At 37.5% G+C, this 72089-nt stretch overlaps 1 pseudogene; it reads right to left on the bottom strand.

The window, feature by feature from the left end:
• Positions 1-26194: 26194 nt before the first annotated feature.
• On the bottom strand, positions 26195-61196 carry LOC147003531 (sulfotransferase 2A1-like; annotated as a pseudogene).
• Between the last annotated feature and the right edge of the window lie 10893 nt (positions 61197-72089).

Here is a 72089-nt window from a genome sequence, read left to right as displayed (position 1 = left end):
AATGTTCCCCATTTTCTTTATCTATTCCTCTGTTGAGGGACATCTGGTTGTTTCCAGGTTCTGACTATTATATATACATATATATATATATATATATATATATATATATATATATATATATATATACATATGGCTGCTATGAACATAGTGAAGCATGTGTCCTTATTACATGTTGGAGCATCTTCTGGGCATACATGCAGGAGTGGTATAGTTGGGTTTTCAAGGAGTAGTATGCCTAATTTTCTGAGTAAAACCACCAGACTGATTTCCAGAGTGGTTGTACCAGCTGGCAATTCCTCTAGCAATGGAGGAATGTTCCACTTTCTCCACATCCTAGCCAGCATCTGCTACCTCCAGAGTTTTTGATCTTAGGCATTTTGATGTGCGGTAGAATCTCAGGGTTGTTTTGAATTGCATTTCCCTGATGACTATGGATGTTGAACATTTCTTTAGGAGCTTCTCAGCCATTTGTGTTTCCACAGGGGAGAATTCTCTGTTTAGCTCAGTTCCCCCTTTTAAAATAGGGTTATTTGGTTCACTGGAGTCTAACTTTTTGAGTTCTTTATATATATATATTAGTCCTCTATTGGATGTAGGGTTGGTAAAGATCTTTCAACAATCTGTTGGTTGGGGTTTTGTCCTATTGACAATGTCCTTTACTTACTGAATCTTTGCAATTGTATGAGGTCCCCTTTGTCTATTATTGATCTTAGAGCACTAGGCATTGGCGTCATGCTCAGGAAATTTTCTCCTGTACCCAGATATTTGATATTTTCACTCAGTTTCTTTTTTATCCGATTCAGTGTCTCTGGTTTTATATGGAGGTCCTTGATCCACTTGGAATTGAGCTTTATACATGGGGATAAAAATGAATAAATTTTCATTCTTCTACTTGTTGATTACTAGTTGAACTAGCATCATTCGTTGAAAAAGCTTTTTACCCCCACTAGTATGTTTTAGTTCCTTTGTCAAAGATCAAGTGTCTTCAAGTGAGTGGGTTCATTTCTGGGTCTTCTATTCTAGTCCATTGATCTAAGTGCCTGTCAGCAATGGTGCAAAAACCATTCAGTTTTTTTTTTATCACTATTGCTTTGTAGTACAGCTTAAGGTCAGGGATGGTGATTCCCCAGAAGTCCTTTTATTGTTGAGAATATTTTTAAGTATTCTGCATTTTTGTTATTCCAAATCAATTTGAGAATTGGTCTTTCTAACTCTGTGAAGAATTGAGTTGGAATTTTGATGTGGATTGCTTGATTGTGCATATTGCTTTTAAGAAAGATGGCCATTTTTCTATATTAATACTGACAATACACTATCATGGGAGATCCTTCAATTTTCTGAGGTCTTCTTCAGTTTCTTTCTTCAGAGACTTGAAATACTTGTCCTATAGATCTTTCACTTGTTTGGTTAGACTCATACTAAGATATTTTATATTGTTTCTAAAGAGAGTAATTTTCTTAATTTCTTTCTCAGCCCTTTATCCTTTGAGTATCAGAAGGCTACTAATTTGCTTGAGTTAAATTTATATATGGCCACTTTGCTGAAGTTGTTTATAAGCTAAAGGATTTCTCTGGTCGAATTTTTGTTGTCACTTAAATATATTATCATCTGCAAATAGTGACTTCTTCATTTCTAATTTCATATCCCATTGAATCCCATTTGTTATCTAATACCCTTGATAGAAGTTCAAATACTATATTTAATAGATATTGAGAGTGTGGACAGCCTTGACTAATCCCTCATTTTAGTTGGACTGCTTCCAGTTGCTCTCCATATAGTTTGGTGTTTGCTACTGGTTTACAGTATATTCCCTTTATTACATTTAGATATGGGCCTTGAACTCCTCATTTTTCCAAGTCTTTAACATGGTGGGGTGCTGAATATTTTCAAATGTCTTACAGTACCTAACGAAATTATCATGTGGATTTTTCCTTCAGTTTGTTTATGTCGTGTTTTATATTGGTGGATTTCTGTATGATGAACCATCCCTCAATTCTTGAGATGAAGCCTACTTGATCATGGTGAATTATCATGATCGTTTTGATGTGTTCTTGGATTCAGTGTTCGACAAATTTGTTGAGTATTTTTGCATCGATATTCATAAGGGAAATTGGTATAAAGTTCTCTTTCTTTGTTGGTGTTTGTGTTATTTTTGTATCAGTGTAACTCTGCCTTCAAAGAGCAAATTGGGTAGTTTTCCTTCTTTTTCTATTTTGTGGAATAGTTTGAAGAGTAATGGTATTAGGTCTTCTTTGAAGGCATCATTGATTTTTGCATTATTCCCATCTGTTTCTGGGCTTTCTTTGGTTGGGAGACTTTTAATGACAGCTTCATTTACTTTGGGGGTTATGGGACTGTTTAGATGGCTTATCTGATCCTGATTTAACTTTGGCATTTGGTATCTATCAGAAACTTGTCCTTTTCATCCAGATTTTCCAGTTATTTGGAATATAGGCCTTTGTAGTAGAATCTGATAATTTTTTGAATTTCCTCAGTTTCTGTTTGTACTGGCTAGATTTGTGTCAACTTGACACAGCTGGAGTTATCACAGCTTGCTTCTTGGTCATGAGGTTTTTGCAGGAATAGAAACCCTGACTAAGACAAATTGGTACCAGCAGAGTGGGGTATTCCTGTGACAATCTGACCATGTTTTGGGGAGGACTGTGGAACGACTTTGGAACTTTGGACTTGAAGATCCATTCGTTGTTAAGAGCTCTGTCAGATGTTGTGTAGGAGCTTGGAAGTTAATGTTGAGAACAGTGCAGAAGATGGAGGTCTGGTTTGTGAAATTTCAGAGGGAAAATTAAAGACTCTTTTCAGGGCCATTGCTGTTTTGATTGTGAAGATTTTGTAGTTCTGGTTAGCTGGGGCTGAAGAATCAGCTGTGATTAACAAGATACTAGAACTACTAAAGCAAAAACTTTGCATTACTGGGACTATTGATGCTGGTTAGCTGGAGCTAAGAAATTAGTGGTGATTAAGAAGAGACCAGCATCATTGAGGTGACATCATCTGGAAAGTGTTTTCTGAAAGCACAAAGAGGCTGTGTTCCAGAGATAGCCAAGGTTGTACTCCTGCTGCAGCAGGACTTGATAATATGTAAGGGTCACCCAGGTGGTACTGGATTTGAAGGCATGAAGTGGTCACACAGAGCAGCTGAGGTTCAGCACTGTGAGAGGCCATGGAAGGCCATTGGTGAAGGTGCAGCCTCAGTTGCAATTGAAGGCCCAGGACTGAAGGGGTCATGCAGTGTTTTGGAGATGTAAGTACCATGAGATGACCACCAAGAGCAGCAGCAGCAGTGGAGTACAGGCATCTGGAGCCCAGAGGACAATGCATGTGCTACAAAGGGCATGGCTGGAGAAGTGACCCAAGCCCTTGGAGGAGCCCAGAAGATCGTGAGTTGGGTCCCAGACATTGGACGGTTGGAGATTGATTTTTGCTTTGACTGTGACTGTGCCCTGATATTTTCCCTATTGAAGGAAGAAACTGTTTTAGTGGAGCCCACAGTTAAGAGACTTTTAATTGTAAAACGACTTTGGATTTCAAGAGATGGATATTTTAAAGAGTTTGAAATTTTAGGAATATGTAAAGACTGTGGGACTTTTAAAGTTATATAGATCTTGGGATGAATAAGAATGTAAGGGTTGAGGCTTACTAGTGATGTGTTTGTGTGTCAAGTTGACAAGGGGTCAATTGTACTGGCTAGTTTTGTGTCAGCTTGACACAGCTAGAGTTATCACAGAGAAAGGAGCTTCAGTTGAGGAAATGCCTCCATGAGATCCAACTGTAAGGCATTTTCTGAATTAGTGATCAAGGGGGAAATGTCCCTTGTGGGTGGTGCCAACTCTGGGCTGATAGTCTTGGGTTCTATAAGAGAGCAGGCTGAGCAAGCCAGAGGAGGCAAGCCAGTAAAGAATATCCCTCCATGGCTTCTGCATCAGCTCCTGCTTTCTGACCTGTTTGAGTTCCAGTCCTGACTTCCTTTGGTGATGAACAGCAGCATGGAAGTGTAAGCCAAATAAACCCTTTCCTCCCCAACTTGCTTCTTGGTCATGATGTTTTTGCAGGAATAGAAACCCTGACTAAGACACTGTTGTCATATCTCCTTTTTCATTTCTGATTTTGTTCATTTGGATTGTATTTCTGTGTTCTCTGGTGAGTCTGGCCAATGGATTATCTATCTTGCTGACATCCTCAAAAAACCAGATCTTGGTGTTGTTGATTCTTCATATTTTCTTTTGTTTCTATTTCGTTGATTTCAACCCTGAGGATAATTATTTCCTGTTTTCTACTCCTCTTGGGTGTATTTGTTTCTTTTTGTTCTAGAGGTTTCAGATGTGCTGTTAAGCTCCTAGTATAATCTCTCTGAAGTGAAATTTGGAGTCACTCAGAGTTATGTCTTTTCCTCTTAGCACTGTTTTCTTTTTTTCCAAAAGTTTGGGTATGCTGTGTCTTTATTTTCATAGAATTCTAAAAAATATTTAATTTCTTTCTTTATTTTTCCTTGTCCAATTATCGATGAGCAGGGTATTGTTCAGCTTCCATGTGTAGGTGGGCTTTCTGTTGTCTTTGTTTGTATTGAAGACCAGCCTTAGTCCATGGTGATTTATTAGGGTACATAGGATTGTTTTAATATTCTTGTATCTGATGAGGCCGGTTTTGTGACCAATTCAATGGTTAATTTTTTAGAAGTTACCATAGGGTGCCAAGAAGAAGGTATATCAATTTGTTTTAGAATGAAATGTTCTATAGATTTGGATATGTCAAATCCATTTTGTGCACTACTTCTGTTAGTTTCAATGTGTCTCTGTTTAGTGTCCATTGATGATGGTTCGGGATTGAAGTCTCTGACTATTGTTTTGTGATGTGCAATATGTGCTTTGAGCTTTAATATATTTTTAAAAATTAATGTGGATACCCTAGTATTTGGAGCATAGATTTTCAGAATTGAGAGTTCATCTTGGTAGATTTTTCCTTTAACCAGTATGAAGTGTCCTTTCTTACCGTTTTTGGTAACTTTTGGTTGAAATTTGATTTTCTTCAATATTAGAATAGAATAGAATATTAGAGTGGCTGCTTCAATTTGTTCCTTTGGACAATTTGCTTCGAAATTGATTTTCCAGCCTTTTCTCTGAGGTAGTGTCTGTCTTTGATACTAAGGTACATTTCTTGTATGCAGTAAAGTGCTGGGTCTTATCTTTTGTAGGCCTGTTTTGTGGAAAGATATTGTGTAAATTTGGATTCATCATGGGATATCTTAGTTTCTCCATTTATTGTAATTGGGAATTTTACTGGGTATAGTAGCTGTGCTGTCATTTGTGTTCTCTTAGGGTCACTATAACATGTGCCCTGGATATTCTAGCTTTTATAGTCTCTGTTGAGATGTCTGTTTCAATTCTGATAGGTCTGCCTTTATATGTTACTTTACCTTTTCCTCATATGACATTTAATATTGTTTGTTTGCTTTCTGCATTTGGTGTTTTGACTGTCATATGTCAGGAGAAATTTATTTTCTGGTCTAATCTCTTTGGGGTTTTGTAGGTCTCCTATATGTTCTTGGGCATCTATTTCTTTAGGTTAGGGAAGTTTTCTTCTATAATCTTGTTGAAGATATTTACTGGCCCTTTAAGTTGGGAATCATTGCTCACTTCTATACCTATTACCCTTAGGTTTGTTCTTTTCAATGTGTTCTGGATTTCCTGAATGTTTGGGTTTAGGAGGTTTTTTGCATTCTGTATTTTCTTTGACTGTTGAGTCAATGTTTTCTATCACATTTTCTGCACTTGGGATTCTCTCTTTTATCTATATTCTATTGGTGATGCTTGCATCTTTCACTCCTGATCTCTTGCCAAGTTTTTCTTTCTCCAGAGATGTCTCCTTTGTGATTTCTGTATTGTTTCTCTTTCCTATTTTAGATAATGGATGGTTTTTGCAAGTTACTTCACCTGTTTGATTGTTTTTTCCTATGATTCTTTAAGGAGTTTTTGTGTTTCCTATTTAAGTGCTTCTACCTATTTACCTGTGCCCTCCTGTATTTCTTTAGTGGAGTTTTTTATGTCCTTCTTAAAGTCCTCTATCATCATCATGAGATGTGATTTTTCAATCAGGGTCTTGCTTTTCCAGTATGTTGGGATACCTTGGGCTTGCTGTGGTGGGAGTACTGGGTTCTGATGATGCCAAATAGCCTTATTTTCTGTTGCATATGTTCTTTCTTTTGCTCTCACTATATGGTTATCTCTGTTGCCAGCTGGTATTACTGTCTCTGACTGTGGCTTTTCCCTTCTGCATGCCTGTGTGTCAGTATTCCTGGAAGACCAGTTTTCTCTGGGAAGAATTTGTTTTTGAAGTGCTGTGGTACAGGGTCAGCTCTGGGTGCAGACAGAACCTGGATGGATACTGTACCTGGCTGTTACTTGGTTTCTGTGACCTGATGATTCTGGGTGGGTCCCTCTTGGGCCAGGAATTTAAGCAGAATTGGTGATCTTATGAATGTTCACAGGTATTTTGGCACTCCTGGGCATTCAGCCCTCTCCCAGACATATTTGGGTATGGAATGATGTTGCATAGGATCAACTTCATGGGCTGTGACACAGGAGGCGTTTTTGGCACGGATGGAATCCAGAAGGAATCAGTCCATGTATTCCCATTTTGTATTTTCTTCTAGGTTATTTTTTTTTTAAATTGTGTCTTCTAAAGTAGAAAAACAAGAAGGAAGGCCACGCGAGGATATTTGAATCTCACTTAGATGGGGGAACAAAATATTCATGGAGGCAGATGGAGTGAAGGAACTTTGTAACTTTGTATAGAGTGGATTGGGGGGGGGGTTTCAGGATCAGGTGTGAGAAGGGACATGAGAGATCCAGCTACATGCTTGATAGGGTGTAGTCTCCAGAATAGCTCAGAGGCCTCTCAGGAGGTAGCAGTGTCTTGAAGAACAGCAGCAGTGGTTGAACAATAGCGTGATGTAGGGAGGAAGGCTGCACCCTAGGTAATCTCCTTAGTGGCAGCAAGGTCAAGGTCTGGATCAGCCTGCTTCAGGCTGGGGTAGGGGTTTACAATTTGCCACCTGTTATTAATATTAAAAAAAAGCTTGACTGAGGCATAAAATTTATTTATGCTCTATAGTCCTGCCTGGGAGTTATGGTGGCTGTCCAGCGCTCCTGTGTTAGGAATTCTTTAATCTTCCCGAACCATCCAAATTTCGTCTGGGAGGCTAAGTGCAGTGTGCTTGTGTTTATTTCACACAAAACATGGCTAGCATGTGTACCTGTTGTTTCGGTGCCCAATACGATCCTTTTCTTTTTCTTCCCGTGGAGCTCCATACCAAGCAGCGTTCCTCCAGCGTTTTTCTGTCATTCCTCAGGTCCCTGTTCAGACATCAGACTGTTGGAAGTTGACCCGCCGCTCACATGGACCTGGTTTCACCTGGTTGGCAAGCCAGGGCTGAAAAGATAGGGGAACTAGGAGGTCAAGAAAAAAAGGTAGCTAAGTCAAGGTTACTAATCAAAGCTCAAATGTTTAATAGCAAATGTGCCTATAAACAGGGGCAGGGCGGGGTGAGGTGGGTGGGTGGGTGATGCCCATTCCGCCAATCCATTCTTCCAGCCTGGAACCAGCTTCAGGTGAAATGTGGAGGACAGGGTGTAGTCTCTGGAATAGCTCAGCAGCCTCTCACCAGGTAGTAGTGTCTTGATGGAGAACAGAGGCAGTGGCTGAACAATAGAGTGATCTAGGGAAGAAGGCTCCACCCTAGGTAATCTCCTTAGGTGCAGTAAGATTAAGGTCTGGTTCGGCATGCTTCAGGCTTGGAGAGCAGAGGGGGAGGGCTACACAATAATATTGGTAGATTGTGCCATCCCACTCTAACTAATGTATAGGTCATTGAAACAGAAACTAAATAGAGACACAGTGAAACTAAGAGAGGTTATGAAACAAATGGATTGAATAGATATATTCAGATTATTTCTCAGGACCTCATTGTGCCTTCTCCAAAATGACCATATAATCTGTAACAGAACAAACCTCAAACAATACAAGATTGAAAGAATCCCATATATTTTATCAGATCACCTTGGACTGAGGCTAGACTTCCATAACAACCAAGAAACAGAAAACTTATATGCCCATGGAAACTTAACAACTCTCTACCTAGTGAGAAATTGGTCATGGAAGAAATAAAGAAATTAATTAGGTGCCTAGTCCTTTTTGCTGGGGCAGATTCTTGGCTGGTCTACTCCAGTGAAGACACCATTTTCTGATCCATCCTAGACAACCTGATGCACACAGACCAGTTGAGGATCTACTGCACTCAGAGTAGTTGAGGATTGGCTACACTCAGAGAAGTTGTACAACATCTTAAATGGTCCATTGAAGACCCAATAGTCTTAAGGCCTCCCAGGAGTTCTACTGAATCCAGTGCAAGAGATCAGCAGCTTCTCTACCCCTGTGAAGAGCTCCCAAGTTGGAGGCCAACACAAGGTAGTCTGCTATAGCCAAGAGTGCAGGAGACCTGAAGTATCCCAGGGACAAAAGAGGCACACTCCAGACAGTCACCAGACCAACAAACACCAGGGATATCCAGATGGCAAAAGGCAAATGCAAGACAATCACCAACAGAAGCCAGTATACGTGGGCATCATCAGAACACAGTTCCCTCACAACAGCAAGCCCTGAACACAACAGACCTGAAAAATCAGAAAGGTGACACAAAATCATGTCTCGTGAAAATAATAGAGTCTTTAAGAAGGATACAATAACTCACTGAAAGAAACGTACACACAGAAAAACTCACAGATAAACAGGAGTAGGAATTGAATAAAGTCATCCAGGACCTAAAAGTGGAATTAGAAATAATAAAGAAAACACAAATGGAGGCAAACCTGGTAATGGAAAACCTAAGAAAGAGTTCAGGAGTTACAGATGTAAGTATCATCAAAAAGGATACAAGAGATAGATGAGAGAATCTCTAGCTGACAGGACCCTAATATAGCTATCTCTTAAGAGGCTATGCCAGTGCCTGGCAAATACAGAAATGGATGCTCACATTCATCTATTGTATGGACTCAGGGCCCCCAAGAAGGAGCTAGAGAAAGTAACCAAGTAACTAAAGGGATCTGAAACCATATAGGAGGATCAACAATTTAAACTAACCAATGCCCCTCAGAACTGTGTTTCTAGTTGCATAAGTATCAGAGGAAGGCCTAGTCAGCCATCAATAGGAGGAGAGGCACTTGGTCTTATGAAGATCATATACCCCAGTACAGGGGAATGACAGGGCCAGGAAGCAGTAGTGTGTGTGTTGGGGAGCAGGATGGGGGGAGGTTGAAGGGGACTTTTGTGATAGCATTTGAAATGTAAATGAAGAAAATATCTAATAAAAAATGAATTAAAAAATAAAAAAGAAGAAGAGAGAATCTCAGGAGTAGAAGATACCATAGAAGACATTGACAGCACAGTCAAAGAAAATTCAAAACATAAAAAACTCCTAACCCAAAGCATCCAAGAAATTCAGGACACAATGAAAAACAAACAAACAAACGGAGGAATAATCAGAATAGAAGAGAATCAAAGATTCCCAGCTTATTGGACCTGAAAACGTTTTCAACAAAATCATAGAAGAAAACTTCCCAAACCTAAAGAAAGAGTTGGCCATAAAGGTACAGGAACCCTATAGGACACCAAATAATGGGACCGGAAAAGAAAATCCTCCTTTAATATAATAATCACAACACAAAAAGCACAGAAAAAAAAATATTAAAAGATTCAAGGGAAAAGGGCCAAGGAACATTCAAAGGTAGACCTATCAGAATTACACAAGACTTCTCAGTAGAGACTATGAAAGCCAGAAGAGCCTGGTCAGAGGTCATGCAAAATCTAAGAGAACACAAATGCCAGTTCAGTCTACTAGAGGAGAAAAAACACTCAATCAAGATATATGAAGAAATCAAAATATTCTAGGACAAAATCATACTATATACCAGCCCAGCCCCATGGAGGACCCTAGAAGGAAAACGTCAACACAAGGAAGGCACCTGCACCAAAGAAAGGAGAAGATATTAAGCATTTGACAACCACACCAAAAGGAGAGAACCACAAGCACAGAAAGCCATCCATAAAAACAAACATATCAGGAACCAACAGTCATCTCTCTTTAATATGTCTGAATATTAATGGACTCAACTAACCTATAAAGAAACATAAGCTAAAAGATTGGATATGAAAACAAGAGCCAGTATTTTGTTGTATAGAAGAAACACATCTCAATAACAATGACAGGCACTATCTCAGAGTAAAAGGATGAAAAAAGCTTTCCCAAGAAATGGTCTCAGGAAACAAGCAGGAGTTGCCATCCTATTATCCAATAAAATAGAATTTCAACCAAAATATATCAAGTGTGAAGATGGACACTTCAAATTCATCAAGTGGAAAATCCACTTCTAGTGAACTGGTATTCACTGCTTCTAGTGAACTGGTAATCACTGGAAAATTTTGCCTCTAGGTATGGTTAATAGAGCTTTACATTATGTAAGAAAAATTTTTATTGTCTCTGCTTTAATACAAGAAGCTAGGAGTTTGAACCTTTCACTGAATATTGTTTCCTAAGTGCAAAGCTTTTCATTAGCTAATGCCTCTCAGGGGAAGTTTACTTCAAATATTTGCTCTCACACAATGAGCTTTACAGTTCTGGGGAGAAGCTGTTGCTCCAGAAATGATTCAGAGGCAATATCTTTTTAATATTTAGTGTTTTAGTTATACTATAAAATTGTGGTACAGAAAATCTAGAACAAAAATTTGATTTGCTTCAAAATTTTATTTTCAAAAGCTTCCAGAAGATGGTAATTGGCTAAGGCCTCAACTTAAGTTCTTAAAGTGCCTTAAACTTTTGTCGGATGTTATCTTGAGAGACACAAATTAACTGGTAAAGAACAAAAGGCTTTGCAGAAGATAAAGGAAGCTTTTATAATTATCAATTATAGTCAATGGTAATTAAATATTAGCTGCTTATTTTAGTTATGGTTATTAAATGTGCCCACAGCAATTCTTTGGCAAGAGAAAACATTAATGTAAAATCATCTTTCTTTGCCTCAAAGTAAAGTTTTAACATCCGATTAAGGCTGCTGTGGTCCTAATAAAGAATTGTAAGATAAATTCATATATTAAAAAAAACTAAAACAAAAAATTGTGTCTTAAAAAAGTGACAAAGTATCTGTTCCTTGTTCCAAACAGCAATTAATTTGGTTATTGCAGAATATTGATATTTGGCCTATTACATACCATCATTTTAAATAAAATTGATAATCATCATCCTAAAGATAAGTTAAAGATTGTTTTTATGCATGCTTATTTACCGTCTATAAATTCTTACATGCATCCCAATTACTGTGTTTAAAAATAGCCCTTCTATGGGAGAAAAGTATATGTGAATTGGATCACATGCTTATTCTTTTGAGTTTCCTCCTGCTTCAGCACAGATAATTAAATGTGTGCTGTAGATGGTGTTTTAAAATGTTGAATAACCAAGCTTTAATTTGTATAATAATAGTCAACATTATATTTCAGAGCTACAATTGCTTAAAATTGTTCATCCCTCAGATACTATAAATTCTAAAATTTGCAATGGTTTGTGCATATATAACTCATAAGAAAAAAATGCTGCTCTTTTAAGAAGACTGTTTTTTGGACATTGAAGAATTTGTCCTGGATTGCCTGGACATGACCCCTTAAGGCAATGCCATGCTGGATTTATATCTCAGGCAGATTACAGGCCTTACATAAGAATAATCTTGTTCTTTACATAATCAAAACAGTATTGGCTGAAGATAATATTTATGTGGCTTTAGAGAATGTGCATATAAAATTGTAAAGAAAAGAATTTGTTCTTGAAGTCCTCAGATTCTACCTGTTTCCACATAATGGTATTAATTCTCAAGGACTAATACTTAATCAATTGCTGCAAATGAATGTTCTTATTTCTATTTAATAAATAACTAAATTATGCAATTTGACTATTAATAACTTTTCATGCTTTTTAGTTACAACCTCTCTTCAAGGGAAACAACTGAAAGTGACATCACTGCCCATGTTATATTAAAACTAACTATAACTGTCAAGTATTTGAGATGTTTTGTCAACAATTTAATAATTCTCAAAAACAAGGTATTAAAACTATAGCTTCTTAAAAAACAAAGAAGGGGAGGAATTATATCCATTTGCACATTATTTAAATCATATTTTTATTTAAGAATTTTGAAATTTGGATGTCAAGGAACTTAATAAATGCCTTATAGTATCTTAAAACTAGACATAATCATTTCTAGGTGAGATGAAAATGATCTACTTATTGGCATATGGATTGATCCTGAACAGCTACCCTACTGAGGAAAGGGGGAAGCTTAGATTTTCTCCACAGAATGCTGAAGAAGCATGACAACTGTCAGAATGATTTGTGTGACAAACTGACCTGTAAGTTCGCTTAGTGCCCTGACTGTGGTGACAAGAAAGCTGAATTGGGTATATGTTTTTGACCCACCTTTGTTTGCTTTTGTCCCAGATTGGACAGGCTAAGATGCCTTGCCTCAAGCTTTTTAACCTTATGGAACATAGAACGTTAGAGACCATGGAATCTGACTTAGAAAGATTAGTCATAAGAAAGAGTTATAATGATTCTTCTCTTTCCTTCAATGTGACAGGTTATTGTAACTCAATCTTAGACTGGTCTAGTAATATTTCCAATATAACAGATTCCTATTTAAGACAGCTAAAAATCTTAAATAACTAGCAAAGTTAATTTGGAGCATAGCCTCCATTTTCAGAGAATCTCTGGCATTTCTGCTACTTCTCAAAGCCAACTCCCCCACACCAGAAGGTCAGAGTCTGAGCTTGGTCATTGCTAATTTGCAACTGAATAAAGTACCTAGGCTTCCACAAAGAAAGTTTTATCCTGTTGCTTTCCAACTATCTAAACTTTATTTTTCAAGCAGGTCTGTCTCTCCTTATAGCCTGATTTCAGTAAGTGTGCAGCCTTGCCTACAGCAAGCACAGGTGGCAGAAAATAATCAATATGAAAAAGCATATTTAGTATATATTTGTGGCTTTGGTCTAATTTGAGAATATTGTGCTATGAGGCCTGGACAGTCAGTGACAGGCAACCAGTTTTTGGTGCCAGATCAATCTAAGACAGAGGTATATGGCGAGAGGCTGTGGTTTGTTAATAATATACCACAGAGCCATGTTTGTGTAAAATAAACAAAAAAAAGGCTGCATATATTCTTCTTGATGGATAAGAATGGCTTGGAAAATCTTAGATCCTAAAACGGACACAACCACCAGCCACCAAAACTCCCAGGCAGGACTAGGGAGCATAAATAAATTTTATGTCTCGGTCCAGCTTTGTTCATTATACATTTAGGGAAGAATTGTAGCCTCCCCCAGCCTGAAGTGGGCTGGCACAACTGTTGTTGCCACTGACGTGGTGCCACCTGCGGTACAGCTTTCCGACTTGGCTGGCTCCTTTTTGAAGTGACAACTGCCCTGAGATTCTGCTACCTGCCGAGAGGCTGAACCTGTCTTCCTGAGACATTCGTGAAGAAGCAACCAACCTGGTGACCAAGTGCTGACAAAATGGCTCCAGGCACCAAGAGTGGAATTGGGGGGAATGGGCCTTCCCCTTTATAAGCACAGTCTCTTAGTATATTTGCAGGCCTTGAATAGACACGTGTCATGGTCTCCATTAATTTCTCTCTCAGTCTAAGTCTCTTCAGCTCCAGCCTGAGTCCCAGGTATATGTAGTTCATGTAGGCCATGGGCTGGCATAAAAAACAAATTGATAAAAATCAGAGATGACTGTTACATCCAACTCGACCAGCAAGAAAAACGCAACCACAGGTTCTTCTTAAAACAGTTTCCTCAGGCAGCTTCTCTCTTCAAATTCCCTGTGGTTCAGGGTACAAGTGCTTGAATCCACTCAAGCCACAACCATGCCTCACAAAATCACCACAGGTCATATCACCTCACCAGGCAGGCTTGCTCAGCCAATCAGGGATTAAGGGTGAGCCATCCACCAAATATGGGCTTGTTTACTTCCTGGCATAGATTTCCGTCTGGCTGGCCAGGGAGTCCAGAATGGCTTCCCGCAATTCCCCCTATTATATTCTTTTGAAGCAAGCTCCGTGTGTGAAGATAGAGGTCTAATCCTCAATGTGCAGAAATAGAGGCCATGTACAGGATTGACTCTTAGGCTCACAGGTTTTTACTCAGAGCAACCCTGACCTGCTCCCGTGCTGTTTTTCCTGGGGGAAGGACACTAGGACACTCAACCCTCATGCAATCAGACATACCACCCAGAGATTGTCAAACAGCTTCCAGACTAACCTCTGTGAAGTGCTTAGCCTTACAACCCTGTGGGGCGATGGCTTCATTGTTCATTCTTCCTGGCAGCAAGCCAATCTGAGGTGACTGCCCTGCTTCCACTGTGGCAAAAGCTTGCACCACCATGGCGGCAGTGTGGACCTGGGCATTCTGCAACTGACACATACACCATACACACAATATGCATGCCAAAACAAGGGCCACAGTGAGGGCACTTATCCCAGCCCATTCTTTCTCGATGCCAAGCCAGAATCCACTCAGGTAGAATTCACAGTGACAATCGCTGAGCGAAGCTCATTCATCTTGCCATCAAAATTTGCAATCCAATTTAAACATTGACAGAATCCCCCATCTGGGTTCCACACCCATCAGGGGCAAACACATGCTCATCACCAGCAAGATCAGCTTCTTCATTTTGATAGTGTCACACTAGCCGCTCCGGAACCCACACTGGCTCTGCACGATTCTGTGGAAACACGCAAACAGACCCTCTCGCCCAGGCCAACATGGGAACCGGACCATTCCATGATCCTGTAAGCACATCCTTCCATTTAGCATACCCTAGTTTACTGGGGCTTGTATTATCCAATTGCAAAAAAATTTAAGGTAAAAAGAGTTAAGGAGAGTCTTATCTTTGGGGTATGGTGATAGCCTATTCCCCCTTTTTGTTTTATTAATAATTCTTGTAAGGTTCTATGTGCTCTTTCAATGATTTCTTGACCTTGAGGAATTTATGGCAGGCCGTGTTTAACTTGTAATGGTTGGCGTCTTTCCCACAGCAACTTCTGTAATTGTGAGACCAAGGCTTGGATGGTACTATGAGCTTTTATTTGGCCAGCCACTTCTAGGGATAAAACTAAATTAACTACATATTGTGAATCTGAAATTTGATTAAAAGGAAAATCACAATCCTTAATGGCCTCAATAACTATTTGTAATTCCGCCATCTGTGGAGTGCAGGGATAATACTGCCTGACCACAGGATCTTTCCCCTCTACATACGGTTTTTGATCCATCAGTAAACATGTTAACTACATCCTTAATGGGTGTTTTCCTTACCACTTGAGGAAAAACATGACTGGATGTTCCTTTAAAAAGGTCATTAAAGAAGGTTTGGGATAATGATTATCAAATGGGCCCTCATTAACATAGGCTAAAATAGCCCACTCATCAATATTTGCTGTTAGGACCTTTTGCTGATACCCATCATAAGGGATTTCAATAGAGCTGGGTTTTATACCAAAAAATTGTAAACAATACTGAATTCCCAACAAGGCTAAAGAAGCCACTGTTGTAGGGTAATGATCTAATTTCCTCTCAGCGCATATTTTGAATGGATCCATAACAATGAGCCTTCTTGCCACAATAATCCTGTGGGTTGTATCTCAGTAGGCAATATTATCAAAATGATGGGTAACACTTCTCTACAATGCTGAAGCTGGGCTTTAATCAATTCTTCTTCCACTAGGGTAAGGGCCTTACTAGCCTCAGGTGTTTATTCCCTTTTGGAACTTAACTCTGAGTCTCCGTCTAAAATTTGAAACAGAGGTTTTAATTTAACATTTGGGATCTTCAAATAGGGCGGAATCCAATTGATATCGCCTAACAATTTCTGAAAATCATTTAAAGTATGCAAGGAATCAACCCTCAACTGTATCTTTTGAGGCCAAATGGCCGTAGGGGCGATCTTTGCTCTTAAACAGGACACTATTTTTAACAAATCCCTACCCCATAAGGTAATGGACAGCTCAAGCACATATGGTTGAAACATTCCATCATGCCCTTCCTTATCTTTCCAACGGGGCATCCTGGCTCTTAAGTCTGGGCTCTTTGCATAGCCCAGGCCTGGTAATATTTGTTCTGACTCCTGAATCGGCCATCCTTTTGGACAGTACTTAAACCAAAAGGCAGTAAGAGAAATTACCCAAATGGCTAGAAAAAGAAAGTAATCCATACACTGTCCCCATTACCCTCTTACTTTCACGACCCTCTTACTTTCACCTTCTTGTCTCCAGAGCGAGCCGGAGAGCCCTATTGTCTCTTACCCAGAGCCTTATTGTCTTTTTACCGAGAGTCTAATTGTCTCTTTACTGAGAGCATTATTGTTTCTTACTGAGAGCCTTACTGTCTCTTTACCAAGAGCCTAATCTCAATCCTGGGATGGTGAGTTACTTATTGTACTCATCCTGTTGACAGAACCTGACTGCAGAAAGTTCTGAACCTCTTCGGTGGGGGAGTCGGTTCCCTGGTTTTGGCACCATTTGTTGCATCCCACTCGACCAGCAAGGAAAACGCAACCACAGGTTCTTCTTAAAGCAGTTTGCTCAGGCAGCTTCTCTCTTCAAATCCCCCTTGCATTGGGGTACAAGGGTTTTTATCCACTCAAGCCACAACCATGCCTCAATCAATCACCACAGGTCAAATCACTTCACCAGTCAGGCTTGCTCAGCCAATCAGGGATTAAGGGTGAGCCATCCACCAAATATGGGCTTGTTTACTGCCTGGCATAGATTTCCATCTGGCTGGCCAGGGAGTCCGGAATGGCTTCCCACAGATGACCAAGGAAGAACCCCTAAAGACCTTGGCTACAGACAAGAAGAAAGAGACAAAGAAAGGATAAAAAGATAGGTGATGTATATATCTCTGTACACGAAGATAGCTCGAGAACAAGCTGACATTTAAATGTCTATATGTAGCCAATAACACCTATTGGGTATAAAATTCCCATGACTTGTTGTTACATACAATCCTTTAAAATGGCATGAATAGAAATTTATATTTTAGCCGGGCGTTGGTGGCACATGCCTTTAATCCTAGCACTCGGGAGGGAGAGGCAGGTGGATTTCTGAGTTCGAGGCCAGCCTGGTCTACAGAGTGAGTTCCACGACAGCCAGGGCTACACAGAGAAACCCTGTCTCAAAAAAAAAACAAAAAAAAAAAAGAAATTTATATATTTTTTGGTTATATGATCAAAGTAACCACTAAAGAAAAACAATTGTCTTTCTTTATTGATCTTCATTAATTAATTTTTGCACCTTATACCTTTCATATGAAGGTCTTTACAGAGCTATGTGTAGGTTGTAAGGTTTATACATTGCAGAATGAAAGAGGAGGAAGACAGGCTGACAACATTATGGGACCTTCCATTCCATCTCCTTGATTGATTTTATCTCAACTACATTGAAGCTGTTTCCTCTAAAGACTTGCTTCCAGGACTTTTGCAGAACACCTAGCTTGTCCATCTAGCCATTCAGAATGTTATAATCAGGATGTCAGCTAAGCTGTGAACTTGCTCAACACATAGAGACTGGGAGGCAAATGATGCCAATTAGCCCTCCTTTGACAAAACTAATTTTCCTATTTTCTTTTGGGTCCACATAAGGGAATTCTTTTCCCTAATTCAGCTAAAACCTAGCAAAAGAATTTTGTTGTTCCAGAAACTTAGTTTATACTATTTTATGAATTATAGATATATTTCCATTTTAAGGGAAAATTCACAAATGTGGCTTGGGACTGAGAGGAAATTGAAGAGAATAGAAAAAGGGATTTTAATCTTTCCTTTCTTCTAGTCTATCCTTCCTTCTTAGGTAAAGGAAGGGGAAATGGGAGTGGAAAAGAAGAGATATAGTAATATATGAATTAGAGGAATAGAAAAATAGGTATAGGTTATCAATTTTACTCTTAAACAAAACATTGTATAGCCATATCTTACACTGCAGAAATCTTTATGATTAGTGCAAATTATTTATAACTCTACATTGGTACAGAATTTAAAGATCATGTAGACCTGTACCCCATTTTTAATTGGGGTTATTTGATTTTCTGGAGTCCAGTTTCTTGAGTTCTTTGCATATATTGGATATTAGTCCCCTATCACATTTTGGATTGGTAAAAATCCTTTCCAAACCTGTTAGTGGACTTTTTGTCTTATTGATTGTGTCTTTTACCTTTGCAATTTTATTAATTGTCATTTGTTGATTCTTGATCTTACAGGACAAGCCATTGGTGTTCTGGTTAGAAATTTTTCACCTGTGCCCATATCTTTGAGGCTTTCCATCACTTTCTCCTCTATAAGTTTTAGTGTCTGTTGTTTTATGTGTAGTTTCTGTAAGCTTGTACAACCAGTCTGGCAGTTCCTCAGAAAAGTGAACATAGTACCACTGGAAGATCCAGCAATACCTCTCCTGGGCATATATCCAGAAGATGTTCCAACTGGTAAAAATAACACAAGCTCCACTATGTTCACAGTAGCCTTATTTACGATAGAAAGAAGCTGGAAAGAACCTCAAAAGAGGAATGGATTCAGAAATTGTGGTACATTTCCACAATAGAATACTACTCAGCAATTAAAAAATATGAATTCATGAAATTCTTAGGCAAATGGATGTATCTGGAAGATATCATCCAGAGTTAGGTAATCCAATCACAAAAGAACTTACATGATATGCACTCACTGATAAGTGGATATTAGCCCAGAAACTTAGAATACCCAAGATAAAACTTGAAAAACACATGAAAATTAAGAAGATGGAAGACCAAAGTGTGGATAATTGTCTCTTCTTGCAATGGGGAGAAATACCCATGGAAGGAGTTACAGAGACAAAATTTGGAGCTGAGATGGAAGGAAGGACTATGCAGAGACTGTCCCATCCAGGAATCCATCCCTTAATTAACCACCAAATGAAGACACGATTACAGATGCCAGCAAGATTTTGCTGATGTGACCCTGATATAGCTGTCATTTTTTGGCTATACCAGTGCATGGCAAATACAGAAGTGGATGCTCAGAGACATCTATTGAATGGAACACAGGGTTCCCAATGGGGGAGCTAGAGAAAGTACCCAAGGAGCTGAAGGGGTCTATAACCCTATAGGAGAAATAGCAATATGAACTAACCATTACCCCCTGAGCTCGTGTCTCTAGCTGCATATGTAGAAGATGATGGTCTAATCGGACATCATTAGGAGGAGAGGCCTTTGGTCTTACATAGGTTATATGCACCAATACAGGGGAATTCCAAGGCCAGGAAGTGGGAGTGGGTGGGTTGGGGAGCAGGGCACAGGGGTAGGGGATATAAGGGACTTTCAGGATAGCATTTGAATTATAAAGAAAGAAAATATCTAATAAAACTATTGTTTGATTGATATAAAATTTGAAATTAATATTGTTACCCTTTGATAGGCAATGAGCCTATGCAACATATCTGAGAACACAAGACTTAGACCAAATTCTTCTAATAACCTCCATTACAAACTTTTTAGCATAATTAAGTAACACAAGTTAAAGACCAGATAGATAGTAAACTCACGACTACATTATATTCTGATTTAATTATTATAAAGTGTTTTCAATTTACTCAAATAGACATGACTAAGAATAGTTAGGTTTCACAGTTCAGATATATTTTACATAATCTTCAAAAGTGTCAGAAACCCACAGGATATGACATTTAAGGCCATTTCCTTATTAAAGATCATTTGACTAGTACCATCTGTGCTCCTGGCAACACTCCCTTTTTGGTTCAAAGAAAAAACTGAGCAACAATGGAGTTTCTCCAGTTGTGGCAAGATACCTACTGGGCAAGAATTGCCCTAATTCATCTATTGACAAAAATATTGTGTGGGAAAGTAACACACTATGTGAAATAGTCAACTGATAGCTCTGACAAGAGAGGGAAACAAGTCCTTCATAATTCTGCTTTACATAGGTCTGTCAGATGATCCTGGGTCAACACAACAATGACTGATATTCCAACATTTTGAGGAATGAAGGTAGTCAACTGTCCCTACACTTTAGTAATTGCAGGTAATGTTTAAGTTGTTCTCATATTCTGACAAGGTTGTAGACTAGTTATTGTGCCATACTCAACTCAAGTTGTTTAACATCGAGAGAGAAGATATAGATTTGAGAGGAAAGTTTTCACATGGTAATCCAAGCTAAATCCACGACATAATTCAGGTATAATATTGTAAGCACTTTAAGTTTACATAGATGTTTCATCTAAATTCACAAATATGATGGTCTGAGTGTATCTCATACTTTATAATTCACATAATTGTAATGGTTGTGGTCAATTTATATCTTAGAGAAAAGAGGCTATTTTTGGACAAAATCGGGGAAATATTGTGGATGGCTGTTGGGCTGTGGGTGTGTTTGAGAGAGTATTAGGAGAGTTCCTGAGTCCCACCAGAGATCTGGTGGTCTGGGTGTGTGAACACGGGAGGACTGCTGGATGCTTTTCACGTGGACCTGGATGGGTATCTGGCTGTGTTAAGTCACTGATCTACATTGCGGATGGTGGACAAGAGGCAGCCTCAGATACCAGGTTCTCAGCCTTCAGCATTGCATGTGGATATGGCAGAGGAGCTGAGAACAGAATAGCGGCCCCAGGGTGGCACTTGGCCCCAGAGATAAGGGAAGAGGGGAGAGGGAGAGGCAGGTGCTGGATGATTGCCACACAGGCGAGAGTCCTTAGTCCAGTCCTTGGCTGCTCTATATGAAGGTCTTCTGTCAGGTGTTTAGACATGGCTTGTTAGGAGAAAGCCTATCCCATTGTTCAAGCATGCTGGGCCTTGATAGTCAGAGACAGTCTATGATTTTAGAGCTTTATTGGAGAAATGCAGGGGGAAAGAGAAATGGTAGAAAGAGAGAGAGACTGGTCATTGCTATAGGCAAGAAGGGGTCAAGCAGCCTGTCTTATGGTAGGCTAGCTATCTTGCTGTTGCTAGATTAGTTTGAGGAGGAGTCTAGCCAGCATGCCAAAAGCTTGGGACATTGTCTACCTGACTGCTAGCCACACGCTTGTGAAGGCTGTGGGTTTTGAAACGTTGTCAGGAGCCAGGGCTCCAGGAGACATGATCGAACTCCTTCTGACCCATGTAGGTGAAAATTACCACCCATTGGGTCACCCTGGGGTTCAAGCCCCCAGCTTTACTGGAGATCAGGCTGTCTGTGCATAGCTCATTGCCTTACAGGTGGCCCTGGTGCTGTTTGTAGTCTGATGTTAATTCTGCATTCCCAAGAGGGGTTACCTCAATTAATAGTAGATCACATGTGAACCTTCTCCCCATTCTAACTGGTCAAATAAATGGTGGAGCCTGTGATTGGGCAGTAGAAGGGATAGTTGGGGAAAGGAAGTTTTAGAGAGTGGAAGAAGTTTAGGGCATGATAGAGAAGAAGGACAGAGAAAGAAGAGGTAGAAGGAACATGGAAAAGAACCACATGGCTTGGAGAAGCTGCAAGTAGCAAGGGATCTATCTCATACCTAGGGAATAGATTGGTATAGTGGTAGATCTCCCCAATCTAAGCATACAGAATATAAACATAACAACTGACTTGTGTGTTATCTACATGGGCTTATTGGGGTTGAAAATTTACTGCAATATGAATTGACTCTCATTGGTAATTAATATCTCTCAACATCAATGTACTCAACTCCCCAATACAAAGTCACAGGCTAACAGAATGTGTGTGAAAATAGGATCCATCTTTCTGCTACACACAAGAAATACACTTCAGTAACAAAGATAGACATTACATCAGAGTAAATGGCTGGGACAAGTTTTTTCAAGCAAATGTACCCAAGAACCAAGCTGGAGCAGCCATCCTAATATCTAATAAAACAGACTTCCAACAAAAATGAATCCATAGATTGGGAAGGACTTTTCATACTCATCCAAGAATAAAATACTTCAAGATGATATCTCAATACTGAAATCCATTCCCTAAATGCAAGCGACCCACATTTATAAAACAATCATTACTAGCATTTAAATCACACATTAAACTCCACATATTAATAGTGCAAGACTATCACCCCACTCCTCTTACTGGGTATGCTATCTAGACAGAAACTCAACAGAGAAATAATGAAACAAACAGATGTTAGAATGACCTGTCCAGCAGGTCCAGTTATTCGAGGGTCTCGAGGAGACCTTCTCCTAAGAATCAAATGGGGGGAGAGAGAGTCAAGAACCTTGTGCAATGAACGACACACAGAAGCAGTCTGAGTAGCATCATGGTCTCACTGTATTTAGCTAGGCTTAAGGCTTAAATGCACAAGCAAAAGGGGAAGTACTTCTCAGCAGGAGGAATGAGGCAGCAGAAATGCGCAAGCATAGGAGTAAGTACTTCTCAGCAGGAGGGATGGGGTAGTGGAATTTTTTCTTTTGGCAACTACACAGGGAAGCAGGAACTTGGTGGTATCAGGGTACATCTTGTGGTCAGGACATCCAGTGCTGACTTAGGGTTGGAAAAATCTGTGGTTGTTCTCAGAGCGGTGCATCGGAGGCCCTCTTTTAACGCACTTCTCTTCTTAGGGGGAGAGGCCCAATTCAGAGATCAGGACAATAGTGTTGTCTAAATAGCTCCCAACATTAGAACTCAAAATAACCTAACAGATATGTACAGAATATTATACACAAACATGAAAGAATATATTGTCTTCTCATCTTATAACAGAACTTTCTTAAAAGTTGACCATGTAATCAGTTCCAAAGCAAATTTCAACAGATACAAAAAATCGAAATAACCTCCTATATCTTATCAGATCCCCATGGATTAACTCTGGGCTTCAACAAGAACAAGAGAAATAGCAGAAAGCCTACAAACTGAAGGAGACTGACAACTCTACTGAATGACTACTGGGACATGGATGAAATAAAGAAGAAATAAAAGACCTTATAGAATTCAATGACAGTGAAAACATAACATAACAAACTTATGATACACATAGAAAGCAGTGCTAGGAGGAAAATTCATGGTACTAAATGCTTTCATAAAGAAGTTGATGAGTTATCATGCTAGCTACTTAATAATACACCTGAAAGCTCTAGAACATAAAGAAGACAACATTACAAGAGGAGTATATTAGAGGAAATGATCAACCTCAAGTCTGAGATCAATAAATTACAAGAAAAGAGTACAATACAAACATACAATGAAGCAAATTATGGGCTTTTTGTTTGTTTGTTTGTTTTTGAGAAAATCAGTAAAATAGACAAGACTTCAGCTAAATTAAATAAAGACAGAAGAGAATTTTCAAATTTTCAAAATCAGAAATGAAAGGGGGACATAACAGACAAATAGGAAATACAAAGAATCATTATGTATTACTTCAAAAGCCTGTACTTCATAAAGTGGAATATAAAAGTAAAATCAATGATTTTCATGATAGATTTCACTTAACAAACTTAAGTCAAGATCAGGTAAACAATTCAAATTGAATTATAACCGCCAAAGAACAAAAGTAGTCATAAAGATCTTTCATTCCAAGGAAAACAAAGAAAGAAAGAAAAAGACAGACAAACAAGCCTTGGGAGAGATTTTAGCACAGAATTCTACTAGACTTTCAAAGAAGTGTTAATACTTTTTCAAATTATTCTACAAAATATAAACAGAAGGAACATTGCCAAATTCATTTTATGAGTTAACTGTCACCCTGATTTCTAAACAACGAAAAGACAAAACCAAGAATGAGAAATACAGATAAATTTTCGTTATAAACATTGATGCAAAAGTACTCAACAAAATACTTGCAAACCCAATCCAAGACCACATCAAAATCATAATCCACGATGATCAAATAGGGTTCATCCCAGGAATGCAGGGATGTTCAACATACAAAAATCTACCAATATTCTCTACCATATAAACAAACAAACAGAATGTGAAAAATAACATGTGATCACCTTGTCAGATTATGAAAAAAAAAAAACTTTGAGAAAATCCATCATTCCTACTTTATTTTAAATGTCTTGGAGTTATCAGGGATATATATTGTACATACTTAAACATAATGAAGGTAATATACATCAGGCTAATAGCCAAAATCAAATTAAATGGAGAGAAACCTAATACAATTCCACTAAAATCAGATACAAGATAAGGCTATCCTCTCTCACCATATCTATTAAATGTAGTACTTGAAGTTCTAGATATTTCAATAATACAACAAAAGAAGATCAAGGAGATACAAATTGGAAAGGAAGAAGTCAAAATATCACTATGTGCAGATAATGTGATAGTATACATAAGTGACCACTAAAATTCTATCAAAGAACACTTACAGCTGATAAACATCTTCAGCCAAGTAGCTGTATACAAAAATTAACTAAAAAATTATTAACCTTCCTTTACACAAAAGATGAATGGGCTAAAGGGAGGGCATGGTGGCACACAACTAAATCCTAACAATTGGGAGACAGAGGCAGGCAGATTTCTGAGTTCCAGGCCAGCCTGATCTACAAAGTGAGTTCCAGGACAGCCAGACCTATACAGAGAAAACCCTGTCACAAAAAACCAAAAAGCAAAAAAAAAAAAAAAAAAAAAAAAAAAACAGACAAAGAAAGAAAGAAAGAAAAATTAGGAAACAAACCCTTCAGAATACCCACATATAATATAAAATACATTGGTGTGACTCTAAACAAGCAAGTGAAAGATTTGTATAATAAGAATTTCAAGTGTCTGAAAAGAAATTGAAGAAGAAATCAGAAGATGGCATCATCTTCCATGCTCATGTACAAGTAGGATTAACATAGTAAAAATGGCCATTTTACCAAAAGCAATCATTAGATTCAGTGAGACTTCTATAAAAATTCCTACAGACTTCTTTATCCACCTTAGAAGAATAACTCTTCATTTTATGTGGTTAAAAACAAAACAAAACAAAACAAAACAAAACAAAACAAAACAAAACAAAACAAAACAAAACAAAACAAGAAAGCTAAAAACTCCTGTCCAAGAACTTCTGGCATGTATGACCATCTGTGTTCTCAACTTCTACTACAGAGCTCAGGGAGTCTTATGAAAGAATTGTGGGTAAGATTGAAGGAGCTGGAAGGGTCAAGATCATCAGAAGAAAACCTGCAGAGCCAATTCACCTGGGTCTATGGGGGTTCCCAGAGACTGAACCACCAACAAAAGAGTATGCACTGGTTGGATCTAGGCTGCCTGTACATATGTAACAAGTATACATCTTAGTCTTCATGTTTGTCTCATGAAGACTAATTGAACCAGGGGGGGGGGGCTGTCTCTGACTATGACTCTGTTGCCTCCTTTTGTATCCCTTTCCCAAGTTGGGCTGCCCTGTCTGGCCTCAGTGGGAGGGGATGTACTTAGTTCTATGCGATTTGATGCACCAGGGTGGGTTTGTCCCTGAGTGGGTGAATGCAAGGGAAACCCCTTCCTTGAGGAGAGGTGACAGAATGAGGAAGTTGTAAGTGTGCAGCTGGGAGGAGAGTAGTGAGGTGGTTGCAAGAAGGATGTAAATAGAATAAATAAACAAATGAAAACGTTAAGAATATATATATTTCCTTGCAAATAATGAAGCTGGTATTCATGCAAAGTATGATAAATGCACAAATACTGAGTAATTCTTGTGCAATTTCCATAGTGTCACACTTAGAAAATTTTTCATGTCCAATCTCATTCAATAAAACTACAAATAAATGACCTATTTAAATGAAAATAAAATGTTTTAAAGCTGGAATTCTATAAAGTGAATTGGAATTTGCTGATAATACACAACATGACAATAATAATAGTAGCAAATATATGATGACTCAAGATTCCATGGTTCTAGGCTGAAGAGATGACTCTCAAAGATGGAGAGATATTAGTAGTACTGTATGGCTTAGGCAGAGGACCTGAGATGAGTTCCTAGGACCCAAAGAAGGAAGTTTACAGCTACATTCAACTGCAGGTCCCTCGGAACCAAGGCACTCTTCTGGCCTCTGTAGGTACTACAAACAGAAAGGTATACACACCAGCACTACCACCACTACTGTTGCTACTACTAGTATTAGTAACACAAGGTTTTAAAAATTCACTCTCACAATTCCACAACAGGATTTATTCTATGACCACATCCAGGCATTCAAGATATAGAACAACCGGAACATAAACATCAGTGTTCATATATTATTTAAAAGTTTTGAAAACTTATTCCCATGGGAACATCCCTGGTGGGAATCCAGTCATTTTCTCCTGGAAAACTTTATCAAAGGCTTCAGCTTGGGCTACTATGAAGTGATTCTTCCAGTCCCCAGTTGTGCCTGTAAAATGTGAAGAAGATATATAGGTGGATTAATAATTGTTGTAACACTGCACTAGCTCTTCCCATCATATGCTTTTACCTTCTGTTTGATAATGATTACACAGTTAATATGCTACAACCACTCCAGTAGTGACTCATATTACAGGTTTAGAAATCTGGAAGCAGACTTGAGGCACAGTATCAAGGAAAGAGCCTCCTGGAACCTTGGCATTCCCATAGCTAGAATGCCCCAGATTTCTCTCTGCAATATTGTGGAGGGTCTTGCATGTTTTCTTGTGGTGTTTTACCGGATAAGATTTAGAAGTCTCAGGGTAAGCTTAGCAAAGTATATTTAGAATCTTCATTACAGCCAGGTGTAGCAGACTACATTGCATATTAGAAGCAAGTTGGTGAATTCTTCTGAGAAATGGAGATTCCCTACAGATACTTAACAGCCAAGTTACACTCATATGCAAGAATTTACCAAGGCCTAGGAAATAGGAGGGTTGTGGTATTGCATTATTCATGAGAAGGTCTGCTAGAGCAGAAAGCCCTGGTGCTAGCTTTCACAAGGCTCAAAGGAGAAGGACAAATTGTAACTATGTTGTGAAATCCTTACCTATCATTAGCTGACTCTAGACAGGGCTGTTCTATCTTTATTCTAAATATTACCTGGTTCCTGTAAGTCTTTTGAAGTCATTTCTCTGTTTTGTGCCATGTACTTCAACGTATTTTGCCTGCTGTGACACCCTACTCCTTTCTTTTCTGTATTATATAAGAGTGGTGTTCGATTTGTGACAATACATTCAGATTCAGCACACTCTCTCCTCTCTGTGTCTGTCAGTGAATTCTCCCAGACTCCATGCTCACCTGTTGGAACCTTGATTCCCATGAATTGAGGGGGGCCGACTGAGCCCTGTCCTTGGCATTAATAAATCAAACTATCATTTCCTGTAGTAAATCTCTCTCTCTCTCTCTCTCTCTCTCTCTCTCTCTCTCTCTCTCTCTCTCTCTCTCTCTCTCTCTCTCTCTCCCTGAAACAGGGTTTCTCTGGCTGTCCTGTAACTCACTTTGTAGACCAGGCTGGCCTGGAGCTCAGAAATCTGCCTGCCTCTGCCTTCCCAGTGCTGGCTGGGAGTAAAGGCATGTGCCACCATGCCCTACCGAAAATTTCTTAAGTCCTGAAATCATATATGCAAACTTCACCCTCTGTCTAAATTATGTCCTACCTTTTCCTCTCTCACCAATATGCTAGACAATCTAACAGCAGCAACAATGGCTTGATCTTTTTATATATATACAGATTATTCCTGCTTCCCATCAAACCTGTTCATATCATGCTATCCTACTCAGCAGGTTTTATCATGTCAATGATCCAAACAGACTTCAAGTGTTCTGTCTACTTCTTAGTATTTACTTATAGAAGTAAATAATTTTAAAACAAGTTTTAACTAATATCTTAAAGTAGTTTCTACTTATGTGTGTGTGTGGTCACATGAGTGCTGCAGATACGCATAGTTATGAGCAGCATTTCAGCTGCAGTGGACCCAGTCCCTCCCAGCTGAGGGCATTGAAGGACTCTGTTTCACTCATCCATGGTGTTTGGAGATACATGAAGATTTGTATAATTTCAGCCCCTGTCCTATGTAGCACTGTGTCTTATGAACATATATTGTTTTTCACCACTCCATTCCAGAATGTCTTTAGTTTGAAACTTAGAGATCAATCAACTGCTCAAGCTGTGTTGTATCTTCCTTCACCCTAGAGGGCTAATATTTTTCATATAATTACATCTTGGTCTTTGTCTCCTTATTAATGATACTGTAACCTTCTCTTCCCATCTTTCCTCCATTTCAATCTAGCAGGCCCCATCATTGCTTTATTTCCTAGCTGTGACACTGTTATATGTACCATGCATTTATGCTTTGAATATACACACAGAATATGCATCTAATATATTTGAAAAGAAAGTGATTCTGATATTACTAAATTGTTCACTTTACAAAGAGTGCCAAACATATAGGACATACTCAGTGTGGGATTTTCAAATAAATTCATGAATACCTGAGAAAAGTATAGTCAGTGCTCCTATTTTGCTGATGAGGAAAAATTAGTCTTTGAGATGTTATCATTATGACAGTGATGGGTGTGTATTTGAATCCAAAAAGAATGACAATAGAAGCCATTCTTTTCTTTATCACATACTTTCTTTCTGTATCATCACATAAGTTAATTTTAATTCACCAGAGGTCTATATTAAAGAAAATATAAAGAATTCATAAAAATGTAAATCCTTGATACAGCATATGGAAATAATATACTATAATTGATATGAATGTAAAATGTCATCTAATGAAATGGTACCTATTAATATCCATTGTGCTCTCAGGTTCTTTCTTTTCTTTATTAGAATACGTTTTCTTGTTTTTGACAGCATGCCTGGATCCTGATAAGCCAAACCAGATAGATACTAGACTACAAGTATCTCAACAAATTCAATATGGATTCCCAATGGAATAAGTCAGTCCATCTGAGAAACCACATCTTTGGAGGTACACACATGGAGTTGTAAGTTCACCTATGTGCAAATTCTGTGCACCTTATTTTAATTTTATTTTCTTTCCTTATTTCTAAAAATCTCCCCAATCTTTTGTGTGTTAGATGGCAGGATAACCCTAAATTGTGGTGGCTTAACTCTTATTGAAAAAGAACTTCCTTATAGTTCTGGAGGCTGCAGATCTCACATCAGAGTATTGTCCAAACCTTTGTAGGATTTTCTTTTTGGCCTGAAGATGGCAGGTTTCTTCCTCTGTCCTTGGGTCATCTTCCCTTTTTGACTCTGATTAATGTCTTCTGAAGATACCAGTGAAAATGATCAATGGCCCAACTACTGTGTCCATTAAACATATACTCTGAAGCAATGGGTACAGGGAATTTTGAGTGTTGCCAGAATATGTATCCTATACATGTCTTGATTGTGGCATTGTCTTTACAAAGTCTTGTCAACCAAACAGGGGCTAAATATCTCTCTAGTGTGCATTTCCTGCAGAGCCTAAATATTGAATTATAATGACTACAATTGCACGAGGAAAATCATTGCTTGGAGATTAAAACCAGATGCATCTCAACAACTTGAATGATTGAGTCTCTGGGATAAAGCTTACAAAGTAGCTCTGCAGAGGCAATAAAAGATAATTTCTTGTGTCTTGAGATGAGAACAATTAAAGGATATGGGAAAATAGGTCTAGTGAATTAGCATTATCTTTGATTTGCTCATAGTTTGATGATTCAAAACTGGCACCAATGTGATAGAGGAATTAAGAAGACAAATATTATCTTTATATACATTTTACTTTCAAAGTTATTTCCAGACATATCCAATTCATCATTGTCTATAATGAATTAGTGAAGCAAGTGGGTAATGTATTTGGTGTCCCCCATCAGTGACCTGGTTTCCAGAATTCCCTGGCTTAAAGGATATTGGTGTCACACTAGTATAAGAAAAAATAATCCCCCAAAATAAAAGCTGTCTTTAAATGCAAAAAAAATCATATGCTACATATAATCACTTTGATAATTAAATTTCAAAAGATTAATGAGGTCTTATCAAGTATTTTGGCCGAACTATATTATAATTAGTGTGTATGTATGTATGTATGTATGTGTTCCTGTTATCATCTGTGCTGCATGACAAATAGTATTTCTATTCAGAAGAGATTAAATCCAAGTGTGGTCTCATCCTAAAAGAATCTTCCTGGAAAAGCAGAAACAACAGTTATCTTCATGGAATTTTGTCTTAAATTCCATTCCATCTGCTGTGATTTGTCTCTGCTAAAGCTTTTGCTTGTCAGTTTCCTTATTCCTTTGCTGTTAACAGAGCTACTTCATTCCTTCAGGTATGTGATAACAGACTTTTATTTTCTTAGAATGTTTTTTTTTTAACTAAAACTTTTTTTTTTAATTTTTTTATTTATTATATGCAAGTTCACTGTAGCTGTCTTCAGACACTCCAGAAGAGGGCGCCAGATCTCTTTATGGATGGTTGTGAGCCACCATGTGGTTGCTGGGATTTGAACTCTGGACCTTTGGAAGAGCAGTCGGGTGCTCTTACCCACTGAGCCATCTCACCAGCCCTCTTAGAATGTTTTAACTCTGCCAAATTCTCATTCATTATAGGAAATCAAGAAACAGAACACTTTGCTTTGGTGAGACATTCATTTCTAGTGCAGAGAAATATGTCTCCACAGAGTCTGGAGTGCAGGAGTCTGAGGGAAGCTGGCAAGAACAGTTTATTCTTTCATATGCCTTGATCTTTAGTGTATAGATTTCCATTTTCTTTTAGTGAGTGGTGACATATCTTTATGTTTAAATCTCAGTCAAAATTTCATATTATTTGGATAGTATGAGTACTAGATTAAATACAATCTGGTAACTACTTAGACTTCCTTTTTTCTACAAAAACTCCTGATATCCCTATATTTTTAGTTTCCAAATCTCACACTCCAAAGCAGTCGATGGAAGGTAAAGTCTGAAACATTTTAAGTATGGATAAAGAAAATTAAACTGATAATTTTTACTTCATTCATTTATACCCATGTTTTTATTTAGTGTTAAATATTTAATGACTGACACCTTCTTTATTCTACTCTAAGTTCCATCTCACCTATCATTATCTAATTAGGTCTGGGTGAGGCACAAGATCTGATTCATTCTGGCAAAGTCAATCCAGAACTGTACAGCTATGAAACCACACACACAAACAATCTGTTCCCAGCATAGAAAGAGTTGGCACATAAATAAAGAGGATTGAAATTCCCTTTCCAGGAGAGATAATTCCAAAGAAGAGAGGGGTCATGAACCTATGTAATCTAAATAGGTTCGCAAATAACATCAGAATTTAACACTAGAAAAATTTTTTAGAACTATTGGACTTGGCTTCCACTGGACAGCAATCTTGACCTGGTCAACATCTTTTCCAGCTGTTAATGTAATTTTTGTTGTCTTATGGTTATCATCTTAGATATATCTTTGCTCTAATGCATTACACTTTTTTATTTTATATTTTAGAGATGAGGAATATAATACAGGGAACTTGACAAAAATGCCTCATAAAACACTGTCCTCTTTCCCATTTTTTTTCATTGAAGTTATTGGACATGACCATCTCCAATCCCAAGTTCATATCCCAGAATAAATCAGCTTTGCAGAGTATTTGAAGCCCATATCTTCTCCATAAAACCATTCCCTGTTGTGTCTGTGAGAAGCTATCGGTGATGAGCAGTGACTTTCAGTACATTACCAACTACTTAGAGCTTTATTGCCACAACAAGCCCTTCACATGTTCTGACATATTCTGAAGCTAGATGATCTCTTTACCTTTTCTCATGAGCTTCAAGCCATTAGTAATCTGATCTTCCTTAACGAGACTAAAATTGGACATGTTGTTTTCTTTCATGGCTTGGAAAGAGCTGTACTTGAGGATGAGATCGAGCTCATCTGGCCCTAATTTTTTTTCCTAGGAAGTCACAGATCTTCTTTATGGTTCCCTTTGTATCCTAAAAGAAGAACAAACTGAAATGAGGGCAATAAACAGAGAGCACTGAGAGAAAAGATTAAAAAATGGGATCTGAGGATGGGGATGATCAAAGTGTTGTGAAAGGGCATCATCAAATGAGAGAGCATGAATAGGATTTAGGCAATAAAAGAAATGGAACAAAGGGAGGAAGGACTCACACTCAACATTTATATATTGAGTGTGCTTGCAATGTGGCTCATCTATGGTGTCTAAAAGACAGAGGCTGGGGATTCTTTTTAGGGAGGAGAAAATGTAAGAGAGAGATTCTCATAGAACCAAGGTTAAATTTAAACTTGCTTTTTAGAGGATCATGACCTTGAATTTCAGACCTTCCTTGTCCATCTCCATAGTGCTAAGGTCACAGGTGTGTGCTGATGCACTCACTCATTATACTGAGATTTTTTTCTTAATACAGGGCCTCACTATGGAGTTTTTCTTGTGTGTTGGAAGTTGCTGTGGCGATTAGTATATGTCAAGCTCACACAGATCAGAAATCCATCTATCTGGCTTTTTCCTTCCAAGTTCTGGAACTGAAAGTATGTACAACCATAATTATCCTGCCCTGGGACATTTATAGAAACTTATAGAAATGCTGCTAAACAATGATCAAGCAAATGAAGACATGTGCACAAAATCCTCAGCAGATATTAATGTTAGTGCCAGATAATACTGTTTGCTTAGGCTAACTGAGAACAATCCAGATATTATGACAGTTTCATGGAAATGTTCTCAATATTTATTACTTGAGGGTACTTCTGAGACATTTTGTTTTGAGTGAGCATCTCAGGTGGTGGCTCAGGTGGTCATCACATTCCCAATTTTTCTGTCTCAGATCTCTAACCGTTGCAATGATGTCAGTGTACTACCACAATTAATTTAATCTTCTGATATAATCATTACAAGGTAAAATCTTAGAACAACAAAAATTGTGCATTCAATCCTAGCCCTCCCCCTGGGGACATGAGGTTTTATTGGTTTAAAACTTTTTTTTACATATTTATCAGAGTACTGCTTAATATTTCATACAAATGTAAACAATCATGATAATAACTGAAAAGAATGTGTTAATGGTCAGATAGAAGACTTATTGGAATGTGCAGTAGTGTGTAGCAGACAGCTGGGTAGTGATCCTTTCTTGGGAAAACTGAACTTAATGATGATTAAGTAAAAGATTCTACATATGGGAAAAAGAGTATGATGAAACTTTTTTAATTATTTAAGTTTATTTATTTTTTACACTCTATATTTTATTCCCTTATATTCTGATCCACCCTATGACTGTTCCACATTGCATACATCCTCCCCACCATGGTATCTCTATGGCGGTGTCCTCCCAAACCCAGCTGACATCGAATCTCCCTGTGTCCTTCTTTCTCCCAAGGGTTAGATGCATCATCTTTGAATGAACAGTGACCCAGAAATTCTCTATTGTATATGTGTTGATGGCCTCATATCAGCTGGTGTATGCTGTCTGGTGGTCCACTGTTTGAAAGATCTCAGGGGTCCAGATTAATCGAGACTCTTTGTCCTCCTAAAGGATCACCCTTCTCCTTTCAACGTACTCTAATTCAAAAACAAGTGTTAGCTGCTTCTGTCCATTGGGTGGGTGCAAACATTTGCCTCTGATGCTTTCATCTGCTTGCTGGGTTTTTCAGAGGGCATTCATCATAGGACCCTTTTTGTAAGCTATCCATAGACTCAGAAATAGTGTCAGACCTTGTGACCTCCCCTTGAACTGGACCCCACTTTGGGTCTTTTGCTGGACCTTCTTTTCCTCAGGTTCCTCTCCATTTCCAACCCTGTCATTCTTTCAGACAGGAAAAATTATGGGTTAAACTTATGACTGTGGGATGGGCCCACTCTCCTTCATTTGATGCCCTGTCTTCCTGCAGATGGTGGAGGTAGGGTCTATAACATCCTGCTCCCAAATGCATGGAAATTCATCTAAGTTCTCTCCCTTTGAGTCCTGAGAGTCTTTAACTTCCCAGGTCTCTGGTGCATTCTGGAGGGTCCCCCCAACCTCTTATTTTCAGAGGATGCCTGTTTCCATTCTTTCTGCTGGCCATCAGAGTTTCAGTCCTTTTCCTTCACCCAATACTAGATCAGGTTCACGTGTCCCTCCCAGTCCCCCCATACACTTTCCCTCCCAGGTTCCTCCCTTCTGCTTCCTCAGAGATAAACACTCCGAGGTCTAATTTAATTTTGAATAATTGCATCTTTCAGTTTTTGTCTGGTTGCACTTTTTCTTTTTATTAATAAATATTTTTCTCCATCCCTAGAGGGGAGCAGGTAGGTTGAGAGCAGATCTTTGGTTTCTCTCTGCCTTTCTAGATCCCATGCCTAATTTTCATCTTTTTTATTGTTGTTGTTGTTGTAATAGGTTCTTGTACTTAACTGAGTGGTAACTGTAAGGTCACCTTTTTCATGTCTTCATAGTATAGTACCAAGAAGTTGTCCCATTCTCTCATGGACAGCCAGCCACGGACATGCTCAAACCATGATCCATATATGACTGTGTGCAGGGAGAAGTGGAGTGTCAGTTACAAAGCACTAACACAGGGTATGCTTGACTTTCTTCATTTTCTGAAAGCAGCAGCAGAAAGCTTCACTAAGAAAAATCTAACTAGTCTGTATTTATAGCATTAAACATGATGTTTGAGGTTAACACAGATATAGAGAAGTGATAAAATCAAGTTCATTATCAAACTCATTACCACACAGCTTTACCATTGATGCCAAGAGGAGATATTCTACTGTCAAGGTGCAAGGACAGAGGTGTGTGCTGGGGGAAATCTATCACAACAATACAGAAATCTAGAGGTGATTTCTGTAAATTCCTGCCTCCTGGTGAGGTGTATGAAGAAAACACAACGATTTGATAACAGAGATGGGAGAACAGTATTTTATATGGTGTTGGAAAGAAAGATTTCCATCAGTAAAGCAACCTACTGGCAGAAATCTAATAGATGTATGAATCAAAGCTATATGACATCATTAATAATCATCTCAACAAAGTTAGTTAAGGGGATCATGCTCCTTTGAGTGTGTGTGTGTTTGTGTGTGTGTGTGTGTGTGTGTGTGTGTGTAAGAGATGGAGAGAGAGAGAGAGAGAGAGAGAGAGAGAGAGAGAGAGAGAGAGAGAGAGAGAGAATATGTTTGTGAGGTTTTAGAGTATATAAGAGAACTATATAAGGCACTGCCAAGTGGGGAAGACAAGAGACAGTAATTTCAACAGAATATCTCAACGCAGCATACCTATGTCTACAATTCCCTTTGGGAGTATATAGGGGTATCATTTCCATTTCTCAATTTTCAATTTTCAGTCCCTGATTTTTTACATAGTGCTCTTTTCCTGAGTTGAACTCACATGCTGCAATATAGATGTGCAAGGTCAGAGGTGTCCAGTAGTGCAATAATGACACAATTGTTATGGGGTTACTTAAATGATGTCTGATTGGATTTGAGGCTTGATCCTTGAGATGGAATTCATGCCTGGTACTATAATCCTGGTCATGAACCCATGGTTGATGATGTCATATTTCCAAACTAGGATTCCGACTGTCAATTTACTAAATGGTCATATTGTCAAACTACAGTTTAAATATTTGTATTTATACCCATAGATTTGTGCTGTTCTATATCTTTGTTAGAGATTAGTTTTGCAACTATCTCTGGCTCAGGAAATACAATGGAACAGGAAGTAGAAATTAAAAGCTAGAGAATGTGGTGGAATGCTTTGAAATTTGGAATGCTCTGTAAATATTGTCCTTTGAATATAAATTAGCTGTTATGCAAATGTGCTCATATCACCAATGGTTGCCTAAAGAAAAACTGCATAACATAAAGCTGGTTAATATTCCAGGATGCATGGGAGAGGGTTTCCTGAATCTGTACTCCTCACTGAGGATCTATTTGCAGTTAATGACTGCTAGATGAGAAAGACTTCCACACCCTTTTCATATAGGACTACTATTATGGTTCTAGTGCCCACATGGACGGCCCCACATCCATGCACATATGAACATCACAAATTAGCATTAGGGGGTTGTATTGTTTTGAAAAAAATTAAGTTCCACTATGGACATATTATGTGATGTATAATGTGTTGGAATACATACTGGCAAATCTGCCAGAATATGATATAACATATTCATTTTTTATCTTTTGAAGAATAGAAATATTATGTAAAAATCACAAAAAATTTGAAAACTAAATCAAGCACAAACAACGGACATAGGAAAATCTAATGCTTGTCTAAATAAAATTCTAAAAGCAGATAATTCAGGATGAAGAAGCCAATATATGATGCCAATTCACTTTACTTTTGAAGGACACCAGTTCCAATATCTAAGACATATTTATTCCAAGAATGAGTTTTTAAATCTTCTTCAGAAACCACCTCATGATGAATTTTCATGATAGTTTAGTTCATCTCTCATCCACTATCAGAAAAGTGTATCCATGTAGTAAACAGAGATTAAGTCACAGACCCACAGCTCCTATTGGTACAGACAATATGAGACTTTGGAGTGGTGAGCAGTAAATTTGGATTCTATATTAAACCTTTTGCTCCAATGTTTAGGTATCATATTGGATGTGGATGTGACATATTATAGAGGCAGAGGTGGTGGATGACTTGACTAAAACAGTGTTTTATGAACACTTCATGGCAGTTGGACACATTAACTCAGCAGTTGTGACAGTATGTGCAAGACCTGTGTAAGCTCAAGAGAGACTGAGTTCCTGCATGGAGCAAGAGGTTGGTCATGATGTGCCAACTATGAGGAACTACTAGTGACTGATGGCTTCCTGAAGAGAGTCAGTTTATTTCTGAGTGTTTATCCAACTACATTGAATATTCATACACCCAAAGATGTATAGTCAGAATTAATTGCAATGGATGGTTTTAAAAAGCAACAGGACTGGAGAGATGGCTCAGGATTTTAGAACACTTGCTGCTTCCACAGAAGATGTTGGTTTAGTTCCCAGTACCAACATGGTAACTCACTATCTTCTGTAACTTCAGTTCTAGAAGATAATTTATACCCCTGGCCATCGTGGGTAATGCTCTCATTATGGTTCACATACATACATGCAGATAAAAGACACCTAGACATAAAATAAAACTAAATCTTAAAAAGATAATATACAAAGTTGGATGCTTATGGGATTAGAAGCAGTATAAGGGAGGAATCAGGAAAGGGAATGAATGTGATAAAAATACAATTTATGCGATTATCAAAGAGTTAAAAGATATATTTAAAAACTTATACAAAGAGCACAGAGATACTGAGTTAACTCAAAGAACATTAGTCTTGTAGCCCTTGAGAAGGAAGATCAATGAAAAGAATACCTCATTTTACAGCTGTATACACAGAGATTCAGAGACTATAGTAAGCCCTAGAAAGTTGAAGTAAAAGAAATCATTTATACGATTTATTTTATTTTTTATTTCCATATATGCCTATGTTATGTTTGTGAGATTGCATGTATGTATGTTTTTATTTGCAAAAGAGAGAAGAGGATGTCAGTTACTCTGAATATGGAGTTATAGAAAATCATCACCTACTCAGGGTTTGAGTGTGGGGATCCAGACTCTACTCCTCTAAAAAAGCAGCAAGTGCTATAGATCACTGAGCCTTCTGTTCAGTTCCTAATGGTATCATTTTTAAAAGAAAGACATGAGCAACTTTACTGAACAAAAAAGTAGAAATTAACAAAAATTCGAAATTGTAAATGAAATGAATAGATTTTTAAAAGGGAATGAAGGAATTGTTTTATGGCTCAATGTATAAAAGTGTTTATCATATAAGCCTTATGATCACATCTCATTTTCTGTAACCTGAATAAATCAGAAGGAAACAAATGACTCCACAAAGTTGCCCACAGATCATCACTGATGTTCTGTGACATGTGTATCCACACAGACACTATGCACACATACATCCCAGATAATAATAAAGAAAATATCATTAAAGGAAAAAAGAAATAGGAAACTGGACACAATCTATAAATACCGGGAAGACAGTCCTAATTAGGAATCATGTAGATACAATTGGCATGTGTGTATGTATGTAAACATTGTCCTGATTATTAATTGAAGATATAGAAGGATAATGTATATTGTGAGCAGCATCATTCCTTACTTAGTGGGATCCTGAGAAGTATAGATGGAGGAAAAATCCAAATGAAGGCCAAAAGGCCATGACCTATATATTTATTCTCTTCTTGATCATGACTGTGTAACAAAGAAAGTACATTGAAATCACTGAGATCTGTTAAGCCATACATCTCAGAAAAAGAGAGGATAGGTGTCCGCCTGACCCGGGAGGGCTTTGCCTGAGCATCGGTGGGAGATATCTTGGCTCCGGAACTCGCTAAAAGTAGTCTGCACAGGTGAGAGTGTGGACTACAGAAGCTAACAGTTTCTAGTATAGGCAGGAGCCACAGAGCTTCTGAGGCAGCCCCCTTTTTAGGCTCCAGACATCCAGGCACCTTCCCTGCCAGAGGATAGGTGTCCGCCCTGCCAGGGAGGGCTTTGCAGGAGCACCTGGGGGAGCCATCTTGGTTCCTGGATCCCTCTGAGACTAATCTGTGCAGGTGAGAGTGTGGACTACAAAAGCTAACAGCTTCTGTGACAGGCAGAAGCAACACAGCTTCTGACACAGGTCCTGTTTTGGGCCTTCATCTTTGGCCAGGAGACAGGTCCAAACACCAGATATCTGTGCACCTTCCCTGTAAGAGAAGAGCTTGCCTGCAGACCATTGAAACTCAGACAAGAGCTAGTCTCCCAGGTCTGCTGATAGAGGCTAAAAATCATGAGGGAAATAATCTCTAACCGGAGACAACTATAACAACTAACTCCAGAGATTACCAGATGGCGAAAGGTAAACGTAAGAATCTTACTAACAGAAACCAAGATCACTCACCATCATTAGAACCCAGCACTCCCACCGTGCCCAGTCCAGAGCACCCCAACACATCTGAAAAGCTAGACCCAGATTTAAAAACAAATCTTATAAAATTTTTAAGCATTTTAAGTTTATTATAAAAAAACTTCAAACAGAGAAATGGATACAGAAAACGTGGTACATTTATAGAATGGAGTGCTATGCAGCTATTAAAGCAATGAGTTTATGAAGTTCTTAGATAAATGGATTGATCTGGAGGTTGTCATACCAAGTGAGGTAACCCAATCACAAAGGAACACACATGATATGCACTCACTGATAAGTGGATAATACCCATAAGTTTAGAATCCTTCTTAGAAGGGGAACAACATAACCATGGAAAGAGTTGTAGAGGCAAAGTTCAGAGCAGAGCCTGAAGGAATGACAATCTAGAGACTGCCTCACTTGCAGATCCATCCCATGAACAACCATCAAACCCAGACACTGTGGTAGATGCCAACAAGAGTTTGCTGTCACGAGCCTGATATAGCTGTCTCCTGAGGGACTTTTCTAGTTCCTGGCAAATACAGAAGTGGATGCTCACAATCATCCATTGGATGGAGCCAAATGTCCCTAATGAAGGAACTAGAGAAAGTACCCAGGGAGTTTAAGGGGTTTGAAGCCCCATAAGAGGATCATCAATATGAACTAACTAGTACCACAAGAACTCCTTGGAACTAAACCCCCTATCAAAGAAAACACATGGTAGAACTTGAGGCTCTAGATATATATGTAACAGAGATAGCCTAATTAGTCATCAATGGGAGGAGAGGCAGGCCCTTGTTCCTGTGAAGGGTCTATGCCTCAGTATAGGGGAATGCCAAGACCTGGAATAGGAGTGAGTTGGTTGGGGAGTAGTGGAGGTTGAAGGGGATAGGGGAGCTACAGAGGGGAAACTATGAAAGGGAATAACATTTTGAAATGTAAATAAAGAAAATATCTAATAAAAAAAGAATTGACATACAAGAATAATTGAACCTTCACATGAAATATTACAATTTCAACATCACCTCAATTCACAATCCACCACCAAAACCAAAACTGTATTAGTAGACTTAGAACGAAAACAATAATTAGCTATGCATTCTCTTTCAACACTTTTGCAAATTACCTGCAACAAATTCTTTCTCATCACTTTATATTTATGCTTTCTTTTATTTTCCCAAGGCTTGATAAATATTCTTTCTTTTGAAAATATCATTCTGACTGGAGTAAGATAAGCTCACAAAGTAGTTTTTATTTGCATTTCCAGGATGGCTAATAATGTTGAATAGTTTAAAAATTGGAGATGAGGAATTTGTTTTTCTTGTTTTGGTTGCACTATTAGGTTCCATGATACAGATTTTGCTCCAGTTTTTTTTTCTTGATTTTGAATTTTTAAAAATCTTTTAGACTCTAGACAACCACAGACCGTGAACATGTAGATTGGAAAGGTTTTCATCCATTCTGTAGCCTGCATCTTCACATGAAAAATGAGTTACATTGGTTTATAGAAGCCTTTTCTTTGAGCAAGGTCCTACTTGTCCATTATTTGCCTTGTTGTCTGAGTGGGATGAATCCTATTTAGCAAGTCCTTACCTGAACCGATATACGACTTTTTCCTTTAGCAGTTTCATAGATTTGAGTCTTCTGTTGAGGTTCTTGATCCACTTGATATTGGTGTGTGTCTGTCAGGCTGTGTCTATCCTTCTGTGTCTGTCGGTCTGTCTATGTGTGTCACTGTTTATATGTTTGAGGGATGAGGGATTATATGCCCCAGTACAGGGGAATGCCAGGGCCAGGAAGCAGGAGTGGGTGGGTTGGGGAGCAGGGAGGGGGGAGGGTATAAGGGACTTTTAGAGTAAAGTAGGAAAGGGGATAGCATTTGAAATGTAAATGAAGAAAATATCTAATAAAAATAAAAATAAAAAAGAAGATATAGACTCACTCTTCTACATACAGCAATCTAGTTACCAATTTACTGAAGAAATTGTCTTTCTTAAATGTATATTTTTTTAATTTTGCCAAACAAAAAGAACCATCAGTTGTGTTAATATTTTGTCTTGTTTTTCTACTCCATTAATCTCTATGTCTGTTTTTGTAACAGTCGAATGCTCTCTTTAATATCTCTGTAGTATAACTGGAAATAAGGTACTGTTTTTTCAAGATCAATTTGATTAACAGAATGATTTTTTTATTTGCTTTCATATGAACTTATTACTGATTTTGTTTTTTATTTGGACATTTCATACATGTATAAATTACATTCTAATATTCATAGCATTCACCTTCTCTAATCTCCCTCTGCCTTTATTAACCTCTATTCCCTATAGTTCTCTTTTAAAACACTCATATCTCTTTATTCATGACTCATTAGTATAACCATGTATAGGATTTTCTGTGAAACTGTAGAGTTGAACTACCCATTGAAACCTATTAAGGATCTCAATTGGTATAAAACTGAAGACAGTGGCTTCCTATGACCCAGAATCCTTCAGTATCTGGCACTTCAGCAGGGATTAGTGATGTTCCATGAGTCTCCTCCCCAACCTATGACTAATTATTGATGAATGCCAGTCTTGTACAGACCCATTGCAAGCAGCTTCAAATGATTTTACTTGCTGCATTTAGTCTGCCATGTTCACAAGCCAGTATTTTATAGCACTTCTCTCTTTATCTTCATCTCCTACATTCATTCCACCATCTCTTCTGCAATAATATCTAAGCATGAGAAGTGGATGTGCAATATACCATGTAAGAATGAACATCTTACCATTCTGCACAAATTCATTTTTTTTTTAATTCTGTGGATAATGACATTGAAATTTTGATTGGGATTGTGTTGGATCAGTACATTGTTTTGGAGGGATGGCAATTTTTTGTAACATTAACTCTCCTAGTTTTAGAGCAGGAGATTTTCTATTTTCTACCTCTTAGTGTCTGCTTCACCCTGTTGAAAATTTCACTGTAGAGGATATATCACCTCTTTCTTGTATTAATTTCTTTTCTACTGCTGTGATAAAACACAATGAACAGGGCACGTTATAGAAGGAATGTTTTGTTTGGGGTTTATGGATCTAGAGAGACAAGGGTGTATCATCATTACTATGGCTGGAAGTATGACACCATCCAAGTAGACAGAGTATTCAAGGAGCAATTTAGATCTCACAAGTGAATCCATAAGCAGGAGGGAGAGAGATCACTAAAAAAGGTGCCAGTTTTGAAACTTTAAATCTCACTCCAGTGACATATTTCCTCAAGCAAGTTCACAGTTCATACTACTCACAAAATATTCACCACTTCGGGATCACATATTCAAATGCCTGAAATTTATAGGGGGCATCTCTTTCAAGCAAGCAAACAGTGATATATTTATTCTGGGATATTTTCTTTTGTCTTCCTTTTTATTAGATATTTTCTTTACTTACATTTCAAAAGTCATCCCCTTTCCTGGTATCATCCCCCTCCTCAGAAATCCCCTTATACCATCCCCTCTCACCCTGCTTCTATAAAGGTGTTCTCCCACACACCGACCGCTGCCACCCCACAGTGACTTTGAACACTGGGACATTGAGTCTTCACAGAGCAAAGGGTTTCTCCTCCCATTAATGCCCAACAAGGACATCCTCTACTACATATGTGGCTGGAGCTATGAGTCCCTCCATGTGTACACTTTGGTTGATGGTTTAGGCCCTGGGAACTCTGGGGTCTGGTTGGTAGATATTGATGTTCTTCCTGTGGAATTTTAAATCCCTTTAGCTACTTCAGTCTTTGATCTAATTCCTCCATTGGGAACCCAGTGTTCTATCCAAGCATCTGCCTCTGTATTTGTCAGGCATTGGCAGAGCCTCTCAGGAAACAGATATATCAGGCTCAAGTCTAAGTGGATCAAAAAACTCCACATAAAACCAGAGACACTGAAATTTATAGAGGAAGTGGTGAAGAGCCTCGAAGATATGGGCACAGGGAAAAGATTTCTGAACAGAACACCAATGGTTTGTCAAGAATAGAGAAATAGGACCTCATAAAATGCACAGGACACTGTAAATAAGACAAAAAGCAACCAACAGAGCAGGAAAAGATCTTTACCAATCATAAAGCTGAAAGGGGGGATAATATCCAATAAATATAAAGAATACAAGAAGTTGAACACCAGAAAACTAAGCAACCCTATTAAAAGATGGGAGCTAAATCAGTTTGGCAGTTCCTCAGGAAATTCGACTTAGCAATACCTGAAGATCCTGCAATACCTCTCCTGAGCATATATCAAGAAGATGCTCCAACATGTAGTAAGGACACAGGCTCCACTATGTTCATAGCAGCATTATTTATAATAGCCAGAAGCTGAAGAGACCCTTGATGTCCCTCAACAGAGGAATGGATACAGAAAATGTGGTACAGTCACAGAATGGAGTACTATGAAGCTATTAAAAACAATTGACTTCATGAAATTCCTAGACAAATGGATAGATCTGTACGATATCATCTTGAGGTAACCCAATCACAAAAGAACACACATGATATGCACTCACTGAGAAGAGAATATTAGCTCAGAATTTCATAATCCTTTTCTGAAGGGGATCCAAATACCCATGGAAGGAGTTACAGAGACAAAGTTCAGAGTAGAGCCTGAAGGAAAGACCATCCAAAGACTGTTCAACTCGGGGATCCATCACATTAACAACCACCAAACCCAGACACGAGGCAGATACCAACAAGAGCTGGCTGACAGGAGCCTGATATAGCTGTCTCCTGTGAGGCTCTGCTAGAGTCTGGCAAATACAGAAGTGGATGCTCACAGCCATCCATTGGATGGAGCACAAAGTCTGCAATGAAAGAGCTGGAGAATGTATCCAAGGAGCTGAAGGGGCCTGTAGCCTCATAGAAGCAACATCAATATGAACTAACCAGTACCCCCCAGAGCTCCTTGGAACGAAACCCCCAGTCAACGAAACCCCCAGTCAACGAAAACACATGGTGGAACTTGTGGCACAGGATGGCCTATTCAGTCATCAATGGGAGGAGAGGACCTTGGTCATGTGGAGGCTCTATGCCCCAGCATAGGGGAATTCCAGGACTAGGAATGAGAGTTGGTAGGATAGTGTGCAGGCAGGGTGAGGGGATAGGGGATTTTCAGTGGGGAAACTAGGAAAGGGGATAACATTGGAAATTTAAATAAAGAAAACTTATCATAAAAAATTTAAAAAATAATACATCACTACTAGGTTTTCTTAATGAACATAAATAGAAAAAGTCTTTTTGTTTGTTTTGTTTTTAGTAGAGTTTACAATCTTTGCTCTTACTGAGGTGCAAACCCACAATAAGAAAAAATTTTGGACATTGGAGGTCTTTGTAATAAGGCTGTACTTCAATATTCCTCACATAACCAAAGGTTATACCTCCATATTAGCCAAGCTAAGAGTTGAAAATTCAGTTGTGCCAAGGAACGAATTGTAGGCATGATTTTTCGATACAGATTTTCTGCTATGGTCAAAGTTATTTGACTTGACTGATTGTCTTCATTCTCAGCCCACAAGGATCAGGTTACACTCATTTAAGAAATGGTGTGATATTAAGATGGTTTATCGATGAAATCAAACATGAACAGTTTCAATGTAGAATGGTTCTGCTTGGAGGGTGGCACAGATATTAGGTGTGGTTATGATTCTGTTTCCTTTGCTTTGATGATTTTAAAAAGCATACATCTCAGATTAAGAATAACTTATACAGTTCTTTTCTTAAAAATGGATACAATAAATATATGTATCCAAGCAAAGCATTTAGTCTCAATCTTTGCTGTTCTCTTATAAGCCATCTTTCAAATTAGTTGTCTATATTTCTTTTGGCCACATAAATAATTTTGAAATATGTAACCTGTTCTGAAAATCATAGTATAGAAAAAACCAACAAATAAACAACCCTAGTAAGAGAGAGGTTGAGGTAGGAGAAGCCCAGGGAAAGATACGGTTGTGTACAAACACGAATAAAGTTTATATGGATTGCATAATTTTGGACCTATTTTTCCAAATACCAAACTAGAGAGATTACTGGATTGCATCTTACTAATTCCTAATTTTTTTATATTTTTGAATTTCAATAGATTAGGATATGTTAGTAATACTAATTTTCAAATTAAAAGATACCAGGGAAAAGTGATTGTTACTTCGTGTTGTTTTTGTTGTTAGAGGTGGAATTATGTTTGTGTAGGTTTGTTAAAAGATTACTTTCTTGCTTTTTTTAGGGTGTAGTTTCACTCCTTGTACTGGTGTTTTCTGTTATTATTTGTAGGGCTTGATTTGTGGAAAGATACTGTATAATTTTGATTTTGTCATGGAATATCTTGTTTTCTCTGTCTATGGCATTTGTGTTTTCTTATGGTCTGTATGACATCTGTCCAGGATTTTCTAGCTTTCATAGTCTATGGTGAGAAGTGTGGTGTAATTCTGATAGGCCTGCTTTATATGTTTCTTGACCTTTTTTCATTAACGCTTTTAAAATTCCTTGTTTAGTACATTTGCTGTTTTGATTATTATGTGATGTAAGGGAGATATTTCTTTTCTGGTCCAGTCTATTTCGAGTTCTGTAGGTTTTTTGTATGTTCTTGTGCATCTCTTCCTTTACTTTAGGGAAGTATATATATGCTGTATGTTATTATAAAAAATAGATGAGAGCTAATAATGAAATGATTAACCAAAGTGTTTCAGGCCAATGGAACTAGAAAAAGCAAATATTGCTGATGTAATCTTACAAAATCATAGTTGACTTGAATCAATTCTGGTGAGAAATGATAAACATCATTTTGTATTGATTAAAGGAATAATGCATGGAAAGGACAGGGCAGTTGTAATCACAGGTACACCTAGTTCTACACAGAACATACTACTAGATATACAGTAACAAACAGTAGTCTTACTCTGAATGGTTAACACATCATCTTATTAAAAAATAAACAATATTAAATGATGTCCCGGATAAAGCAGGCTTAACAAACATCTATAGATCACTAAATCTAAACAGTGTAGAATACACATTGTTCTCAGAAGCCTATGGAGCTATAACTCAAATATATATATAAAGAAATTATTGACCAATATAAATTAAAATAATTTCTTATATTCTACTTAGCAACAATAAAATGGTTACAAATAAATAAAAAGAGAATCTCCAGAATGCAAACTAATTCACGGAGATTTAACAACTCACAAGTGAATGATGAAGAAGTCAAGAACAAAAGGACTCATATAATCAAATGAAGATGGAAACAAAACAGCATTTAACCTATGGAATAAAATGAAAACAGCCCTAACAGGAACATTTAAAGCTCAAAGTTCCTTCATTAAGAAATCAAGGTGATTTCTAATACAATAGTTAATGTTCAACATGGAAATTTAGAAAAAGAACAAAGCAAACAGCGAACTTAGTAGCTGGAAAGATATCAGTGACCTCAGTGTAGAAATTAAAGAAGGGAACAGCAGGAACAAGAAACACAATATAGGGAGTTGATGAAACAGTTATATTCTTCAAAATATAACGAATATTGATCAAATCTTATCTAAACTCACCAAAAGAATAGCAAACCAAAATGCCAAAAGCAATACAGTAAAACACAAAAGAGGAGTCATTATCACAGCACAAATGAAATTAAGAAAAATTTTAGAGTTTACCTTAAAAATCATATACCACTAAGCTTGAAAACATAAAATATATGGATGAATATATGTATATATATGTATATATATGTATATATATATATATATATATATATATATATATATGTGTGTGTGTGTGTGTGTGTGTGTGTGTGTGTATGATAAATGTTACATTTGAAACAATTAATGAGGTACATATGTGAGGAGGCTCAGCAGTTCAAAGCATCCCCTGTTTTCTATAAGACAAGGATTCAGTTTCTAGTACACCTGGAAGTTCACAATGCCCTATTAAAATATAGACACTAGTTTTCCTCATAAGACTGCTTTCATTGTGTCCCATAAGGTTAGGTATGTTGTAGCTTCATTTTATTAATCTCTAAAAGGCCTTTAATTTCATTCTTTATTTCTTTCTTAACCATGTTATCATTGAATACAGTGTTGTTCAGCTTCAACGTTTATGTGGGTTTTCTATTATTTATGTTGTTATTGAAGTTCAAACTTAGTCTATGGTGATAGGATGTATGGGATTACTTCAATTGGGAACCAAGTGTTGAAATTTGGGGGCCTATGTGGGCCACTTCTTAATCAAATGATGACCGATGTCAATATCATTGAATACAGTGTTGTTCAGCTTCAACGTTTATGTGGGTTTTCTATTATTTATGTTGTTATTGAAGTTCAGCCTTAGTCTATGGTGATAGGATGTATGGGATTACTTCAATTTTTTTTTATCTGCTGATCAGCCATCTTTATAATAGCCAGAAGCTGGAAAGAACCCAGATATCCCTCAGCAGAAGAATAGATACAGAAAATGTGGTAAATTTACAGAATGGAGTACTATGCAGCTATTAAAGACAATGAAGTTGATCTTGCATCCCAGGTCCCTCAGAGACCAGTCTGCATAGGAGAGCCTGCAGACTGCAAAAGCAACATAGCTTCTGGGACAGGCCCCTTTTCGGGCCTTCATATTCAGCCAGGAAGCAGATCTGAGCTCCAGACATCAGTACTCCTTCCATGTCAGAGGAGAGTACTCTGACCACTGAGACTCAGGAGAGAGTTGGCCTCCCGGGAGTGCTAACAGAAGCAAACAGAATCGCAGGAGGAACAAGCTACAGTCAAAAACAGCTATAACAACTAACACCAGAAATTACCAGACGGCTAAAGGCAAACATAAGAATCTTACTAATAGACGGCAAGACTGCTCACCATCCTCAGAACCTAGCATCCACACCTCCGCAAGTCCTGGATACCACAAAACATCTGAAAAGCAAGATTCAGGTTTAAAATCGTATCTCATGATGCTGGTAGATGATTTTAAGAAGGAAATTAATATCTCACTTAAAGAAATATAGGAGAACATGGCTAAAGAGGCAGAATGCCTTGAAGAGGAAACACAAAAATCCCTTAAGAATTACAGGAAAACACTGCTAAATGAGTAGAAGCCTTTAAAGAAGAAGCACAAAAATCCCTTCCAGAATTTCAGGAAAACACAACCAAACAGGTGATGGAACTAAACAAACCCATCAAAGATCAAAAGAAGGGAAGTAGAAACAATAAAGAAAACCCAAAGGGAGACAACTCTGGAGATAGAAACCCTAGGAAAGAGACCGGGAGTCATAGATGTGAGCATCAGCAACAGAATACAAGAGATGGAAGAGAGAATCTCAGATGCAGAAGACTCCATAGAGAACATGGACACAACAATCAAAGAAAATGCAAAATGCAAAAAGATCCTAACCCAAAACATCCAGGAAATCCAGGACACAATGAGAAGACCAAACCTATGGATAATAGAAGTAGATGACAATGAAGATTTTCAACTTAAAGGGCCAGCAAATATCTTCAACAAAATTATAGAAGAAAATGTCCTTAACCTAAAGAAAGAGATGACCATTAATACACTAGAAACCTACAGAACACTGAATAGACTAGACAATAAAAGGAACTCTTCCCAACACATAATAATCAGAACATCAAATGCACTAACAAAGATAGAATATTAAAAGCAGTAAGGGGAAAAGGTCAAGTAACATATAAAGGCAGACCTATTAGAATCACACCAGACTTCTCAGCAGAGACTAATAAAGCCAGAAGATCCTGGAAAGATATTATACAGACCGTAACAGAACACAAATGCCAGCCCAGGCTACTATACCCAACAAAACTCTCAATAACATAGATGGAGAAACCAAAGTATTCCATGAAAAAACCAAACTCACACAATATTTTTCCATGAATCCAGGCCTTCAAAGGACTCAACATTTTGCAGCTTAGAGAAAACCCACCTCAGGGAAAAAGGCAGATACTATGTCAGAGGGAGAGGCTGGGAAAATTTTTCCCAGCAAATGGTCCGAAGAAACAAGTTGGAGTAGCTATTCTAATATCGAATAAAATCGACTTCCAAACCAAAGTTATCAAAAAAGACAAGGAGGGGCACTTCATACACATCAAAGTTAAATTCTACCAAGATTAACTCTCAATCCTGAATATCTATGCTACAATTGCAAGGGCAGACATTCATTAAAGAAACTTTAGTAAAGCTCAAAGCACACATTGCATCTCACACACTAACTGTGGGAGACTTCAACACACCACTCTCATCAATGGATAGATCCTGGAAACAGAAACAAATCAGAGACACATGGAAACTAACAGAAATTCTGAAAAATATATGTATATAACATTTTATCATAAAACAAAAAGATATACCCTCTTCGCAGCACTTCATGGTACCTCCTCCAAAATTGACCATATAATCAGGGACAAAACAGGGCTCAACAGATACAAAAATATTGAAATTATCCCATGCACCCTATCACATAAAAATGGACTAAGGCTAATCTTCAAAAACAGCATAAATAATGGAAAGCCAATACTCATGTGGAAACTGAACAACACTCTACTCATTGATACCTTGGTCAAGGATGAAATAAAGAAAGAAAGACTTTTTACAGTTTAATGAAATTGAAGCCACAACTTTTCCATCCTTATGGGACACAATGAAGGCAGTCCTAAGAGGAAAATTCATAGGCCTGAGTGACTCCAAAAAGAAACTATAGAGAGCATACAGTTGCAGCATGGCAGCACACCTAGGAGCTCTAGAAGGAAAGGAAGGAAATTCACCCAAGAGGAGTAGATAGCAGGAAATAATCAAATTATGGCTGAAATCAACCAAATGGAAACAAAAGGAAGTATTCAAAGAATCAACGAAACCAGGAGCAGGTACTTTGAGAAAATCAACAAAATAGATAAACTCTTAGCCAGACTCACTAGAGGGCACAGGGACAGTATCCTGATTAACAAAATCAGAAATAAAAACGGAGACATAACAACAGAACCTGAGAAAATCTAAAACATCATCAGATCCTACTACAAAAGGCTATACTCAACAAAACTGTAAAACCTGGATGAAATGGACAATTTCCTAGATATATACCAGGTACCAAAGTTAAATCAGGTTCAGATTAATGACCTAAAAAGTCACATTTCCCCTAAAGAAATAGAAGCAGTCATCAATAGTCTCCCAACCAAAAAAAAAGCCCAGGAACAGATGGGTTTAATGCAGAGTTCTATCAGACCTTCAAAGAAGACTTAATTTCAGTGCTTCTCAAACTATTCAACAAAATAGACACAGAAGGTAGTCTATCCAATTCACTATACGAAGCAACAATTGCTCTGATACATAAACCACATAAAGACCCCAACAAAGAAAAAGAACTTCAGACCAATTTCCCTTATGAATATCAATGCAAAAATACTCAATAAAATCCTCCCAAACCTAATCCAAGAACATATCAAAATGATCATCCATCATGATCATGGAGGCTTCATCCCAGGGATACAGGGATGGTTTAATATTCAGAAATCCGTCAATGTAATCCACTATATAAACAAACTCAAAGACAAAAACCACATGATCATTTTGTTTAATGCTGAGAAAGTATTTGAAAAATCCAACACCCATTCATGATAAAAGTCATGGAAAGAACAGGAATTCAAGGCCCATAACTAAACATAATAAAAGAAATATACAGCAAAGCAGTAGCCAACATCAAACAAAATGGAAAGAAGCTGGAAGCAATCCCACTAAAATTAGGGACTAGACAAGGCTGTCCACACTATCCCTACCTGTTCAATATAGTACTTGAAGTACTAGCCAGAGCAATTTACAACAAAAGGAGATAAGGGGGATACAAATTGGAAAAGAAGTCAAAATACCATTATTTACAGATGATATGGTAGTATATATAAGTGACCCTAAAAGTTTCACCAGAGAATTCCTAAACCTGATAAACAGCTTCAGTGCAGTAGCTGTATATAAAATTAACTCTCTACACAAAGGATAAACAGGATGAGAAAGAAATTAGGGAGAAAACACCCTTCAAAATAGTAACAAATAATATAAAATATATTGGTGTGACCATAACTAAGGAATTGAAAGATCTATATGATAAGAACTTCAAGTCTCTGAAGAAATAAATTGAAGAAGATCTCAGAAGATGGAAAGATCTCCCATGCTCAGGGATTGGCAGTATTGATATAGTAAAAATGGCTATTATGCTGAAAGCAATGTACAGATTCAATGCAATCCGCATCAAAATTCCAACTCAATTCTTCACTGAGTTAGAAAGGGCAATTTGCAAATTCATCTAGAATAGGAAAAATCCTAGGATAGCAAAAACTATTCTCAACAATAAAAGAACCTCTGGTGGAATCAGCATGCCTGACTTCAAGCTGTACTACAGATCAATTGTGATAAAAAAGTACATGGTACTGGTACAGCAACAGACAGGTAGATCAATGGAATAGAATTGAAGACCCAGAAATGGACCCACACACCTATGGTCACTTGATCTCTGACAAGGGAGCTAAAACAATCCAGTGGAAAAAAGACAGCATTTTCAACAAATGGTGCTGGCACAACGGGCAGTTTTCATGTAGAAGAATTTGAACTGATACATTCTTATCTACTTGTATAAAACTCCAGTCTAAGCGGATCAAAGAACTCCACATAAAACCAGAGACACTGAAATTTATAGAGGAGAAAGTGGGGAAAGCCTTGAAGATATGGGCACAAGTGAAAAATTCCTGAACAGAACAGCAATGGCCTGTGCATTAAGTTCAAAAATTAACTAATGGGACCTCATAAAATTGCAAAGCTTCTGTAAGGCAAAAGACATTGTCAATAAGACAAAAAAGCCACCAACAGATTGGGAAAGTTTTTTTTTTTTTTACCAATCCTAAATCTGATAGAGGACTAATATCCAATTTGTACAAAGAGATTGAAAAGCTGGACTCCAAAAAATCAAACAACCCCATTAAAAATGGGGTACAGAGCTAAAATTAAGAATTCTCAACTGAGAAATACCAAAAGGTTGAGAAATAATTGAAAAAATGTTCAACATTCTTAATCCTAAGTCAAATGCAAATTAAAACAACCCTGAGATTACACCTTACACCAGTCAGAATGGCTAAGATCAAAAATCCATGTGGCAGTAGATGCTTTCCAGGAAGTGGAGAAAGAGGATTACTCCTCCATCACTTGGTGGGATTGCAAGCTTATACACCATTCTGGATATCAGTCTGATGATGCCTATGAAAATTGGACATAATATTTCCAGAAGATCCAGCAATACCTCTCCTAGGCATATACCAAGATGTTCCAACTGGTAATAAGGACACATGCTCTACTATGTTCATTGCAGCCTTACTTATATTAGCCAGAAGCTGGAAAGAACCCATTTGTCCCTCAACAGAGGAATGGATACAGAAAATGTGGTACATTTACACATGGAGTACACTTCAGCAATTAAAAACAATGAATTTATGAAATACTTAGGCAAATGGATGTAAATGGACAATATCATCCTTAGTGAGGTAACCCAATCAAAAAAGAACTCACTTGATTTGCACTCACTGATCAGTGGATTTTAGCCCAGAATCTCAGAATACTGAAGATACAATTTTCAAAACACAAGAAAACCAAGAAGAAGGAAGACCAAAGCGTGGATACTTCATTCATCCTTAGAATAGGGAACAAAACACCCATGGAAGGAGTTACAGAGACAAAGTTTGGAGGTGAGACCAAAGGATGGACTGTACAGAGACTGCCCCATGCAGGGATCCATTCCATAATCAACCACCAAACATAGACACTTTTGCATATCCCAGCAAGATTTTGCTGAAAGGACCCTGATCTAGCTGTCTCTTGTGATGTCAGTGCCTGGCAAATACAGAAGTGGATGCTCACATTCATATATTGGATGGAACACAGGGCTCCCAATGGAGGAGACAGAGAAAGTACCCAAGTAGCTGAAGGAGTCTGCAACCCTATAGGTGGAACAACAATATGAACTAACCAGTACCCACAGAGCTCAAGTCTCTAGGTGCATATGTAGCAGAAGATTGTCTAGTTAGCCATCATTGGGAAGGGAGGCCCCTTGGTCTTATAAAGTTTATATATCCCAGTACAGGGGAACGTCAGGGCCAAGAAGTGGGAGTGACTGGGTAGGTGAGCAGTGCAGGGGGGAGGGTATAGGGGACTTTCAGGATAGTATTTGGAATGTAATTGAAGAAAATATATAATAAATATTGAAAAAATACAATACATTTATGAAATTCCTAGACAAATGGATGGATCTGGAGGATATCATCTTGAGTGAGTTAACCCAATCACAAAAGAACACACATGATATGAACTCACTGATAAGTGGACATTAGCCCAGAGTCTCATAATTCTTTTTAGAATGAGGAACAAAATACCCATATAAGGAGTTACATAGACAAATTTCGGAGTGGAGGCTGAAGGAATGACCATCCAGAGACTGCCCCACTTGGGGATCCATTCCATAAACCACCACCAAAACCAGACACTAAGGCAGATGCCAACAACAGACACTATGGCAGATGCCAACAAGAGCTTGCGGAGAGGAGCCTGATATAGCTGTCTCCTGAGGGGTCTTCCAGTTCCTGGCAAAATCAGAAGTGGATGCTCACAGTCATCCATTCATTGGACTGAGCACAAGTTCCACAATGAAGGAGATAGAGAAAGTCCTCAGGGGGCTGTAAGGGTCTGAAGCCCCATAGGAGGAACATTAATATGCACTAACCAATACCCCCAGCATTCCTTCAAACTATACCAACAATCAAAGAAAACAGATGGTGGAATTTGTGGCTTTACCTGTATATGTAGCAGAGGATGGCCTAGTTGATCATCAATGGGAGGAGAGGCCCTTGGTCCTGTGAAGGCTCTATGCCCCAGTATAGAGAAATGCCAGGACCTGGAATGGGATTCTGTGGGTTGGGGTACAGGGAGATCATGGTGGGTATATGTGATTTTCAAGGGGAAATTAGGAAAGGGGATGACATTTGAAATGTACATAAAGAAAATATATCATAAGAGATGTAAAAAATAAGAAAGGGGTAGTTGGAAAAAGAATGAAAATCAGCTAGAATGGAGAAAAGGCAAGAATGGTAAGTGGGCTGTCACTGAGATCAAAATCCCTGTATACATGTATGGAAACATCAAAAATAAAACACTTTATTATATGTGATTAATATATTTCAATAAGAATATAAATCAAAACAGTGTATCAAGAATCCACCACCCCACCTCTGAAAATATTTTAGAGACAAATAGGAGATTAGGATTTACAATATATAGAAAGATGTCTTTTAAGAAAATGCTGGATGATCACGCTAATTTATAAGATGTATAAGAAGCCATTACAAAAAGACTAAGAAAATAGACAAATGAGAAGCATGGTAGGAAATAAGCAGCATTTGTTATTTTTCTGTTCTGTGATAAACCACCATGATAAAAGGCAATTTAAGGAAAAGAGAGCTTGTTTGTGTCAGGTAGAACGATAGGAAGTGCAATCTGGGATTTCATTTTCTCAACTGCATGCAGGAATCAAATGGAGTGTACTGGAATTGGTTTGAGTGTTTATTGTCTCAAAGCCGCCTTGAATGGAATACTTTCTCCAACCAGGCTGTGCCTCATAAACATCCTGAAAAGGTGCCACCAATTGGGAACCAAGTGTTGAAATTTGGGGGCCTATGTGGGCCACTTCTTAATCAAATGTTGACCGATGTCAATATCAAGATTAGGTCTGTAAAGACTAGATACTCCAAATGATGCTTAAATATTATGACATGGGGCAATCTGTGACTGTATCCTGCACTGTAGTGGCATGTGAGAACAGAAAGACTTCACAATCAGTGTTCAAATGATGATGACTCCTGGGCCCATAGACTTGTTGAATGTATAGAGATAAAATGGAATCTACAGAATATTAAAGGTCTAGAGATGCAGGCAAGTTAGGTATCATACATGAAATTGTGGGTTTGAGCCCCAGCACCAATTAAATAGAATATACAGTAGGTGTTTTAAGTCTTAGATCTTGAGAGGTAGCAGAAGAAGGAACCACACTTCAAGGTCATCCCAAGCAATATAGAGAATTCAAGGCCAACCTAAGCTTTCTCTCACTTTGTCTTAAAAAACAAAAATTCTCTGAGCCCTGGAACTGGGGAGATTCCAGAGTCTCTATGGTGGTGACTCTATCTGAAACTCTTAACAGTAAGTGACATGGAGCCTGAAATGCCACCTCCTGTAGGCAGGTAGGTTTCCCAGTGGAGGGATAAGAATAGCAACACATTCAGAAAACCTTTGACCCCAAATGTGTTCTAAACAGAAGATGTCCAGAAACAAAGATGGAGCAGAGATGGAAAAAATGGGCAATTATTGACTAGCCAAAATTTAGACACACACCATGGGCAAGAAACAATCCATGACACTATTACTCTGAGATGCATGCCTACAAGAGCCCAGAATAAGTGAGGTTCCACCCAGAAGCTGAGTAAAAGAGATTGTATACATCCACAGCCAAACATTAGTTAGAGCTGTGGAAGTCTTTTGGAAAAGTTGGGGAAAGGATTGAGGGACCCAAAGGTGTTAAGAACCCCAGATTAAGACCTGAAGAGTCAACCAACCTGGACATTTTAACACTCTCAGAAACCGAACCACCAAACAAAAAGCGATCAAGAGCTAGACCTTGGGGCCCTGCACATATGTAGCAGATTTGCAACTTGGTCTTCGAGCAGGTCTCCCAACAACTGGAGCTGGGGCTCTCCATGAACATGTTTCCTGTCTGTGGATCCTATTCCTCTATCTGGGCTGCCTTGTCTTGTCTCAGTGGGAGAAGACACACTAAGTCCTGGGGAGAATTGATGTGTCATGGTAGGGAGGTACCCTAGGGACACCTATCCCTTCTCAGAAGACAAGAGGATGGGGATAGGAGCTGCAAGTAGGGATCATTAAGAGGAGAGGAGTGCTGAATATTGTGATATTAATTAATTAATTAATAGTGTATGTAATATGAATAAATAAATCATTAATTAATAAGTTAATTAATGAAATAAATGTCTCTGAGTTTCTCCCACCTCCTATATTTTACAGATTACTCACCATTTCCTTTGAGGAACCATTCAAAATAAGTTCCGAGTGACCCTGGATTCTTCACAAGGTTTGTGTTACCATAGAAAAAGTAACCAGACACAAGAATATCTCTGGGATTTATGATGAGATAGATTGCCTTGAATGGATAAAGATGTAAATGAAGGTCAATAGTTATTCCTCACATTTTAACTCTCTTAAGTTCCATGAAATTTTCTAATATCTAATGGTTTTTAAAAACATTTGTTATTTTCATGTGGGCAAAACATATACACAAGTGAAAAAATCTATAGTCATAATTCCCCTTTTCTAATTTTATATGATTTGTAAAAATGGAACAACAAAATGACTAGTTCATTAACAGTGTAAAAAAAACCGGGCTGATTAGACAGTTCTAGATTACAATAACAATTGGTTATCTAATACCAAATGGCAAGCCTGTAAAATATACATACAAGTAATACTGTAGTGATTGAGAAAGATGTACTGAAGGATTTAGGGATATACAGATTCATTTAGGAATATATTGATTATTTATTTAAATATGAATATATACTGTATCCTTTGAAACATGTAAATATATGTCTATATAGGAATACATAAACATAGAAATATATTTAGGAATATATATGTATATGTATATGTATATGTATATGTATATGTATATGTATATGTATATGTATATGTATATGTATATGTATATGTATATGTATATGTATATGTATATGTATATGTATATGTATATGTATATGTATATGTATATGTATATGTATATGTATATGTATATGTATATGTATATGTATATGTATATGTATGGTTATGTGTATGTGTATGTGTATGTGTATGTGTATGTGTATGTGTATGTGTATGTGTATGTGTATGTGTATGTGTATGTGTATGTGTATGTGTATGTGTATGTGTATGTGTATGTGTATGTGTATGTGTATGTGTATGTGTATGTGTATGTGTATATGTATGTAACAGGAATTAATGAAAAAATAAACCATAAATTTGAAAGAGAGAAAAAAGTGATATATTAATGTTTTTGGAGGGAGAAAATGGTAGGGGAAAATGATGTATATAATTCTAATTTATTATAAAAATTTCAAAACATAAACGAAAAGAAAAAAATTAAAAGAAATCATTATTTTTTAAAAAAGATTTATATTATATATAGGAGTACACTGTCGCTGTATTCAAACATACCAAAAGGCATTGGATCCCATTACATATGGTCATGAGTCACCATGTTGTTGCTGAGAATTGATGTCAGTACCTCTGGAAAAGCAGTTACTGCTCTTAATTCTGGAGCCACAACTCCAGCCACCAAAGTAATCATTTTTAATAAAAGGCACTTCATATTTTGTACCAATACTTCTAGATCTCATCTTTTTAACTTCAAAAATATTGATTTATTCATGTCTGAGTGCACACATTCATTTTTGTATATTATTTGTGGACAGAAATCCAAAACCACCTGAAAAGGTGGTTGGATGCCCTGTGACTAGAGTTGCAGACAGTTGTGAGACACCATGTGTGTGTTGGGAACTGAACCGAGGTCCTTTGCAAGAGAAGCCAGAACTCTTAACAGCTGAGCCATCTCTCTAAGTCCTCTTAGAAATTTTAAATATTTTATTGGATATTTTTATATACATTTCAAATCTTATCACTTTTTTCAGCTTCCCACCTCTTCCCTGGAAACCCCCAATCCAATCTCCTTCCCCCTGCTTCAATGAAAGTGTTTTCTGACCAAACCATTCACTCCTACTTCCCAAGGATATCAAAAATTATTCTCAACAATAAAAGAACTACTGAGTGAATCACCATACCCGATCTCTTGCTGTATTATAGAGCAATACTGATAAAAAAAATTGTATGCTATTGGTACAATGAAATGCAGGTAGATTAATGAAATAGAGTTGAGAATCCAAAATTGAACCCACACTCCTATGTTCAGTTGATATTTTGCATTTTCAACAAATGATGCCTGTTTAATTGGCTGTCCACATGTAGAACACTGGAAATCAATCCATTCTTATCTCCTTTTACACAGCTCAACTCCAAGTGTATCAAGAACTTCCACATAAAATCAGACACACTGAAACTTTTAGAAGATAAAGAGAGGAAGAACCTTAAATATATGGACACAAAAGAAAAATTCCTGAACAGAACAGAAATGGTTTATGCTCTAAGATCAAGAATTGACAAATGTGACCTAATAAAATTGCAAAGTTTCTGTAAGTCAATGAACCCTGTCATTAGGACAAATGGAAAAGAGAAACACTCCTCCATTGCAGGTGGGATTGCAAGCTGGTATAACCACTCTGAAAATCAGTCTGGTAGTTTCTAAGGAAATTGTACAAAGTATTATCTGAGGACCCTCTCCCAAGCTTATACCCAAAAGATGCTACAACATATAACAAGGACATGTGCTCCTCTATGTTCATAGCAGCCATATTTATAAGAGACAGAAATTGGAAATAAATCAGATGTCCTTCAACAGAGGAAAGGATACAGAAAATGTGGTACATTTACAAGATAGCATACTACTCATCAACAAAAACCTTTGAAATGCAATGACCTTTGAAATTCATAGGAAAATTAATAGAAATAGAAAATATCATCTTGAGTGATGTAACCCAATCACAAAAGTATCTAAATAATATGCATTACCTGATAAGTGGATATTAGCCTAGTAGCTCAGAATAACCAAAATATAATTCACAGACCACATGAAGCTCTAGAAGAAGGACGACCAAAGTGTTGATACTTCCATGCTTCTTAGAAGGGGGGACAAAAAACTCATGGGAGGAAACATGGAGACAAAGTGTGGAGCAGAGACTGAAGGAAAGACAATACAGATACTGCTCCATCTGAGAATCCATCCCATATTCAATAAACAAACCAAGACATTATTGTCAATGCCAAGAAGTGCATGCTGTCAGGAGCTGTCTTCTGAGAGGCTCTGCCAGAAATATAGAATTTATCTCTTTAAGCTTCAGTTTCCCCTGTCAAAATTTTCCAAATCCAGATAAGACACACACATATATAAGAGTCGCCACAAATTCATTGTGCAGTTTTAATGAGAGATTATTCTAAGTTTGTCTTTGTAGTTGCAGCATAAACTATTTATAGCTTTAATGGATGGAGGGATTTACAGAAAACTTTCTTACTAACTAGTACCTGTGATAGGTCAGTATGTGGATATCTCTGATTCCTTCTACTGATCCTCTTTCCATTTCATGGGAGATTCCTGTGGCTACTGATATTAATAGACAGCTAGACACATGATGACACTTTATATATAACTGATCTTTGAACATTGATACCTGGTCATTTTGTTTCCCCTATGAGCAATTGTGTCTTAGGTGTTTCACCCACAGGGCTTAGAGTATATGTTATAAGTAAGATTGGCTCTTTGATGACAATGATATAGTAATTATATCTGTACATTAGAGTTTGAACTCTGTTTGGCCTATATATAGTTCATGAATATTTCAGTGTGATATTTCACTTTATTTCTTAAAGCTGCCCAGGATCACTGTGTGCTGGTCCACATCCTTGTACTCTATCTAATATAGTCTGAGGTGGGGAAACATCAGCATCACCTAGTGCATGGGAATCCCATCTTCACATTTCAGCAAGACCTCCAGGACTTGTCAGGTAAAATAAGTTCAGAGTGTTTAGTCAAAGAAAATTTCAACCACTGGACACTGGCCTTGGCCTTGGAACTGAAGAAAAACTTGGGGAAGAGATGGATGGGAAGATGGGAGGATATGAGTCGTGGTCCTTCCTTATTGATTAATGCAAGATATCCTGTATCAGTCTCTAGCCAGGGTGAGTGGTCCCAAATGGGCACAGTTTGGATCCTCTTTGGATCTCCCTTGGTCTGAATCAAGCAGACAATCTCAATCAGCCAGTTTGTTCCTGAATGAAAAGGAAAAGTGACTGTCACTCATGTCAACCTTACATGTGAAAAAGCTTCAAGTAGAATATATGTTCATACAATTTACAGTGCTGCCCAATTTCAAGCACACAGACTTGTGTTCACAATGTCCATGTGACATAGGTGCAAAGTATATTCACTCATCATATTCTAGACTTAATTTTGCAAAACAGAGTCCCTATACTCAATAAACAGCAACCTGGCAATGGAATATCTCCTCCAGCTCTGGGCCAACATCATTCTACATTCTGGTGGTATGAATTTGTATCTCAAATATTTCAAAATGTTTTAATCATAGCACATGCCCGCTGAGACTACCTCCTTTAATTTAATTCACTGTCATTTAGATGCTCCCAGGCTGCAATATATGACTGAGTACTTCTTCTTTTTAAAGTGAATCAATTCCCTTGTGCATATTTATCACACACCCTTGATTTGTGTTTATGTGCTCATTTGTCAGTGGATGTTACTCTAGCTTCCTTCTCTGAGATATTGTCTGGTACTTTTTTCCTGTATTCCCACTGCCTTTGGAATTTCTGTGTCATTTTTCTTTCAATGTCAGAAACCTAATACTTACTCTATGTTCAGTGCTTCTTCCAAACAGCAATCATCCATACCCCTGAACTACCATGATGTTGCTTTATGCTTTCTTGAGTTTTCAGATTCTTTCTACGTCCTGCACAAGGTCCATAGTAAATTTACTTAAAACTGTCCTCTTCTCCAAATATCCTCACATACATGCCTTTATCTCTTAATGTTATTTCTTGTATTAAATCTCACCGCTCTCACTCTTATATCTATACCCCAGAGAATGGGACCAATGGCATATTCTGCCTCAGGGAGCACGCACTATCATTGTTCTGGTGCCATAGCTGATCTCCTCTGCCCACATAGGTCAGACAGAGTAGAACACACACAAATCTCCATGCCCACAAGTCATTTTACACATTAATATATAGAACACTCTACTCATCATACAAAATGAATTAGGATCAAAGTACTAACCTCCCTTATACATTTCAGAATTAGTCTTACTGATGATCCTTACCTGACTTGGGGTAAGTCACTATCAACAAGTCTTCTTCTTTCACCACAAACTTATTACGGATATCTTCCAAAATTTCTCTTTGATATGCTAGGGCAGGAAAAGGTATCCCTTCAAACCAATTATAGTCTGACATCATGAATAGCTCCTTGTAGGTGCTGTTAGGATTACAGCCCAGCACACCTATTCAGCTTATAGCAAATACTGAGAGGTAAGATTTATAGTGCAGGTAAAAAATCATTAACATTCTCTTGTTTGCTGTGAAATATTTACTTATAGGAAGAAATAAATATTGTAACCTACAGTCAAAGGTTACTATATTGAGCAATTTTAAAGTTGTACAAATAACATTCTGCAATTTGTGAGACCAAGTTCATGACCTCAAATCAGAGACTCAGTAAGATGCAATAGGACATAGAAATGCAAGTTAATTTAAAATGCCTAGTAATACAATTTAGCTTTCAGAATGATTTTGAATGTACAGAAAAATGACAAGAGATCATACAAAACCTTTCTATGGAATTTCTTTTTTTTTTTAAATAGTGGTTGCTTTTGAGAAACTCATAGTACATTAACTGCCCTTCTTCTTCCCCTCAAAGCCTTCCCTCCTTTTCCCATAATTTTGATCCCTTATTTAACATTTGCTGCTATTTATATAAACACACATGTATAGTCAACCTACTCAGTCCATGCATTTGAGCTTGTATGTGATGCATCTTGAGGTGTGCAGTTAAGATTAGAAAAATCAATGTGAGATTTCATCTTCAGACACAGCCTATTCTCCATATCTTAGCAACAACTGATATGAGGTATTTCTTATATAGTAAAATCATATAGAATTTCCCCTGGCCTCTTTAGTATACCTACTAATGCCATTATGCTGGTTTGTTTGGGTAACTATACTGTTGAAAGTTCATGTGTCTATTTTCCTGTTGTGTCTAAGAGAGACATATTGTATCAACAGGAACCTTGGCCTTTGGGGGAACTCTGTATCCTCTTCTGTGACCTTTTCTGTGAGCCTCTCAGGTTGTAGGGATTTATTTCAGATATATCAGTTGGGGTTGTGTACCTTTATGTTATTATCTACATTTTGGTCCATTATGGATCCTTGCCAGAGTCACCACATGTTGCAAAAAGAAGTATCTTTGACAATGGGTGAGAACTGCATTAACCTGTGGGTATAAGGTCAAGTACTTAGAAAACAGCTGGAAATTACACTGGTTTAGGGAACTGTTGGTAATGAGACTCATGGGGTTTTGCTTTTTCCATTCCCACCTGGTTTTATGTTTGTAATACCAGACATGGCTCCCCTCTATTTGAGTAGGCTTAAGGTCTAATTATATAGCCTTTGATCAGCCCAAAATAAAAGTGCCACTTTTTGGCTTCTTTGGATGCCTTGCCAGTCAAGTCATTCTTCTGGCTCACAGGCTTCATGCCTGCATAGTTTGAGTGATTTTTCCTCTCCCTGGCATAGTGAGCAAGGTCTTACTTTATGAAACCACTTTATTGGCAAGAGATTTCCGGACTATTTTAGATCAGTTCCTCCAAATTGTGTGTCTGAAGTGCATCTCCAAGATCTGGGAGGCAACCAAGGGCATCAAGAACTTATGTTTTTTGGGGAGGAATTCTCAGATTCTACTAACTACTTTAGAGAATATTTCTCATGCATGATATTGGGGTTTTGATATATAGTCCATAGTTCTTGTGGAGAACATTGTCATTCCAAATGGCAAAATATCTTTAAACTACATATTAATGTTTCACATATATATTTATCATATGTGATTTTAGATAAATACTGGATAATATGATTTTCTATGTTTTTTTAAACATCCATGGAATTATTTAGCCTTTTATCACTTCAATTACTGTGCATTAGACCTGTGTCCAGTTTCCAAAATACACTCCATCCTATTTTCCCCATTTTTCCCTTTGTAACACCTGTGTGCTATTCCAGTGTCTAGAATTTTTCTCTCAAATGATCCCTTTTAACTTTCCTGGTTACTGTGGTTACTCCAAGTTAAAAGCACACAGTTACAGATTCAAAGGCAGAACACACAAATCTCTTATAGATCCACCTGTTTGCCTAAAAATTTCATGATGTCATTTATCTCCACATCTAAGTAGATTTTCTTTGTACATATGAACCACACTTTCATTAGTCATTTATTAGTTGAAGGATATTTAAGTTGTTTTTGTTTTCTAGTTATTATGACTAGAAAAGTAATAAACATGGCTGAGAAACAATTTGTGGAGTAATATATCAAGTCCTTTCACATATGTCAAGGAATATTGTATCTGTGCCATATGATACACTTTTCACACTGATTTTCACAGTGACTTCATCATATTGAAATGCAGTTAAGTTCGTGAGGGTCGCCATTTCCCAAATTATTACAATCATTTATCTCACCTGCTTTTTTTGTAAGTTTTTTGTTTGGTCATATTATTTCTGACTAGAGTAGATTAAATCTCAAAATAGTTTAATTTTTATTACCTTGCTTGCTAAAGTTTCTGACCAATTAAGAAGGTATATTTTAGTTCTTATATATATATATATTTATTTCTTCTCTTGTGAAAAAATAAAACTGGCCAGAGGTAAAGGTCAGTATTTTTCATAATTTTTATTAGATATTTTCTTCATTTATATTTCAAATGCTATCCCTAAAGTCCCCTATACAATCCCCCCGCCCTGCTTCTCTACCCACTCACTCCCACTTCTTAGCCCTGATATTATCCTGTACTAGGGCATATAAAGTTTGCTAGATCAATGGCTGTCTCTTCCCAATGATGCCCGACTAGGCCATCTTCTGCTATATTTGCAACAAAAGACATGAGCTCTGGGGATACTGGTTAGTTCATATTGTTGTTCCAACTATAGGGTTTCAGAACCCCTCAGCTCCTTGGGAACTTCCTCTAGCTCCTCCATTGGGGGCCCTGTGTTCAATCCAATAGATGACTGTGAGCATCCACTGCTGTATTTGTCAGGCACTGGCATAGCCTCAAAAGAGACACCTATATTAGGGTCCATTCAGCAAAATCTTGCTGGCATATGTAATAGTGTCTGTGGTTGGTGTCCCATTATAGGATGGATCCCTGCATGAGGGGAAGTCTCAGGATGGTCCATCCTTTGGTCTCAGCTACAATCTTTGTCTCTGTAACTCCTTCCATGGGTATTTTGTTCCCTATTTTAAAGAGGAATGGCATGACTACACGTCGGACTTCCTTCTTCTATATTTTCTTGTGTTTTGCAAAATGTATCTTGGGTATTCTAAGTTTCTGGGCTAATATCCACGTATCAGTGCATCCATATCATGTTAGTTCTTTTGTGATTTGGTTACCACACTAAGATGATATCCTCCATATCCATCCATTTGCCTACAAGTTTCATAAATTTATTGTTTTTAATATCTGAGTAGTACTCCATTGTGTAAATGTACCACATTTTCTGTATCCATTCCTCTGTTGAGGGACAAATGGGTTCTTTCCAGCTTCTGGCTAATATAAGTAAGACTGCTATGAACATAGTGGAGCATGTGTCCTTATTACCAGTTGGAACATCTGGATATATGTCCAAGAGAGTTATTGCTGGATCCTCCATTAGTACTATGTCCAATTTTCTGAGGAACTGCCAGACTAATTTCCAGAGTGTTTGTACATGCTTACAATCCCACCAAAAATAGAGGAGTGTTTCTCTTTCTCCACATTCTGGCCAGCATCTACTGTCACCTGAATTTTTGATCTTAGCTATTCTGACTGGTGTGAGGTGGAATCTCAGGGTTGTTTTGATTTGCATTTCCTTGATGATTAAGGATGTTGAACATTTTTTTCAAGTGCTTCTCAGCCATTCGATATTCCTCACTTGAGAATTTTTTCTTCATCACTGTGTCCCATTTTTTAATGGGGTTATATGATTTTTCTGGAGTCCATCTTCTTGAGTTCTTTATATACATTGAATATTAGTACCCTATCTCATTTATGATTGGTAAAGATATTTTCCCAATCTCTTGGTTGCCTTTTTGTCTTATTGACAGTGTCTTTTGTCTTACAGAATCTTTACAATTATATTTGTCAATTCTTGATCTTACAGCACATGTCTTTGCTGTTCTATTCAGGAATATTTCCCCTGTGCCGGTAACTTTTAGGCTTTTCCTTACTTTCCCCTCTATAAGTTTCAGTGTCTCTCATTTTGTATGAGAGTTCCTTGATCCCCTTAATTTTTTGCTATCCAAAGTTTTTTGTGATTGTAGATGAATTTAATAAAAGCCCTTTCTAATTCTGTGAATAATTGAGTTGGAATTTTGACAGAGATTAAATTGAATCTGTAGATTGTTTTTGGCAAGATAGCCATTTTGACAATATTAATCCTGCCAATCCATGAGCATGAAAGATCTTTCCATCTTCTGAGATCTTCAATATCTTTGTTCAGAGACTTGAAGTTCTTATCATACCAATCTTTCACTTTCTTACTTGGAGTCATACCAAGGTATTTTATATTATTTATGACTATTCCGAAGGGGATTGTCTCCCTAATTTCATTCTCACCTTGTTTATCTTTTGTCTAGGGAAAGGCCACTGATTTGTTTGAGTTAATTTTTTTTTTTATCCAGCTAATGCACTGAAGTTGTTTATCAGATATAGGAACTCTCTGGTGGAATTTTAAGGGTCATTTATATATACTATAATATCAACTGCAAATAGTGATATTATGACTTCCTCCTTTCCAATTTGAATCCCCTTGATCTCCTTTTGTTGTTGAATTTTTCTGGCTAGGACTTCAAGTACTATGTTGAATAGGTAGGGAGAGAGTGGGCAGCCTTGTCTAGTCCCTACTTTTAGTGGGATTGCTTCCAGCTTCTCTGCATTATTTTGATCTTGGCTACTGGTTTACTGTATATTGCTTTTATTATGTTTAGTTATGGGCCTTGAATTACTGATGATTTCCTGATTTCCATGAATGTGTGCTGGATTTTGTCAAATACTTTCTCAGCATCTAAAGAGATGATCGTGTGATTTTTGTCTTTGAGTTTGTTTATATAGTGAATATATATATGTTGATGGGTTTTCATATATTAAGCAATCCCTTCATTCCTGGGATGATGCTTGCTTGATCATGAAGGATGATCGTTTTTATGTGTTCTTGGATTTGGTTTGTGCAAATTTTATTGAGTATTTTTGCATCAATATTACTAAGGGAAATTGGTCTGAAGTTCTCTTTCTTTGTTGGGTCTTCTTGTGGTTTAGGTATCAGAGTAATTGTGGCTTCATATAATAAATTGGGTAGAGTATCTTCTGTTTCTATTTTGTGGAATAGTTTGAGGAGTAATGGAATTAAGTCTCCTTTGAAGGTGTTATACAACAGTGAACTTAACCCATCTGTTCCTGGCCTTTTTTGGTTGGGAGATTATTAATGACTGCTTATATTTCTTTAGGGAATATGGGACTTGTATAAATTGTTTAATCTGATCGTGATTTCACTTTGGTACCTGGTATCTGTCTAGGAAATTGTCTATTCCATCCAGGTTTTCCAGTTTTGTTTAGTATAGATTTTTGTAGTAGGGTCTGATGATGCTTTGCATTTCCTCAGGTTGTGCTGTTATATCATCTCCTCTTTCATTTCTGAATTTGTTAATTAGGCTACTGCCCCTGTGCTCTCTAATTAGTCTGGCTAAGGGTTTATCTATTTTGTTGATTTTCTTAAAGAACCAACTCCTAGTTTGGTTTATTTTTTTGTATAGTTCTTTTTGTTTCCACTTCGTTGATTTCGATGATGAGTTTGGTTACTTCCTGCAGTCTATTCTCCTTTTGTGAATTTGCTTCCTTTTGTTCTAAAGCTTTTAGGTGTGCTGTCAAGGTGTTAGTGTATGCTCTCTCTAGTTTATTTTTGTTGGCACTCAGAGCTATGATTTTCCTCTTAGGACGTCTTAAATTATGTCCTGTAAGTTTGGGTATGTTCTGGCTTCATTTTCATTAAACTCTAATGATCAAAATCTCAGGAGACAGCAGATTCTGATGAGGATGTGGAGAAAGAGGAACACTTCTCCATTTTTGGTGGGATTGCAAGCTGGTACAACCACTCTTGAAATCAGTCTGGCGGTTCCTCAGAAATTTGGACATAGTACAAACAGAAAATACATCAATACCTCTTCTGGGTATATACCCAGTAATGTTCCAATTTATAATAAGGAAACATGTTCCACTATGTTAATAGCAGCTTTATTTATAATAGCCAAAAGCTGGAAAGAACCCAGATGTCCTTCAACAGGAGAATAGATACAGAAAATGTGGTACATTTACACAATGGAGTAATACTCGGCTATTGAGAACATTGAATTTATGAAATTCTTAGGCAAATGGATGTGTCTGGAGGATATCAACCTGAGTGAAGTAACCCAATCACAAAAGAAAACACATGATATGCACTCACTGATAAGCGAATATTACCCCAGAAACTTAGAATACTCAAGATATAATTCGCAAAACAGATGAAACTCTAGAAGAAGGAAGACCAAAGTGTAGATACTTCCTTCCTTCTTAGATTGGGCAACAAAATACTCAGGGAAGGAGTTACACAGACAAAGTTCAGAGCTGAGACAGAAGTAAGGACCATCCAGAGACTGTCTCACAAGGGGACCCATCCCATAAACAACCATCAAACTCAGATGCTATTGAGTATGTCAGAAAGATTTTGCTGACAGGACCCTGATATATGTGTCTCTGGTGAAGCTATGCCAGTCCCTGGCAAATACAGCAGTGGATGCTCACAGTCATCTATTGGATGGAACACATGGCCCCTAATGAAGGAGCTAGAAAAAGTACCCAAGGAGCTAAAGGGGTATTCTACCCTACAGGAGGAAAAACAATGTGAACTAACAAGTACCCCCTTGAGCTGGGTCTCTAGTTGCTTATGTAGCAAAGAATGGCCTAATATGCCATCAGTGGGAGGAGAGGTCCTTGGTCTTGCGAAGATCATATGCCCCAGTACATGGGAATGCCAGGGCCAGGAAGTTGGATTGGGTGGGTTGAGGATCACATCAGGGGGACTATATAGTAGACTTTCAGGATACCAATTGGAATGTAAATGAAGAAAATATCTAAATAAATAACTTCCTAAAAGACTAATTTCTTTCTTTATTTCTTCGTTGACCAAGTTATCCTTGAGTAGAGTGTTGTTCTGCTTCTATGTGAATATTGTCTTTCTATTATTATGTTTTTATTGAAGGTCAGCCTTAGTCCATAGTGGTTTGATAGAATGCATGGGATAATTTCAATATTTTGTATCTTTTGAGGCCTGTTTTGTGACCAATTATATGGTCAGTTTTTGGAGAATGTACCATGAGATGCTGAGAAGAAGGTATATTCTTTTGTTTTAGGATAAAATGTTCTGTAGATATCTGTTAAACCCATCTGTTTCATAACTTCTGTTAGTTTCAATGTGTTTCTGATTAGTTTCTCTTTCCATGTTCTGTCCATTAATGAGAGTCAGGTGTTGATGTCTCCCACAATTATTCTGTGAGGTGCAATATGTGCTTTGATCTTTATTATAGTTTCCTTAATGAATGTGTCTGCACTTGCATTTGGCGCATAGATATTCAGAATTGAGGGTTCATCTTGGAAGATTTTACCTTTGATGAGTATTAAGTGCCCTCCTTATCTTTTTTAATAACTTTGAGTTGGAAGTCAATTTTATTCGATATTAGAGTGGGTACTCCAGCTTGTTTCTTCAGACCATTTGCTTGGAAATTGTATTCAATCCTTTCACTCTGAGGTAATGTCTGCCTTTATGCCTGAGGTGGGGCTCCTCTATGCAACAAAAAGTTGGGTCTTGTTTACATGACCAGTCTTTTAGTCGATGTCTTTTATCGGGGGAATTGAGTCCATTGATATTGAGATATTAAGGAAAAGTCTTTATTGCTTCCTGTTATGTTTGTTGTTAGATTTGGAATTCTGTTCTTGAAGCTATCGTCTTTTAGGTTTGTTGAAGAATTACTTTCTTGCTTTTTCTAAGGCATAATATCCCTCCTTGTGTTAGCGTTATTGCTTTATTATCCTTTGAAGGGCTGGATTCGTGGAAAGATATTGTGTGAATTTGGTTTTCTCATGGAATACTTTGGTTTCTCCATCCTTGGTAACTGAGAGTTTTTTGGGGTATAGTAGCCAGGGCTGGCATTTGTGTTCTCTTAGGGTCTATATAACCTCTGTCCAGGATCTTCTGGCTTTCATAGTTTCTGGCTAGAAGTCTGGTCTAATTCTAATAGGTCTGCCTTTATATGTTACTTGACCTTTTCCCCTTACTGCATTTAATATTCTATCTTTGTTTAGTGCATTTAATGTTCTGATTATTATGTGTTGGAAGGAATTTCTTTTATGGTCTAGTCTATTTGGAGTTCTGTAGAATTCTTTTATGTTCATGGGCTTCTCTTTCTTTAGGTTAAGGAAGTTTTCTTTTATAATTTTGTTGAAGATAATTCCCAGCCCTTTAAGTTGAAAATCTTTATTCTTATTATACCTATTATCTGTAGGTTTGGTCTTCTCACTGTGTCCTGGATTTCCTGGATGTTTTGAGTTAGGATATTTATGCATTTTGTATTTTCTTTGTTTGTTGTGTCTATATTTTCAGTGGAATCTTCTGCAACTGACATTCTCTCTTCGATCTCTTTCATTCTGTTGCTGATGCTTGCATCTATGGTTCCTGACTTCTTTACTAGGATTTCTATTTCAGAGTTTTCTCCCTTTGAGTCAGTTTATTGCTATGTTGATTTAGTAGAATCTATTTACCATAAGGGTCTTGGCTTCATTACCATTGTCTGGTGTGGGTTCCATCTCAGGACATTGTATTTAAATTCAATCAAATAGTTGTTGGTCATTCCCATAACACTTATGCCATTATTGCACCAATATATCTTGAAGATAAGTCACTGTTGCAGGTCACAGGGTTCATCATTATTTAATATTGATGATCTCTTTCCTTCTCCTATAGTGTGTACAGTACCTTCTAGCACTATTAATGAGAACCAATAAAGATGAAGCATCTGGGCATTCTCTTTTGCCCTGGCCAGAATGATGATCTGGCTGAACCAGCAACGACCTCGCTATGCCTGCCATATTCAATTTTCAGAGTCTATTGACTGTAATCTTGTTGCTTATATTTATGGGTGCTTATATTCAATCTCTGGCACACAGCATCCTGGACAGAAGTAAAACTGGACTATTGGTAATACTTTGGAAGTGTGCCCGAATTGGTGAATGCAAGAGTCCTTATGTGGCCATATGGTTCATAGTGATCGCCTTCGGCATCCTCTTCATATAGTATCTTTGGAAACTATCACAGTGTGAATGCCATCAGATTGTAAACAAGGAATTGCCTCCAGAAAATAATGACAAAAATGGTTAAGCCTTGGAACTGAACTTGGAATGAGGTAAATTTTGAGACTTGTCTCTGAACTTGAAATGAGATAAATTTTGAGATGCTGTTCTCTATTTTTGTGCTATTGAACCAATGAGCTGTATGAATAATTAAGATGTAACAGTTTAATACACAGGAATGTGATTTTAGCCATCAACCTCAGGTCTCTCACTCCAGTATTCTACGCTACAAATGTCATTCTGTTGTGTTAGTACTGCTTTTCCCAAAGTTCTCCAGGCATGAAGCAGAAGCCCAGCAGCAAATTCCACAGGCACCTGTGACTAAGCCTTCAAAATACTATCTTCACATAATGATAACTTGTAGCAATTGGTCTATTTTTCTTGAAAGAAAATTGTTCTATTTTTGTTGTTATTGTTCTTATGGATTGCATTCATATTTAAAACCTTCTGATTGTTATCCAGAGTACCTCTATTCTTGGCAAATTCGGTAGTTTATTGCAGGTGTTTAAAGTATTTTAAACAAAATTCTGATATACTTTAATTAGCACAAGAGTTGGGCTTCTAGTCACAAAGATACAACAGCCACCCTATGATAAAAAACACCTTATAATGAAAAACAGCAAGTAGAGTTGTGAGTGAGCAAGCATTGTGCATTCTTTTTGCTCTATATTGTTGTCTTCCAAATAGAACATTCATTGTAGGTACCCAAATGTGGTATTTGTGGTGTTTTTAATGCAGCATTTTAAATCTAGTTTGTATTCTGTCAAAAAAAAAAAAAAAAAGCTGAAGCATCTGGTTGGACACCAGCTTAATTTCTACATGTACAATGAGAGAAATTACCTCATGTCATCAGTAATAGGACCTTACCATCATGTTATGGATGTAAGCAATAAATAGCATTGACAGTAGCCTGAAATGTTTAGGGGGTCATATTAGACATATTTATTCAACAACTCACAAGATGTTACCAATTCTTGCTACTGGAGATTTTACTTGGTAGTGTATAATTTCCACTTGGGGCATTGTCTGCCCCATATATCATAACATTACTTAAGTAATTTTTATTTACTTTAAGGAAGCTTCTAATGTATAAAGTTTCCATATACCTTTTCAAAATGTCTTCAGTACTAATTTTAGGAAACAACAGTCCTCAATATCTAAGGTATTATTTTTTGTGTGGATAAAAATTAGACTAGGCCCATTATTTTCATATTCCACCAGATATCATTTTGGAGAAAATAATGGGCATTAACACTACAGAATAAATCAGATGAAAATATAGCATCATTTTGAGTTCCTTTCTAACAATTTTGTCTCTTCTGAAGTACCAGGTCTGATTATGATAGGAGAAAAAAAAGAGATTAGACTATTGGAAACCTGTATGTCATAGAATTCAAGGCATAAGCATATCTTGCTGGACAAGATTTTTCATTTTACAAACAGACCCTGAAAGAAGAGAGGAATGATATGGCTCAGTGGTTAAAAGCAATTGTTCTTCTAGAGGCTCCAGGTTCCATTCTTTTCTCCCATATGCCACTTACAACAATTTGTAACTATAGTTCTAGGGAATTCTATGATCTATTCTGGCTTCTTTAGGTACCAAGTATGTATGACGTACACAATCATTTATGCAAACACTCACACACATGAATGTAAAGTAAATTTAAAGTGCATTATTTCTTTTAAGGAATGCAATTTAAAAATTGTGTCTGTAGATTTC

Source organism: Mus caroli, unplaced genomic scaffold (genome assembly GCF_978045245.1).
Source record: "Mus caroli unplaced genomic scaffold, Mus_caroli_1 scaffold_8, whole genome shotgun sequence".
Lineage (NCBI taxonomy): Eukaryota > Metazoa > Chordata > Mammalia > Rodentia > Muridae > Mus > Mus caroli.
This window is presented reverse-complemented; position numbering and strand designations above follow the sequence as displayed.